The following is a 72,089-nucleotide window of genomic DNA, read 5'->3' as shown; positions in this document are numbered from 1 at the left end:
AACGGTTGCAGCTGCCTTATTACTTGCAGCTGCCTCTCGTTTACCTTTCAAATCAATACGGTCTTACAACAGAGTCGCGCTTCCATCCAGGCTGACCCACTTCCCTGACCCGGAAACGAACTGTCAGGCCAGCCCTTCCAGATGCTTCTCCTCCCGTTCTTTAGCGCCCTCACAGGTTGGGAGGAAGATTTATCACCAGAACTCATCTTTCCGTCACACCAGGACAGTGATATTTTGAAATGTACCTATTTCCAATGAGAAAACGGGCAAATTTGTGTCTTTTCGTTCACATAAAGTCAGAAAAAAAAACAACATATGAATCCAAATTAACATGTATTTATACTAAAGTAATACAAAAATGACTACAAAAGATTTAGAAGTGAGTAGTTTTTCGAGATTTACGATTATACTGTAAATCACTTTCATGAATCAGCCCCCAAATGTAGTCTCCCATCATGTTCTCGTTATACTGTCCTTGGTAGCGGCGTTCAAAGTCCAGTATATCCTGGTGGAAGCGCTCGCCTTGCTCCTCCGAGTACGCTCCCATGTTCTCCTTGAATTTATCAAGATGAGCATCAAGGATATGGACTTTGAGGGACATCCTACAGCCCATTGTGCCGTAGTTCTTCACCAGAGTCTCAACCAGCTCCACATAGTTTTCGGCCTTGTGATTGCCCAGGAAGCCCCGAACCACTGCGACAAAGCTGTTCCAAGCTGCTTTCTCCTTACTAGTGAGCTTCTTGGGGAATTCATTGCACTCCAGGATCTTCTTTATCTGTGGTCCGACGAAGACACCGGCTTTGACCTTTGCCTCAGACAGCTTAGGGAAGAAGTCTTGAAGGTACTTGAAGGCTGCCGACTCCTTATCTAGAGCTCTGACAAATTGTTTCATAAGGCCCAATTTGATGTGCAGTGGTGGCATCAGCACCTTCCGGGGGTCCACCAGTGGCTCCCACTTGACGTTGTTCCTCCCCACAGAGAACTCGGTCCGCTGTGGCCAGTCCCGCCTGTGGTAGTGTGCCTTGGTGTCCCTGCTGTCCCAAAGGCAAAGATAGCAGGGAAACTTGGTAAAACCGCCTTGGAGACCCATCAGGAATGCCACCATTTTGAAGTCTCCTATGACCTCCCAGCCGTACTCATCATACTTCAAGGCGTCCAGCAAGGTCTTGATGCTGTTATAATCCTCTTTGAGGTGCACCGAGTGAGCCAGGGGAAGAGACGGGTACTTGTTACCGTTATGGAGCAGCATGGCTTTGAGGCTCCTGGATGAGCTGTCAATGAAGAGGCGCCACTCATTCTGGTTACAGGCGATTCCGATTGCCTCGAACAGACTGGTCACATTGTGGCAGAAGCAGAGCCCATCTTGACGGGTGAAGAAGCTGGAAAAAGGTTGGTGACGCTTCCTCTGATCTGCGACTTGCACACTTTCATCCAACAAGTTCCACTGCTTGAGCCTAGACGTCAAAAGCTCGGCATTGGACTTGGTGAGACCAAGACCTCTAATCAAGTAGTTGAGGTCTTTTTGGTTGGGGTAGTATGGGTTTCTCTCCTCAGCTCCACCTCTGAAATTGTCATCTGGATCTACAACGTCTTCCTTGCTCTCTGACTTGCTGCTCTTTTCTAAAGACGGCTGCTCTCTCTCCGGAGGAGTGGGTACGGGGAGCTCATGGCAGTGTGGCACCGGGGCGATGGATGAAGGAAGGTCAGGATACGTGATAGCAGGTGCATTCTTGCCAGTCCAACGTTTGGAAGGCTCCACCATGCAGAAGTAGCAGTTGCTTGAGTGGTCAGTGGGTTCCTGCCAAATTCTTGGGATAGTGAATTTCATGGCTCTCTTTTCCCCTCTGTACCGTCTTACAAAAATACATTTATTTCACCCATGACTAATGTGTAAGAGATTCTCGCAACATTTTTCATATATGATATATTTTTTCAATAACATTGAAAATTGTAAAACATTTTAAAATTAAAAACTTTTACAATTTTAAAAATTTTAACAAATTTTATAACATAAAATTCCGAGCAACAATTGTCCATCTTACCTTCCAGAGTTTTTTTTGCAGTGCTCGCAGGTGAAATGAGGTGCCCAGGGTTTGTCTTGATCCCCGACAGGCATGCCAAAATATGCCTTGTAGGCCTCACACATCTTAGCAAATGCTTCCACAGAGTACTTTTTCACTCTTGTCTTGATAAATTGATAGATGCTTGCAGCCTCTTGATGCCATCTCAGAAAGATGCAGATATGTATCCACTTAGGCAGCTGGAACTAAACTGAACTGGTGGGCTTAAGGCCCCTGTATTTATACTACTATTTATATTACTGGAAAGTTCTGGAAAGTTCTAGAAGTTACTCCAAGTTTACTCAGCACTGAATCTATCTGGAATGTTCTGGAAAATAGGTACATTTCAAAATATCGCTGTCCTGGTCACAAAAGCAAAGTTTGTGGGGAATAATAGCCATTTTCTATACTTTTGAGGCATAAGCAATTAGGAAATAACACTTACTACCCAGGAACCAAAAAAAATAAAAAATAAAATTGTTACACGATGTATTCAAATCAGGAAGTTTATTGGTTGTCTTTGCTGTATTTGTATATTAATAGAATTGCACAATATGGAGAAGGGAAGAGACCACACTTCATGCAGCCAGTCTGGCTAAGGGCAGATTTCACTAAAAATAATAATAATTACAGAAATCAGTAAGCAGGGATAGGTTTCCAAAACGTGACAGTTTTACTTGGCACTGAAGAACTGTCATGTGGAATATGAGCTTGCTTGGTAGTCCAGGAGTGATCTCTTTACAAACAGTGTTGAGGCAGACAGAACACTCGAGTCTGTGGAGCTGTCAAGTGGAATGTGAGCTTGCTTTGTAGTCCAGGAGTGATTTCCTTAAAGGCAGTGGGGAGTCAGACAGAACATTAGACTATGTGGGTATTTTTGGCTCCAGGCTTTTCTGTACTTACTGTTCATTCATTATAGTAGTAGACAAAATAAATGTGCATGTGACATTGCTGCTTGAGAACTGTAGTTCTGTGATTCCCTTTACATAGTCATTGCCCAGGCCTTAACCCAGAACTGTATTGAAGGCTAAACATACACCTTTAAGGAGGTCTGCATTAAGACTCCTGTCAGCTTTTTCTCTTTTCTCAAAGTTCCAGTTGTTATCGGAGTGGCTTTGATGTTGCTGGAGCTGTAGTCTCCCATCCCGGCTGATGCATTATAACTGTGGTGATCTGTACCTGCCAGCATACAGTGTTATTTACGTTTCAGCTAAATTACTGAAATATTATTTGCAGGGCTACCTGAGAGCAAAGAAAGCTCTCCTGAGCTTCATCTGGCAATACTTTACAAAAAAAACATGTTTTTAATTGCACTGTAAAAACACACTAATTACACAGATTCAGTTGTGTTTGTTAATTACAGCACAGTGGACTGGATTCAGCTCTAAGGACCGATAGAGCAAAACGATTGACCAGTACAGTGGTGCAAACCTCTTTAATCCTGGTCATTAAGTAACTTACAACTCTTCATTTTTGTAAATATCCCCAGTATTGCAACTCTCTTTCCCACAGCATCCTCTGAGGACCCTTGTGAAGAGCTCTAGTGTACAGTGTTGCAGCTCTCTTTCCCACAGCATCCTCTGAGGACCCTTGTGAAGAGCTCTATCTCCAGTATTGTAGCTCTTGTTCCCACAGCATCCTCTGAGGACCCTTGTGAAGAGCTGAACTGTACAGTATTGCAGCTCTTGTTCCCACAGCATCCTCTGAGGACCCTTGTGAAGAGCTCTATCTCCAGTATTGCAACTCTCTTTCCCACAGCTTCCTCTGAGGACCCTTGTGAAGAGCTCTAGTGTACAGTATTGCAGCTCTCTTTCCCACAGCATCCTCTGAGGACCCTTGTGAAGAGCTCTATCTCCAGTATTGTAGCTCTTGTTCCCACAGCATCCTCTGAGGACCCTTGTGAAGAGCTGAACTGTACAGTATTGCAGCTCTTGTTCCCACAGCATCCTCTGAGGACCCTTGTGAAGAGCTCTATCTCCAGTATTGCAACTCTCTTTCCCACAGCTTCCTCTGAGGACCCTTGTGAAGAGCTCTAGTGTACAGTATTGCAGCTCTCTTTCCCACAGCATCCTCTGAGGACCCTTGTGAAGAGCTCTAGCTCCAGTATTGCAGCTCTTTTTCCCACAGCATCCTCTGAGGACCCTTGTGAAGAGCTCTAGTGTACAGTATTGCAGCTCTCTTTCCCACAGCATCCTCTGAGGACCCTTGTGGAGAGCTCTAGTGTACAGTGAAATGTGTTGGCTGCTGTGAAAAAGCCTATATAAGAGTATACATTACATTGAAGTAGAAAACCAAATAGGCTCATCCACTCTACCATGGATTTAACCGGAGATGTATTATTCACCATGCAACTGCTGTAAGAGGAAAATAATTTAACAGGAGATAATATTTTTAATGGACAAAAAAGGTTTGATAGCAGGTAATAAATAACCTGAAGTCCTAGCATTGTTTTTAATGGTGAAAATATAACTTTAAATGGTAATACAATGTAATATAATATCTTTATCTCAGCCAGGCCTGAATGAACCTGGTGGGGGTAAATGAACTGCATGCTGGCGTATAAAACCCTTGATACTATAAATTCCCCCCCAGTGTGTTTAATGCCACTGTGGTAACAATGCTGTTCACCCGTGCGCTGCGTATTAATGAGGTGCTTTCTATACAGTTCCAGAACCAGCCTCTTTGGATGAAATGGAAAAACTGTACAAGTCCTTGGAACAAGCAAGCTTGTCTCCTATTGGTGAGCGCAAGCCTTCAACCCGAAAGGAGTTTAGGAAGTCTTTCATTAAGCGCTGCAAAAACCAAGCTGTCAATGATAAGCTGCACCAGATCAGGACCCTCAACAGTACTCTAAAGGTGGGTACGTTGTGCTCAGTGGTGTGTTAATGCAGACTATTTCAGGTATCTATGTAATGCACTGTGTTAGGCGTGGAAGAGACTGCTTCATTAAGTGAGGGCTGGAGGACTCTGAGGGCCACAGTGTTTTCAGAGGGGCCGCAGCACAGACACAGATATTATCTACCGAATGAACTGATGCAATATTCCCCCAGTTTATTTATATGAGCGCTGTTGCTGTGATCAGGGTTTATTTGAAAGTAACACTTCTACTATCTTGACACCACCTGCATTGTGCATTTATAATCTCCATTTCCTGGACTCACACTAGCAGCATGAACCATGCAACAACATGCAGTCCATTGGGAGGAGAACTTCATTCCTCTTTCCAATGGATTCTGTTAGGGTGCTTACTGTCAAGGGGGACCTTGAGTCAAGAAATTTTGGAAAGACCCTGCTGTAGTTGGTAACTGGATTAGGATTACAAAAATAGCAGATCATTGCTGTTGCAACAGTATTCCTGAGTCCAGACAAGGTAGGTGTCTCTGGTACGGTCATTTTACAGTGTTTAGCCCCTAGGTGGCAGAACAACCTAAAGAATAGAACAGGGACACCAACATCTGACATATTCCGGTATTGAATTTCACTTCCTGTAACTTTAATAACGTTCAATGTGGAAGTGGTGACAGTCTCGAGTGAATGTGCTAAAGCTGACATTCATTAAACTGTTCCAGGCTCATGTTTTCTTTGTGTTATTTATAGCTGAAATTTAGAAAAGGGAAACTGAGATATCTTGCAAAGATGAAGCAGCAATATGTACATAAAGCTTAAAACTGTCTTAATCCCAATCCTCTAGCATGTTGCAATGCAGTCAACCTGGAATGAACAGTAAATGTGTGGGAATCAGCCATAAACACTGGACTGGGCCATTCAGATATATCCCCTCAACAAAGAAAAATTGTGCAGTGGCTCAGGGGATTGACTGGTAGACATGTCTTGTTGCTTACCTTTCTGCTTTTACCTTTTACCTTTTATTTGTACAATAGGCCAGAGAAGCTGATTTAATGACGATTGCGCAGATTTTGGAGAAGCCCAGTCTGACAGCACAGGAGTATCGTGAATGGAAGGAAGTCAATCTGCTGTTACTGCAGGATATCTGTCAGAACCAACAGCCCCACACTGAGGGAAAAGCCAAAGCCCCAGACACAGCCTCCACACCAGCCCCAGACCCGTCCTGAGGGAGGACCAAAGCCCCAGACACAGCCTCCACACCAGCCCCAGACCCGTCCTGAGGGAGGACCAAAGCTCCAGAGGCACAGCCTCCATACCAGCCTCAGACCCGAACCCAAAGCTCCAGAGACACAGCCTCCACACCAGCCTCAGACCCGAACCCAAAGCTCCAGAGACGCAGCCTCCACACCAGCCTCAGACCCGTCTTGAGGGAGAACCAAAAGCTCCAGAGATACAGTCTCCACACCAGCCTCAGACCCGAACCCAAAGCTCCAGAGACACAGTCTCCACACCAGCCTCAAACCCGAACCCAAAGCTCCAGAGGCACAGTCTCCACACCAGCCTCAGACCCGTCTTGAGGGAGAACCAAAAGCTCCAGAGATACAGTCTCCACACCAGCCTCAGACCCGAACCCAAAGCTCCAGAGACACATTCTCCACACCAGCCTCAGACCCGTCTTGAGGGAGAACCAAAAGCTCCAGAGATACAGTCTCCACACCAGCCTCAGACCCGAACCCAAAGCTCCAGAGACAGCCTCCACACCAGCCTCAGACCCGAACCCAAAGCTCCAGAGACACAGTCTCCACACCAGTCTCAGACCCGAGCCCAAAGCTCCAGAGACACAGCCTCCACACCAGCCTCAGACCCGAACCCAAAGCTCCAGAGGCACAGCCTCCACACCAGCCTCAGACCCGAACCCAAAGCTCCAGAGGCACAGCCTCCACACCAGCCTCAGACCCGAACCTAAAGCTCCAGAGACACAGCCTCCACACCAGCCTCAGACCCAAACCCAGAGCTCCAGAGACAGCCTCCACACCAGCCTCAGACCCGTCCTGAGGGAGAACTCAAAGCTCCAGAGACACAACCTCCACACCAGCCTCAAACCCGAACCCAAAGCTCCAGACACAGCCTCCACACCAGCCTCAGACCCGTCCTGAGGGAGAACCCAAAGCTCCAGAGACGCAGCCTCCACACCAGCCTCAGACCCGTCCTGAGGGAGAACTCAAAGCTCCAGAGACACAACCTCCACACCAGCCTCAGACCTGAACCCAAAGCTCCAGACACAGCCTCCACCCCAGACCTTCCACAATGTATTCTGGGCCTTTGTTGTCATTCCCTTTGTGGAGAAACAAAGCAGGTGCCATTTCTGAGACTTCATCAGAACACTTGTGACAAAAATATTAGAGAGCTTGTCTAGCTAATCTTAAAATAACAAGTTTAGCCTAAAAAATGTTTATGCTTTATTTTTTCATCTTATTTTTATACGTTTTTTTTCTGAAGTTTTCATACAACTTCACTGGATCAGTGTGGACTATTTTATTAAAAGCCCATGCATTCAGTGAGAGAATATTCAAATAGCATGTTTGTCTTGGTGACTAGGCTGTGTGGCATCGCACAGACAGCACGCATGCAGGGGCTGTTTGAGCAGCAGACGTTTTCTTATTTCAAACTGTTGTCATATAATCTTTGTTGACATAATAACGCATTGTTGCTTTAATTTATTTTCATTTAGCAAAAAAAGAACGATGCATTTGGTGACTTGGGGTAAGCCCTGTTAATTTAGTGTATAAAGGTTAGGGGATAGTAGGTAACCAGACGTCCCAGGAAACAGTCAAATTGTTCAATTGTCCTGGTTTTACTATTTTGTATTCACATCTTGTCTAAGTACAAAACTGTAGCAGTGTGCTCAACAAGTTGACAGCACAGTCATTTATTATACAAAAAATAAAAAAATAAACAAACTTGTGTATTGTTTAATAATTCTGATTATGTGTTTTAATAATTCATATTCTGTTTAACTTCCTGGACCAAAGCTATTTAAAAAAAAAAAAAAAAAAAAAAGAACATTCTTGGAAGTGTCACCAACCAAGTTACTCTTTTAAGTCTCTATTGTGTTTTGATTATCACATTAAAAAAATAAAATAAATCTGAGCTTAACAGCACAACAAGATCCCCTTGTGCCGGAACAGCCTGTCATTGAGTCAATGCACTCTCATTACTGTCAATGGCATTGGGAACACCACACTCACTGAACAGCCTCTGTCATTGAGTCAATGCACTCTCATTACTGTCAATGGCATTGGGAACACCACACTCACTGAACAGCCTCTGTCATTGAGTCAATGCACTCTCATTACTGCCAATGGCATTGGGAACACCACACTCACTGAACAGCCTCTGTCATTGAGTCAATGCACTCTCATTACTGCCAATGGCATTGGGAACACCACACTCACTGAACAGCCTCTGTCATTGAGTCAATGCACTCTCATTACTGTCAATGGCATTGGGAACACCACACTCACTGAACAGCCTCTGTCATTGAGTCAATGCACTCTCATTACTGTCAATGGCATTGGGAACACCACACTCACTGAACAGCCTGTCATTGAGTCAATGCACTCTCATTACTGTCAATGGCATTGGGAACACCACACTCATTTCATTTGGGGTGTTCCGCACATTTTTCAGTTGTCTCTTGTTTTCTCCTGTCACCTTTGCCCTTTGTATAAATACCAGGATGTACATTAATAAATAAGCACTAAAGATCCCTTGAGATGTTATTCTTGAAAATGTATGTGCCATAAAAATGAATGTATCTAGCACTGTGCTGACAGGATCAAACATAAGAACAAGAACATAAGCAAGTTTACAAATGAGAGGAGGCCATTCGGCCCATCTTGATCATTTAGTTGTTATTAGCTTATTGATCCTAGAATCTCATCAAGCAGTCTTCTTGAAGGATCCCAGGGTGTCAATGGCTTCACCACACTCACTGAACATTATTGGGGAGTTGGTTCCAGACTCCCACAATTCTCTGTGTAAATAAGTGCCTCCTATTTTCTGTTCTGAATGCCCTGTTGTCTAATCTTCATTTGTGGCCCCTAGTCCTTGTTTCTTTTTTCAGGTCAAAAAAGTCCCTTGGGTTGACATTATCAATACCTTTTAGAATTTTGAATGCTTGAATCTGGTCGCCGCGTAGTCTTCTTGACTAGACCCGAGGTAGTTCATGATCTCAATACCTGTTAAACATCCACCCAGACCCGTGGTAGTTCATGATCTCAATACCTGATAAACATCCACCCAGACCCATTTGGGGTGTTCCGAGGTAGTTCATGCTCTCAATACCTGTTAAAGCTGCAGTGCTGGTCCCTCCAGGATCGTGATTGGACGCCCTGGCGTATAGACTCGCGTGTCCCGTGGTAGTTCATGCTCTCAATACCTGTTAAAGCTGCAGTGCTGGTCCCTCCAGGATCGTGATTGGATGCCCTGGCGTATAGACTCGCGTGTCCCGAGGTAGTTCATGATCTCAATACCTGTTAAAGCTGCAGTGCTGGTCCCTCCAGGATCGTGATTGTTAAACATCCACCCAGACCCTGGCATATCTCAATACCTGCGTCCACCCAGACCCGAGGTAGTTCATGCTCTCAATACCTGTTAAAGCTGCAGTGCTGGTCCCTCCAGGATCGTGATTGGACGCCCTGGCGTATAGACTCGCGTGTCCCGAGGTAGTTCATGATCTCAATACCTGTTAAAGCTGCAGTGCTGGTCCCTCCAGGATCGTGATTGGATGCCCTGGCGTATAGACTTGCGTGTCCCGAGGTAGTTCATGATCTCAATACCTGTTAAAGCTGCAGTGCTGGTCCCTCCAGGATCGTGATTGGATGCCCTGGCGTATAGACTTGCGTGTCCTGAGGTAGTTCATGATCTCAATACCTGTTAAAGCTGCAGTGCTGGTCCCTCCAGGATCGTGATTGGATGCCCTGGCGTATAGACTTGCGTGTCCTGAGGTAGTTCATGATCTCAATACCTGTTAAAGCTGCAGTGCTGGTCCCTCCAGGATCGTGATTGGATGCCCTGGCGTATAGACTTGCGTGTCCCGAGGTAGTTCATGATCTCAATACCTGTTAAAGCTGCAGTGCTGGTCCCTCCAGGATCGTGATTGGATGCCCTGGCGTATAGACTTGCGTGTCCCGAGGTAGTTCATGATCTCAATACCTGTTAAAGCTGCAGTGCTGGTCCCTCCAGGATCGTGATTGGACGCCCTGGCGTATAGACTTGCGTGTCCCGAGGTAGTTCATGATCTCAATACCTGTTAAAGCTGCAGTGCTGGTCCCTCCAGGATCGTGATTGGATGCCCTGGCGTATAGACTTGCGTGTCCCGAGGTAGTTCATGATCTCAATGCCTGTTAAAGCTGCAGTGCTGGTCCCTCCAGGATCGTGATTGGACGCCCTGGCGTATAGACTCGCGTGTCCCGAGGTAGTTCATGATCTCAATACCTGTTAAAGCTGCAGTGCTGGTCCCTCCAGGATCGTGATTGGACGCCCTGGCGTATAGACTCACGTGTCCCGAGGTAGTTCATGATCTCAATACCTGTTAAAGCTGCAGTGCTGGTCCCTCCAGGATCGTGATTGGACGCCCTGGCGTATAGACTCGCGTGTCCCGAGGTAGTTCATGATCTCAATACCTGTTAAAGCTGCAGTGCTGGTCCCTCCAGGATCGTGATTGGATGCCCTGGCGTATAGACTTGCGTGTCCTGAGGTAGTTCATGATCTCAATACCTGTTAAAGCTGCAGTGCTGGTCCCTCCAGGATCGTGATTGGACGCCCTGGCGTATAGACTTGCGTGTCCTGAGGTAGTTCATGATCTCAATACCTGTTAAAGCTGCAGTGCTGGTCCCTCCAGGATCGTGATTGGACGCCCTGGCGTATAGACTTGCGTGTCCCAAGGTAGTTCATGATCTCAATACCTGTTAAAGCTGCAGTGCTGGTCCCTCCAGGATCGTGATTGGACGCCCTGGCGTATAGACTCGCGTGTCCCGAGGTAGTTCATGATCTCAATACCTGTTAAAGCTGCAGTGCTGGTCCCTCCAGGATCGTGATTGGACGCCCTGGCGTATAGACTTGCGTGTCCCGAGGTAGTTCATGATCTCAATACCTGTTAAAGCTGCAGTGCTGGTCCCTCCAGGATCGTGATTGGACGCCCTGGCGTATAGACTTGCGTGTCCCGAGGTAGTTCATGATCTCAATACCTGTTAAAGCTGCAGTGCTGGTCCCTCCAGGATCGTGATTGGATGCCCTGGCGTATAGACTCGCGTGTCCCGAGGTAGTTCATGATCTCAATACCTGTTAAAGCTGCAGTGCTGGTCCCTCCAGGATCGTGATTGGACGCCCTGGCGTATAGACTTGCGTGTCCCGAGGTAGTTCATGATCTCAATACCTGTTAAAGCTGCAGTGCTGGTCCCTCCAGGATCGTGATTGGATGCCCTGGCGTATAGACTCGCGTGTCCCGAGGTAGTTCATGATCTCAATACCTGTTAAAGCTGCAGTGCTGGTCCCTCCAGGATCGTGATTGGATGCCCTGGCGTATAGACTTGCGTGTCCCGAGGTAGTTCATGATCTCAATACCTGTTAAAGCTGCAGTGCTGGTCCCTCCAGGATCGTGATTGGACGCCCTGGCGTATAGACTCGCGTGTCCCGAGGTAGTTCATGATCTCAATACCTGTTAAAGCTGCAGTGCTGGTCCCTCCAGGATCGTGATTGGACGCCCTGGCGTATAGACTCGCGTGTCCTGAGGTAGTTCATGATCTCAATACCTGTTAAAGCTGCAGTGCTGGTCCCTCCAGGATCGTGATTGGACGCCCTGGCGTATAGACTTGCGTGTCCCGAGGTAGTTCATGATCTCAATACCTGTTAAAGCTGCAGTGCTGGTCCCTCCAGGATCGTGATTGGACGCCCTGGCGTATAGACTCGCGTGTCCCGAGGTAGTTCATGATCTCAATACCTGTTAAAGCTGCAGTGCTGGTCCCTCCAGGATCGTGATTGGACGCCCTGGCGTATAGACTTGCGTGTCCAGAGGTAGTTCATGATCTCAATACCTGTTAAAGCTGCAGTGCTGGTCCCTCCAGGATCGTGATTGGATGCCCTGGCGTATAGACTCGCGTGTCCTGAGGTAGGTCATGATCTCAATACCTGTTAAAGCTGCAGTGCTGGTCCCTCCAGGATCGTGATTGGACGCCCTGGCGTATAGACTTGCGTGTCCCGAGGTAGTTCATGATCTCAATACCTGTTAAAGCTGCAGTGCTGGTCCCTCCAGGATCGTGATTGGACGCCCTGGCGTATAGACTCGCGTGTCCCTTCGACTCCATTCTGAACTGTGCAGTTGTTGAACAGTAAATACAATGTCAACATTTCCATTCAACTAGCTATCTCTGAAAGTTTATCAAAACCAACCCCAAAAAAGGGGCTAAGTGAAAAATTAAAAATCGCAAGGCAACCTGTTCCCGACATTCTGAAATGAAAAGATACCTGCTTAAAAGCAACACGTAGAAAACTTAAATGCTAGTATAAATGTTCATTGGAAAACAATAAATGCAATAAAAGTTATTCTTTTTTTTTTAAATTGAGATTTTTCTTTTTTTTTTTGCAAACAAGGAAAACATATTTAATTGATTTGCAGCTGTGGAAGACTTGGTAGCTTATACAGTTATGTTTCCTCTGCAGTTTCAGAATAATTGAGAAAACAACCCACGCAGCTATTTATACACACAACCCACGCAGATATTTATACAAGATATTTGATGCTTGTAAAACTGTAGTGAAATATGGGTCACCAATCTGGCTTTAACATTGGTCCAATGGGGAAAGAAACGTTGCAACTCTGGTCTGAAATTGGTCCTCCATGAACAACACAAATGCATTGTTTTCATCAGCTTGTCCTGTTCTCACACAGACACACACCAGAAACATGTTATTACTAAGACACTTGTTTTTCAAGGAAACACAGAGAGTCTTTAGCTCTACGGATCATTAAATAACTATCTTTTTCAATGATAAAAAAACTTCGGTCTTTAAGGTGGGCAACATTGTAACAAACTCATAAAAAATGCAATAAAATTCAGCCATCTTAGAACGTCAATCTAAATCCATAAGATCACTACTGAAATAGCAAGCTCATAAGCTATCTAGATCATAGCATTTGTTCAAGATGAGAAATTTGGTAGAATTTTGAGTTGTGGGTTAAGTGTACCGTACCCACGTTTATGTCAATTTGCTTCAAATCATCAGAAATTCAGGCATCAATGTTCTCATTCAGGACAAAAAGACTCCAGATCTTTCTGAACACTTTTATCTTCCCACAGAGAAACTACAGTCTGCACCTCCTCGGCATCCCAAGGCTGGAGTTTCTTTTCTCTCATCACACTCGCTGCCCGCCATGTTACTTGATTTTCTTTCTGGAGTGTACTGAGTGATGCAACGTAATGACATTAATCCATAACGCCGCCCCTGGCTCGTCTCGGCTCGCAGACGGATTCAGATGTCTTGTGAGGCCGGAGTTTCATGGTTTGGTTCTTGCTTGGCTCGACAAATATCCAGTGGAGAATTCATGCCTGTCAACCCTTTTTGAGCCCAACTTGTATAGCAGAGCTTCAAACCCTTCAGGAATGCATTCAAACCTTAAGAAATTCGGCTCTGACTTGAAAATAATAGTATCTGATAATAATTCATCTGAATACCCCAATCACATGATCACATCGTGCCTTATCATTCATAATACAGCCCTCACTCATCTGAACACCCCAATCACATGATCACATCGCACCTGATCGTAATACAGCCCTCACTCATCTGAACACCCCAATCACATGATCACATCGCACCTGATCGTAATACAGCCCTCACTCATCGGAACACCCCGTAGTAAATCACATGATCACATCGTGCACCTAATACAGCCCTCATTCATCGGAACACCCCAGTCACATGATCACACCGCACCTGATCGTAATACAGCCCTCACTCATCGGAACACCCCAATCACATGATCACATCGCACCTGATCGTAATACAGCCCTCACTCATCGGAACACCCCAATCACATGATCACATCGCACCTGATCGTAATACAGCCCTCACTCATCGGAACACCCCAATCACATGATCACATCGCACCTGATCGTAATACAGCCCTCACTCATCTGAACACCCCAATCACATGATCACATCGCACCTGATGATCAGCCCTCACCGCACCTGATCCTAATACAGCCCTCACTCATCGGAACACCCCAGTCACATGATCACATCGCACCTGATCCTAATACAGCCCTCACTCATCGGAACACCCCAGTCACATGATCACATCGCACCTGATCGTAATACAGCCCTCACTCATCGGAACACCCCAGCCCCAGTCACATGATCACATCGCACCTGATCGTAATACAGCCCTCCCATCACACCCCAGTCACATGATCACATCTGAACACATTCATCATCGGAACACCCCAGTCACATGATCACATCGTGCCTTATCGTATGATACAGCCCTCATTCATCTGAACACCCCAGTCACATGATCACATCGCACCTGATCCTAATACAGCCCTCACTCATCGGAACACCCCAGTCACATGATCACATCACATGATCACATCGAACACCCCAGTCCTGATCACATCGTAATAATACAGCCCTCACATGATCACATCATCGGAACACCCCAGTCACATGATCACATCGCACCTGATCCTAATACAGCCCTCACTCATCGGAACACCCCAGTCACATGATCACATCGCACCTGATCCTAATACAGCCCTCACTCATCGGAACACCCCAGTCACATGATCACATCGCACCTGATCCTAATACAGCCCTCACTCATCGGAACACCCCAGTCACATGATCACATCGCACCTGATCGTAATACAGCCCTCACTCATCGGAACACCCCAGTCACATGATCACATCGCACCTGATCTACAGCCCTCACTCATCGGAACACCCCAATAATGATCACAGCCCTCACTCATCGAACACCCCAGTCACATGAACACCCCAGTCACATGATCACATCGCACCTGATCCTAATACAGCCCTCACTCATCGGAACACCCCAGTCACATGATCACATCGCACCTGATCGTAATACAGCCGGTGGAAACTTCATAAGACCCCCATGAAACGAGTACTATTAACAAAACTAGTAAACGCAACAAAGCGAAAACGTCAATTTTGCGTAACCTATGTATTTTTTTCTCTCAAATTCACACTTCAAAGAAAAGCAAGAGCAACACGGCTGGAGGATCCAGGCTGCAGAGATACCGCCAGGACCCGGGCCACACTGACAAGGTTCATTCGCATGAGCGGCGGAGCGGGGCATGCTGGGGACACTGTTGTGATTGTTTGGCAGCGCTCTGCCGAACCGGGACACTTTACTTTGTGTACAAAGTTGTTTTAATGTCTACTTTTGATTTGCCCTGACCCCCTGTACCTGTCCCGTGTGTCTGCAGTTAAATTGTCACTACCACCCTAACTTGTAGCGGACTGTGTGAGAGTCACCAGCCCGTGTGTGGCGTTTATGTGCTGTTTTTTAAATGAAGATTGCATGTTCTTTTAAGGATTTTTTGAGAAATTCAGTTAAAGAGCTTGTAAATTGAGATCCACATCCTGTCGCTAAGCGAGAGTCCTGGAATGTTTTGACTTGTCAAAATGACTATGAAAATAAATGGTTTTAGTTCTCCTGAAGGTGAAGGTTAATCATTGTCTGCCGTGAAGTTGTATTTTGTATTGTTTTTACTACATAGCAGCCCAAGCTAAAGGTAACGTTCAGCAATATGTGCTGTAGTTTATCTGGCTGGCTTTTTAAATGCAGTGTGTAATATTACAGCATGAGAATTAAGTAAGGGATTATCTATTGGAAAACTGCCCCAAAACGTACCATTACAACGCTAGGCGGCGCTCGTTCTCCTTAGTCACGGGGAACGCACGCGCACGCGCCATTTCTCTTCCAAACTGCTGTCCCGCTTCCACTCAACAGTCTAATTTCTGGGATTACGACGAGATTGTATTTTATTTTATTAGCCGGCTGTTGTTATAAAACGTGTAGCAGTTACATTTTATTTATACTGTCACTTTAGTGATTATTTTAAAAAAAAAAAAATTCTCATCAACAGTCAGGCTTTGCCAACAGTACAGTGGAACGATATTGTTTTTAAAGCACATCCTTGTGCTGTTTAATATTGTAGTTGTCTTCGCGTTATATTTCCCACTCTACACACGGATAGTATAGTGTGTGTTAGCTGGGGCCGCTAGGGTGCAGTGGCTGTGCCTCGTCGCTTGGCTCCGCTGTGTGTGTCCGGCTCTCTCCTTCTTTCCAATACCACGGTCCGCCATATTGGCTGCGTCCTCCATCTCGCACAGCTGTCGATTCAGACCATGCAGCAAACCGGGCAATGAAAGCAGCGTCAGTACCTTGAAAGCACCATCGCACGGCCAAATACAGCAGCATGGAGGCCGTCAAAGCCTTTAACAGCGAGGTCTGTATCTTGTGTTGTTGTATTTAACGCCACTAGAAGTCTGCTTTGTGGTGGCAACGCTTAATTTGCCGATTCTGTCCGAGGGGAGAAATTGCTTTGTGGGCCTGCCTTCCTCTGCAGCAACAGGGGGACATTGTAATAATAATAGCAACAACAACATCAGACAGAAACCTCTTCAATGAAGCCCGAATTGACGAGCTAGCATGTTTTCAGAACATCATATATTTTGATGTTGCCTAAAGGAAAGGCGCTTCAAAAGTTGCGAGCGAGCGCAGACCCATCTCTTGCGTGTGTTGAAGCGCAGCAACAGACAGTGAGTGAGCGAGTCGCTCATTTGCCTTCGCCGAATTGCAAGGTTTAAGATTCGTTTCAAGTGGATGTGGTACAAAACATGCGATGCAAGCTGTTTTTACGAATTAATGCTGTATTGTCGGGGTTTTCGCAACACGAGATAGTTTAAACAAAATGAACGGTCCTGCAGTAAAATAAAACCAACTACGTACGACGCATACTAAAGCACCAAGATGTCACAAACCGGCAGCAGTGACTGACGCTAAAAAAACACACACACACAAAACAAATCAATAAAAAATGCCAATAGCATTAGAAATATCTGCCAACTCTTATTGTACGTTAAATGTTATTGAATATTTTAAGTGCGTATTTCTACCAGTCAAAGGGAGTCGCTGTAACATTATTATGTATTTCTTAGCAGACGCCCTTATCCAGGACGACGTACTGTTATTAAGGTATCGCCTTTCAAAGTATCCCATACAGAATATCACATTACAGTTTAGAGCAGTTATAAATACAATACAATCAGTAAATAAGATCAAATTCAAATAAGAATAAAGCAAACAATACAGCAAATATTTTCATTTAACAACGAGTTCGACTAAGCACTTTACTGAAGAGTAAAAAAATACTCGCTTATGCGAGTAAAGATATAACATGGTGCCATGCTGCCATATTTGTTTGATAGGCCTGCGTCTGAAATTAAGGGGCACTAAGAGTTTGAGACTAGTCATTTGTAAACATATATACAGAAAGTGCAGACACCTTACTGTTTTTAAATAGCTAGTGGTCTACATGCTTAACTACTGCAGTAGTTCAGCTTAAAATATATCAAAGGAACTTTAGTGGGGGTGGGGTTTTAAAAAGTTTTTCTTTAAATAAAGCAGGAAAGTATGTAGAACTTGTAATGTTCTTTAAGTAGCTTAAAAGTAAAATAGATAAAATAGCATGATAAATATCTAGTTGCTTTATTGAGAAAATAAAACGTTTATAATTCTGTGTATTAGAGGAATTCATTGGATATCCCAGATAAGTTTTTATATAATTAAGTAGGCTGTGCTTTGCGGTCATGTTAAATTTTAAAGTAAATAGGTTGTTAATTTGATACTGTATTCCTCCATAGTGTACTCTTACTGTACTTCATCATAAACCAGACCTGGCTAGCTTTCCAGTTAGTTAGTTATGCTGCTGTCACACAGGCTTCATACCACTTTGAAGCCTTCTTGGTCTGTGTGAACAAACCAGAGTGTCTAATAACTTATTTGGCTTCTATTTCATACAGTACAGTAAACTTGAAGGGGTGCTGTGTAAAGAGCAGTGCTTGTGGCTGCGACTTTCATTTACTCGGATATTTGGAGTTATGCGGGCGTGTGGAAACTACTCAAAGACTGTCTGCACGAAACAATATCTCCATTCACATACATGAGGAGAACACTGTGCTCCGCTGCTCCTTGCAGAAGAGAAGTGTGATCTGCAAGCACTTATAGCTCAGGGAAGCAACATTCATATATACACAAGTGTGTACATAGGAAAAGAAAAGATATTTTCCCCAAAATTCTTTCAAAGTAACCCAATTTCTAGCTGCAGTTGGATTGGGGGTTCAGTCAGCTGCAAGTGCATAGGGCATTCAGATTGCCATTGACTAACAGATCTAAAAGTTTAAGCAAAATGTATTTTTAATATTCCTGACCAACCTTTTTAAAAGCTAACAGATATTTAGAATGTATTCAGATTCAAGTAGACTGGACCTAATAATGAGTTTCAGTGATATGGTGTGACAGCCCTGCCTAGTAGTAAATACTTACAGACTTTTTAGAATTCTGTTTCGCTACTTGGGCTGTATGAAACATACAGTGTGTACAGTTTTCCAGAGATGACAAGACCGATCTCTGATCTGCTGTGTTCACACATTTATTCAAACTCCCGTATTTCCAGGACAACAACATATTGCTCTAGAACTTTACATTACCTGTAATATGCATTATGAACTCTTCTTGTCAGTAGTGTGAAGCACAGTTTCCCAATCCTGGTCCTGGTGGACCCCTGGGTTTGCTGGTTTTCATTCCAACTGAGATGTCAATTACTTGTGGACCCTTGATTGAACTCATAATGTGCTTAATTAGACCTTTTTAATTGTTCTCTGCTCCTAAAATGTTGCCGATTTTCAAGTTACTTTTAAAATTGTATAGTTAACTTAATCTCCAACAGTTTAAAAGTGGAAAACAATTAAAAGGACTAATTAAGCTAACAGATAGCTCAAATAAGTAATTGAGAGCCCAGTAGGAATGAAAACTTGCAGACACAGGGGTCCCCCAGGACCAGGATTGGGAAACCCTGGTGTAAAGGACTATATGCATTTTTCATAGTTCATCTGTGGTTTTTGGACCTTTCTGTCAGGTACATATAAAATAAAAGAAAAGGCCATTATACATGCAAAATAATATAATGTACATGCTTCTACATCTTAACTACACATCTACATAAAATTATAATAGAATCAACACATAAAGCTGTAATGTAATCAGTAATCGAAGTAGCCACATGCTTTGTTTTCAAGGTGATTACATGTAGCCATCAGTTGCATTTGGTTGATGCCCTCAGCTCATTAATGTCTTGTGTGTTGATTCTGTATAGCAGTACAAATGCAACATTAGTGACATTTGTTGGGCCTTGTCTGAAAACTATTTTAATTATAAAACATGGTGCAGAATGGGTTGATATTCATTATAGACCTTTGAGATAATGGACCATAATGTATGTTTGTGTATGTGTAAACTGTGTATTTTGAAATAATGTTCAAATTCCAATATGATCATGTTTTTATTTACAAAAACACTAAAATCAATTTATTTTTATTTTTCTTGCAGTTGTACTCGTTGAATGACTACAAACCACCAATCTCCAAAGCTAAAATGACCCAGATCACAAAGTTAGCCATTAAAGCTATAAAGGTAAGTAGTTAAAGAACAGCCAAAAGTTATTTTGTGATGCAATTCAAAACCGGGCTCAAAATATTAAGTCTAATTTCACAATAGAATAAATCAACTTCAGTCTCATTGTCACACATGAGAGATTACGCACAGTCCCTAGAGAAGCTGCTCACAGTGCTGCAAGTTACTGTCAGCACGGTCGCAGGATTTTGCTTCTCTTTTTTTTTTTTTTTTTTCCGTGTGTTCTCTTTGATTATTTCCAGTTGTCGTCCTGTCAGTTCTATCTGGGATTTTGGTTAGGGAGTAAGATTGGGGATTTTAATACTGGAGATATGTCAAAGGCAGCTAAATGCACTGTAGCCACTGAAAGTTTTTGTTCCAATGATTTTCTTTCTGCTTGAGAGAAGTCTGGATCCAGAAAGCACATTCAAGTCATCCGGTCATCTGCTTCACACCACAGTCAGAATGTGACTTTTTTATTTTTTTGGACCCAGTAAAGACAAGGAATCTCTTGAACATCTCGCAGTTCTCTGTAAAAATGCATCATGCATCCTTTTTCAAATAAATGCGCATATCATTTTTTAAAAAAGTATATATTTTTAATGGGGCAATATAAGGAATATTGTTATAATGACCGTGCGTGTTGGCATTGAAAAGATTAGAACAAACTGATTTCGTGAAACAGCCTGAACCTGTTATCAAAGTGAGATGTACTCAGGCCTGTTTGTCTCATGAGAACTTCAGTAATAAATGCGGTGAATCTAAATAGAATTGTAGTTGTCATAGACTGAGAGTAAGGAGGGAAATTCGAGTTGCATAAAGGAAGTGAAAGTAAAGACATAGGTACAATGAACCATATAGGAAACAGTATACAATTAAAGCAGGTTTGAAATCAGAACATTGCACTTACAAAGTATGTATCGCATGCTCTAGGGAAGTGGTGGCTAAGTTAAGCACGGTGCTTTTTTCTGTTTATTTTTTTGCTACTTAAACGTTAAAGGTGGTTGCCAAAGTCAACTTATTACTTGTGTTTAATTTCCTTTTCCCTTCCCTCAGCAGCTGTCGAAAAGCAGTGAAAGTGAAGCAGAGGAGGGGCGTGAGAGTATCTATCAGGGAGATAAGCGAGTCCTAACCAGCTTAGGTAGGCGATGGGCTGTTTCAGAGGCAGATAAAGAGGATGTTTGATAATTCACTTACTGATGGATGTGAAATACACTCTTCAGGTGTTTATTTTCGTTTGTGCCGGTTCTTCTAAATGCCTAAGGGCAGCTTTTCTTGTTCTTCGGATGTTGGCTGATGGGAGAGAATTGACAGGTTGTTGATTTTTTGTTTTGCCATTTAGCCTAATTGAGTTGCTACTATGAAATTAAACCAATGCTCTCTCGAATATAGTTAACTTGTTCCTCTTCTCTAGTTGTAGAAAGTCATGTCTAATGACTTATTTCTGTTCTGATTTGTTCTAGATGGTCTGCAACAATTATTTAAAAAAAAAAAAAAACCTAATGGAGTTGTATTGAAGTTCTGAGAGTAGCTCGCTGTTTTGCAAAACAAAATCTATTTGATATAACTGAACAGCCATTTGTTCTGTTAAAAGGGTGTTTTGGAGTGCTTGGTGTTTCGTGGAACTGCTAAAGTGTGCAGTGGAATTCAGTTGTGGAGTGCAATGTTTCAGCATCTTTGTTGCTGGAGTAGATGTGCTGAATCTTGATGTAGTCATTAAGCCAAAGTAAGATTACAGAGTTGTGTATTACACGATTGTATTCTATATTGGGAGATTTGGAAAGCAACAATTGGTTCTGTTAAACGTACTTGAACGTTCGCTGACTCATTCACACTGGGTATGTTTCAAGTCGACTGGTTTGTTTAGTTTGAAACAGTGTGTCAATGTGCTTGCTGTTCACACTTACCTGAGAGCAAAGGGACCCAGTTCGTTTGAATGCAAGCTAAAGTTAGGTGTTTTTTTTTTGTGGTCCTTGTCCATTTTTTTTCAGGATTGAGTTTGTATTCTCATTGCAGTTTAAGTGCATTCGGTTTGTTTTATATGTGTGTGAAACAGATGTTTACAATATCCTGCAAGGCATATCGAAAGATAGCAGCTATTGAGGTAGTGCTCTGGTTTTTAATGTAATGTTTGTTTAGTATATATGTTTTAGATTCTTCCATATGGCTGTGGAAGCAAGCACTGGGAGAGCACTTCGCTTATTTAATTAATATATTTATTGAATGCCTACAGTAGGAAAATAATGCCGTTTACACAGTTCTGCATGGTTCTCAATATCAGTATAAACAAAGTAATTAGCGCTTCAGTTTCACGCACTCTCTGTTTTTTTCTTCAGTTTGCTGACGCCATACCAACTCTGAAGCCATTAAAATAACAGCATGCTTATAATAACACAATGATAGTGAAACAACTAAACCGTGTGTAGATTTATTGCAGATTGCAATTCTTTTTTTTTTTCTCGTGACCTAGTAGATAAATAAAATAAAATAAATCCCCATGACCCAATAACATTATCTCACTGGAGGTTTAATACAATAAAAAAGGTTAATAGGTGAAGGTAGCTTTAACCTCCTGGATTCAAAAAGTAACTCCTAAATGTAGAGTAGGCATTAAGGATATATAAGAAATGTTTGATATATATATATATATATATACACACACACACACACACACACATACATACACATATATATGTACAGGGTTTTCCCCAGGAATCCTGTACAGCTGGGCAGCAGAATGTTATAGCTGGGAGCACTTTTAACCAAAAAATAAACTTGCCTTAACTTAAATAAATAATACGACAAAGAATTTGAATAATGTGCTGTCTTTCGTTGACTAGATGTAGTTGCTCGTTTTCATTTCTGTTTTTTATTCTGGTAAATTACCGTTCTTATTTAGGCACTCTACGGTTTGATGAGGGAAAGATAACGTAGGGTTATTGCTGTTCACAAAAAACGGTAACCTTTTCACTTCCTCTTTAGCTTGATTATTGAGCTTATTGTCTTTTTGTTTTTCGCTGTTCTATGTTTTTTTTTTATTGTAACTATTCATTTTAACCATTTTTTAACAAGAGTACTCACACGTTTAGTCACCATCATAACTGTTGCATGAAACCGTAGTGTAATAAGCATTTGTATGTCGGCTGATGTTCAGCTGATATCGCATCACTGCTTTCTTCTTAAAGGCGTACAGCCTCTATATATTAACTCCCAATATATCTCACAAGCACCTGAGTACATATTGTTATGATATCACAACAAAAGGAATACTTTTTTTTTTTTTTTTGGTGCATATGAATAGCTATTATGTACTATATACCATCTTACAGTACAATAATGATAAAAAATGCACTGAATGATAATAACCAAAAATAAAGTAGTCAGCACAAATCTTGTTTTAGGTGGTGGATTGCACCGCACCGATCGTCTGCGTATTTTGAACCCTGGCATTCATTGTCGCTATTTTTGTGTCAAAAATAATTATTTTTTAGCAGTCATTTTTAACGTTTTAGCCTCTTGAAGTGCTTAACACCGAAAATTCGCCCTTTCAACTCTCTGATTGGTTAAATGTTGTGTGAAGACGTAACACAGCTGTCATGTGGTTCAAAGATTTTTTTTTTTTCACCCAGCAACGCGCAGCTGAGCTAGTCTGCTGGAAGCGCCATCAATCCTTATTGTTAAAGACACAGCAGCATCAGCAAGACGGGCGGATCTGGTTTTTTCAGCTGTGCGGCGACAGCCACTTTGCTGAAAAGGCCTGGGGAGAACCCATATAGATAGATAGACAGAGAGAGATAGATGTGTGTGTGTGTATATATATATATATATATATATATATATATATATATATATATATATATATATATATATATATATATATATATATATATATATATGAGAGAGAGAGAGAGAGAGAGAGAGAGAGAGAGTGTGTGTAGAGAGAGAGAGAGAGAGAGGAGAGAGAGAGAGAGGTGTGTGTGTATATAGTAAAATAAAAATACAATCGGGTTGAGCTTCACTTAGTGTGACGGGCTTTCCTGTTCTTCATTATCTCAATCCTATCTGCATCAGTAGACCATCGTGCCACCCGCATGTCAGAGGGGCTGCTGAGTCGGTTCCTTTCTTTTTTGTTTTTAATCGTCAAGGTCAAATCCCATTTCACTTGATAGCAACAGCAGAACACTCATCCTACTTTAACAAAAGATATTCATTTGAATGCTAATCCAAAACAATGCCAAACTTGAAGACTTGTGGCATTTTTTCAGCAAGTTGTCATCACAGGTAAGTTGTAGCAACTCGCTTTCTTGCTCAGGTTTATCTCCATTTATCCATTTTAGGACTTTCAAAAACAAAAGGATCCTTCAACCAGCGCTGTTCCATCAAATTTTGAAAATCTTGTGCAGGGAAGTAGCAATTAAAATTGTCTGATGTAGCAGTGACAGGTGATTGTATGACGGTGTTCATTTCGCTCATGTTTTCTTCACTGGTGGTGTTCTCCTCAGTGTTTTGTAACAGTGCTGGGAACATGTAGTAGCTTGGACGATTACTTTTCAGTCGTGCTTGCCACAGTGATAACTACTTTTGAAATGCATGTATCTGTTGACTGTGTTGAAAGAAATCATTGCCTCTTCCTTGTAACTTTGGACTCAGTCAGCTAAATATGACAACCTTTATAACCAGCTATCGTCATCATCAAACAGATTTGCCCAATTAGACAGTTTTTCAGCTAGAAAAATGGGACTTTCATTCATGAGTTTGTATACTTGTGTTAGCACTCCGCCACCTTCAGTGTGAAACAGTAAATGAGTAAGCTCTTCACCCATTTGAGCAAAAAACTACAAAGCCTGCTGTTCAGGGAGCTTGCTTTAATGAAGTTAACAGTTTTCACTACTTCCTTCAGTACTGCCAGAAGATCAGGTGAAATACCCTTGGACGCCAAAGCTTTGCGGTGAATAAAACCATGATTCCAAACATCACCTCCACCAGCTGCCTTGGATATTCTTTCCACAACTTCCCTCTGCTTACCTGTCATATTTCCTGCACCGTGACTTGTAATTCCTTTGTAATTAGTTAGGGCTGCAACAAAGCTTACATTTTGACCTTCAAAGGTTCAGAACACGTTACTGAAGGAAGGTTTGAACCTTCAGTGGTACTAATTTGCATCATTTACTGGTGGTGTCACCATAGCTTTTATTTTATCAATCAATCTATTTTATATAGCGCCTTTCATAGTGGACTACTGTTACAAAGTGCTTTACAAGATACAGTAAAAAAAAAAAAAAAGGAAAAAAAGAAAACATGCATAATACATTAATACAGTGAAAAACAAAGCATAATACATTAAATACAAGGCTAGGATGTGAAAAGAAAATTTTAAAACATTGTGGCTGTGTAGAAAAAAGTAGCCATGACACAGTAGCTAATAACAGATATCAGGCTTAGAGCATGGACAGGTAAGCCATTTAAATGAAAAAAAAGTCATTCACATGTAGTTTAAAAATATGTTTATAGTGCAGTAATCATGTTTTTATCATTTAAATAAATGCATGTTTATGTACACATAATTGATGCTGCGTGTGACACACTGTATACAGTAAGTTTGCACTGCAGCAGCACCAGCTGCAGCAGACTTGGCCCCTGACCGCGTGTGTCCCCGGCTTTACACTAGCATTTACATTTTCAGATGTAGAAGGATTTGATGGCTGCGTTTCAGTAGCACTTTTTCTTCTTACAAAATGACAGTTGTTTCGGATGAAGGCTTAACGAATTAAGCTTCCAAACTGCAGTGGCCGTTAAGTACTGATGAGAAATTGACAACTGGCAGAGCTGAATGTTGTTGTTGGTGACAAACACTTTCAGAATGGCGATTTCAGGCAGTGTAAACACACCAGCAGGGAATTCTGGGAAGTGTAATTTTCTCAGTAAAAAAGTAAGGGGCAATAACTTTCAATTTATCAGGTGTTTAAATTATCAGAATGTGTTTTAAAACATTAAAATGAAAGTTACGTACTTCCGACTGAAAACGAAAAAGAACATGAAATAAATCAAAATAAATCTGCGATCCTGTGACTTATTTTCTGCGACTTCATGCATTGAAAACCACAGATCTAGTCAACACATGTTAAATGTACAAAAAGCCAGATTTAAAAAAAGTAGATCAGCTATTAACACTTAAACATATGGTCAATGTTCCCTTACAGCTTTTTAAATACTGAGAAACTTGCCATTTTGACTGAGAAAGGGTAAATTATCAGTGAGAAACCTTCGGCCACGCATTAACCCTTTTAATATATTTTTGTTGCATTATACAATTTTGAGACAATATTCCAACACAAGTATCTCAACAATTTAACAATTTACTTTAAATTTAAACAAGCCATTTATTGTGGCTCTGCCTCTGGTTTTGAATCTGATCCTATGCAGCCCTGTCAGTTGTTATCATAGATATAGCCTGCATGCTTAACTGGTGGCCTGCATGAAATTGCTTGATACTACTGCATAAAACACTGCCATCTGCACTGCCTTCAAGTGTTTTTTTATCAACGTATTAATAATTAAATATGGCATTTGAACATAAATATAATGTTGTTAGTTAACATAAGTACATTTAATAAATATTACCACAATTCATTTTTTTTTTTTTTTTTTTTTAATTGCTGGCATTAAAATAGCAGGAAAACCTAAGAATTATTACAACAGTTCAGAAAACCAAATGTTCAGCACAGTTGTGAGAATCATATTTACAGTCTTCCACTAACACAGTAGTTAAGTCTACAAATAAAGGTGTTTTGAAAAGACCTGTTCAACTTATTGCTGGCATTTACAATACAAAATATGAAACAGTTTAGTAACAGTCCAGCAATGTCATATGAGAGTAAGCCACAAATTAAGTTTAGCATTTTACTGGCGCATTATAATAATAACCAGGATAAAATGTGAAACACACTGTAATTGTAATTACTGATTGTAATTTAAATAGCGCCCCTTTTAGTGTAAACACATTAGTCCTCTCAGTTGTTTATTATCTAATTCTGCAGTGTTATTTGCAAGATTGAGGCATGTTTCCAGACAGAATATCTTTATGAAACCAAAGGTGTGTAGTGTAGTGACTACGTCCTTTACACAGTACAGTGATCAGTGATTGTATAGGTAGAAAAATAGTTTTGAGCTCACTTCTTCGTCAGAAAATATAATTAAATTAAGAAACGGCCTGCGTCTCTGCTGAAACTCAATGTGGCAACTGCGCCAACGAAGAAAAAATGCAATGTTTCAGTAAAACAGCTAAAAAAAAAAAAAAAAAACCTGATTATCTATATGAGGATGGTGGGATACTATACTTATGGGATACTAAGTTTTGCTGCCATTCCATTGATCATGTATGAGTCAGTTCCATTAAACGATCATATTTCCAGATGTAAACATGTAGAGAACAAGAAAGCAAGTAATGGCACAGCACTGCATTCTTTTATGCAGTAAAACTAAGTTACTGTACTGCGCTCAAGGCAGGGCTTACCTGAAGTAAGTACTTAAGCCAAATTCATTGCGCTTTTAATTATTGTTTAGATTATTTCTTGTCACTCTACCTGCCTTTAATAAAGCTATAATTTGCAATGTTAAACCAAGACCGTTCCTTAATTCAGTTATATTATCTGAAGATGAAGAAGCAAGCGCAAAGCTACTTTTCTAGCTATTCTTTCCTTTAAAGGAAATTAATCTCTTTACAGTGTGGATGTAGTTACTACACTATGCACAGTTTGTTTCATAAAGACATTCTGTCTGGACACACCTTTTGTTAATAACAAGGCAGAATTAGCAAAGAAACAATTGGCAGGATTCATTATGTGTTTTCATTAAAAGGGGCGCTATTTAAATTACATTCGGGTGATCACAGCAGTGAACCTGGTTAGAGCAACGACTCGGTCAACATGCCTTTTTTTATTATCAGTTTCATATTTTTTTCATCCTGGTTACTGTAATGCCATAAAGTGCTAGATTTAATTTGTGGAGTACTGTACATAGGATTACTCTCACATGACATTGCTGTATTGTACATAGGATTACTCTCACATGACTGCTGTACTGTGCATAGGATTGCTCTCACGTGACATTGCTGTACTGTGCATAGGATTACTCTCACGTGACATTGCTGTACTGTGCATAGGATTGCTCTCACTTGACATTGCTGTACTGTGCATAGGATTGCTCTCACTTGACATTGCTGTACTGTGCATAGGATTGCTCTCACTTGACATTGCTGTACTGTGCATAGGATTGCTCTCACTTGACATTGCTGTACTGTGCATAGGATTACTCTCACATGACATTGCTGTACTGTGCATAGGATTGCTCTCACATGACATTGCTGTACTGTGCATAGGATTGCTGTCACGTGACATTGCTGTACTGTGCATAGGATTGCTCTCACATGACATTGCTGTACTGTGCATAGGATTGCTGTCACATGACATTGCTGTACTGTGCATAGGATTGCTCTCACATGACATTGCTGTACTGTGCATAGGTGACATTGCTGTACTGTGCATAGGATTACTCTCACATGACATTGCTGGACTGTTGCTAAACTGTTTAATGTTGTTTTTTTTTGTTTGTTTGTTTTGTTATTGTAGTCCTTTCAAAACACCTTCATTTGTAGACTGAACTACATTGTTAGTGGAAGACTGTAAATATTCTCACATTAGTGCTGGATATTTGTTTTCTAAACTGTTGTAATATATTTCTGATGTTTTCTAGCTTACTTTAATGCCAGCAATGAGCCAAGTCATGTCTATAAACATTGACAGGTTTGAAGTGTCTTCGGGTGCTTTACTTACTATTGCAGTAACACGAGTGGAAAAAGTGGAATACAGTGTAGTGTAAAAGTGAGATACTACCAGTTCCTTGGGTCGCAGTAAAATTATGACAGTTCGCAAATACTGTAGAGAGTTTAAAGGAAGGTTGGGCAGACCTGGCGAGCGTATTGAGGCAATGTTTTATTTGTGCAGGGGTTCTGGATTGCATTTCAATCTCTGGCTGAAGGTACTGTTTTTTTGTAAACACAAAAATTGGGCAGGTAATTCAGCATAAAGTGTTTAATATGTACTAAGTATTTAAAACACTTTTGGGTGGGGGTAAAAGGTTTATTTTTAAATACAGAAATGGATTATTATCAAAGTTTGTCTTTGTAAGTGGCATTTTTATATTGAAAGTTTGTACATAGATTTTTTTTAATGTCATGATATAACCATGAAGCTCCCTTGGCATTAAGCAGAAAAGCTAACATTGTTCAGTCAGATACTGTGCTACATGTTTTTTGAGCAGCGACTCAGCAGCTTTAGGTATACCTGTAAGACATAAGAGAACACACACTTTCTGTTGGTTATATGTCAATCTGCATAATTATGTTCTACTAGTAGGTAAACTCCTTAATTTGCAAAAGTGAATTCTTCTTAGCTAGATATTGGACTACTGAATGATTTTTTAAATTTATTCTACCCAGTGCCAATGACATTCTGTTTTGCATGGCAAAGCAAATTACCTCTGCACGAAACAAGAAATATATTTTTTCCTAACTCACATAGTTTCACTTTGTCTGCTTTTGGTTCTGTGTATGTATGTAGCACCATTGCCAAAGTCAGAGCTTGTATTGTATTGTATGATGGAGAACCAACTAGATTTTTTTTTCTTCCTTACACTTCATTCAAATAAACAATTTCTAAACGCTAATCTCATGGCAACTAATGGGGACAGTGTTAAAATTCACCACAGACACAGCAGGCGGGTAATTAAGAGTTTGCATTTTTTAATTATTATTTTTATCCCGGTTCACCGCTGCAACCCTCCCAGCGACTTGGGGAAATGGAGGCTGAAACACGTGTCTTCTGAAATGTGTTTTTGCCAATCTGCCTTTTTCGCACTGCGGATCTACAGCGAAGCCACCAGACCTATAGTGCTGGAGGACAACACAGATCTGAATAGCTCTTCATACCTGCAGGCTTCTTATCAGCCACATTGTTCTCTGGTGCGCGATGAACCGTGGATTGGCAATGACATAGCCTAGATTTGAACCTGCAATCTCCAGGTTGCATGGCGCTTCCTGCACTCCACGCAGAGCGCCTTTACGGGATGCGCCACTCGGGAGCCCCCAAAATCTGCAACATCTCAGTAAATTATCAGCACGGCACTCCAAGTTGTGTTATGAAAAACAGAACTGTGGATAAAACTATTTCAAACACAAATAAAAAGTAGTCTTGACAGGAAGATATAGATATCTATATAAACAAACTTACCAGCACAAAGGTGGGCGTCTGTTGGCACTAATATTTAAAGAACAATGTTTCCTTATTGAGTAAAGTGGTTGCTATTGGGAGCACTGACTGACTCTCACAGCTCCACATATCACTAACAGGGATGTGGCAGTGTAACGCTGAATGGGTAAGGACGCCAAATTGTGATTTATAGCTGAAAGAGTTAACTGAGCAGTGCAGGTTTCAAGCAATTACAGATATTCTGAAGAAACCACAGAGAGCCTTTGTTTATATAACTTGCTGTGTAAAGCTGTGAAGAGATTTTTTTAAACTCTGGTTACTGTACCTATTGTCTGTAATTATTGTCAGCTAAATGCATAATACAGCTTGGATACAAAACAAAATCATCTGCTCCTTGCCTATGTTTTGTTTTGTTTTATGCGGCACTATGCATCATTTGCATATGGGTACATGGAAATAGGGATGTAACAACACCATAATGTCACGATACAATACATGTCACAATATGCAGGTCGTGACAGGATATGTATGAAAACTGGTACTGATGGGCTACTTGTATGATGAAGAAATGGGATAGGGAGAGTATGCATTCGTACCAACTGAAAAACACACATGTTCATTCAAGAACCCCTTCGTGAACTACAATGAGCTGTGCTGTGCTTTGTATCAAGATTTGACACGTACAGTGCTGTAATAGATTCATCGCTGTCACCAACTACATAATGCGGGGAAGCAATCAAAAAGGCAAACGAAATGCTTGGATATATAGCCAAGTGTGGACTACCAAAGGGGCTATGACAAGGGTGTACGTTTTTTACATAAGATACATTACACAGAATCCCAAATTTTAGATTTTTTTTTTAATATATTTTAACGTAAAATATTCCATAAAGCAACTGTATAAAAACAATCCAGTAAGAAATGCTTTGAAGATATTTATTTAAAATGATTGGCTGTCACTCATGGCACTACAGCGGAACTTACTGGGCATGGCCTGGGGAAGGGGGCACCTGCAGGGCTGGGCTGGCCTTTGTCCTACAAAGACTTGTAGCTCACTGACTTGCACTGTGGAGCTGCTGGGTGTAAAGAAGTGGGATCGGAGGATGTGGACTTACCTACAGCTCACTGTCTGCTGTGGTGAGGGAGTTGAGTTGAACTTCTCATTTGCAGAGCAGATTGGATCAGGTCTGCCACCATTCAATGTACATTATGACCCCGGGATGCTTCTGTATGTTCTTCCACAACGATTAGTAGTAGAACTTGGAGTGGCTTTGTGTGTAAAAATTTAATTTCACATTTCTCTCTTTCAGTTTTACAAGCATGTTGTACAGAGTGTGGAGAAGTTTGTTCAGAAAGTAAGTAAATGGAATATTCTTTCCATCAAAGCAAGGATTTTTCTTTTAGTAAATCTCAATTTACTTTCATATTTGTTAGTTTATTTTTTTTATTGTTTAAGTACGCCCAAGTCAGTTTGTTCTGTTTAGTGGTGTTAATGTGGTTTGTTATTTATTATATGCAAAGCATAACCCACATTTTCTCTACAGTAGTGTGTCTAGATTGCAGGGCAGGCGTAGTTTTAGCTGTGCTGTTCCTTTTCTTTGGAACTCAGTACCAACTTTCATTAGAGAATCCACAACAGTAGGGAAAGTCAAAAGTACCCTTAAGACACACTTATGCACCCCCTATTTTTTTTTTACTTTTTATTCTACTGCAGTCTGCATTGTTTATTACGATATACTGTACTTTTTGATTTTATCTCTATTAACCTATTTTATTGTATATTATTTATGTATCTATAGAATATAACTGACAAAATGTGCCACAGACAACATAAACCGGGTAAACTGTACTGTTAGCTGCACACAAAGTAACATTTTATGTATTTTATGTATGTTAATTTTGAAAACAGATAACATTTCACAAATGCATCATGCCAAAAGGTGCAGTCCCTTTTAAATTATAATGATTCACATGCAACTTTTGTTAATGTCTTAACAGTGCAAACCAGAATACAAAGTTCCAGGATTATATGTCATCGACTCCATTGTACGTCAGTCACGCCATCAGTTTGGCCAAGAAAAGGACGTGTTTGCTCCACGATTCAGCAAGAACATTATCAACACCTTCCAGAACTTGTATCGATGTCCTTCTGATGACAAGGTACTGACTGACAAAGTAGGTTTTATTCCTTTAAGAGTAAGCATTGGAAGGTGTCTTGGTCACACAGGTGGTGGATCAGCAAAGGGGGTGCAGGTCTAGTCTGAATGAATGAATGTGTTTAATAAGAAAGCATTATACAAAATGCATTTGGCAGCACACACAATTTAATATTGTCCTTAGATTACAATGACGCTGGTAAATAATAAATCAATAAAAAAAGGTACAGTTTGTGATTGTGTCTATAATGTTGCTCCCTTTTTCAGTCTGTTGGGGCAGGGGGAAGGACATTTAAAAGGAAGGAGGTTGAGCTGGAAATTGCTTTTAACCTTTTGCAGAAAATGATATTTGTAATTTCCATATATTATGCACAGTTTATGGTATTTTATAAATAAATGTGTATTCATCATGCCAAGACCCCCCTGTCTAAATGGAGGTATGTATTTAGTGTGTAGAGAGTAAGGTCTTGAGTCCAGCCACAAATGTCGCCATTGCTGTAAATGGCTGAGAAGTTTGTATTTAATTTCCTCACTATCTTGATAGAATACCGTTTCTGGTTCTGCATGGCATTGATGTCACTTTGCAAGCCATGATATTGGAGGAAATAGCTTTAGGAAGATCCTGGTTTTATGTTTGGTAGTCTTTGGCTTCATCAGTGATCTTTGACTTGCATCTGTGAAAATGTTATCATTGTGGGAGTAGCCGTCCTAGTTCACTACCTTCACATGGACTGGTTTGTTTTGTTTATTTTTTTCTTTCTGACCACATTTCAATTTTTCACACAGTCGTTGCTGCTGTACTTGAGGATAGTATTGTATATTTCCATTGAATATAATTTTAAATGTTTGCAAAAAACAACTAATAAATATTGTATTTGTTCTTTAGAGTAAAATTGTCAGAGTGTTAAATCTGTGGCAGAAGAATAATGTTTTTAAGAGCGACATTATTCAGCCTCTGTTGGATATGGCAGCAGGGCTCCCACCTCCCAACCTGACTCCTGCCATTGCCAGCACTGCAGCTACTGTCAGCAACAACACACCAGGTAAGAGCAGAAGACACCACTGAATGAAAACTGTTGTGGGTGTTTAGTTTTCATGGATACATTTTAAATTAGGAATTTTATTAGCAAACATGAAATCCACTAAATGAGTTTTGCTTGCACTCTGTATTTTTAGTTGCCTTTTTACATTCCTTAGGTTATACTGCCAAAGGTGCTAGATTGGTGAAAGTGGCAGTATTTCTGTCAGTCTGGGTGCTAATGGGTAACTATTTCTCTGAGTTTGTGTTTATACACCCTGTGGAGAGCATAGTTGTCTCAAAACTGGGTTGATTGTGTGTGTTTCTGTGTTTTTACATAGAGCCTCTCTTCTATTCCATAGGAACTCCAGTCACCCCTGCTACCCCTGCTAACATTGTCCAAGGCTTACCTGATTCCTGGGCCTCTCAGATCTCCAACACAGATACCATTGCTGCCGTTGCACAGCTCCTGCAAAGTCCTCAGGGTCAACAGGTAAGCTGGGTTACCTGTGAATTTCACTTTCTAATGTATGCAGGAAACATGTTGCTCTTCGTTCTACTCTTATGTGCAGACCATTTTAAGTTTTTTCAAGGCTTTGAACAATATGGTTTCTTTTTTGTCCATAGCTCCAGCAGTTAGTACAGACCCTGCAAATGCAACAACAGAAGCCCCAGCCTTCCTTGCTCCAGGCCCTAGACGCAGGGCTTGTCGTTCAGCTGCAGGCTCTCACAGCACAACTCACAGCTGCGGCTGCTGCCAATACACTCAATCCACTAGAACAGAGGGTCTCCTTCAATAAGGTAATGAAGCTTTCACTGCTGCATTGAGGCTGTATCTTGTGAACTGTTCACCTGAAATTGTATACAAGTGTTTGTGTGTGTAATGTAAGCTGATGTATGGGATTTAAAGTTTTTTTTTTTTCTTTCTAGAAGTTGTTGGACCAGTTTGATTTTGGGGAGGAATCTGAACACACTGATGAATCTAAAAAAGATGCTCCTTCATCTCAGCTGTAAGATCCAGTCCATGAATTCACTCTTTCAACCTCCTTGGCTGTTTGTGTGGCTCTCATGTCCCCAGTTCTGTTACACATTTTGGGATGCATTGTTTTTCTGCCCTGTGTTGTTTTTCTTTTAGTTGTGGGTGGGGTTTGCAAAACAGTGTATTGAAGGCTAATCTAGACTGATCTTTCAGTGTAGATGTATTAATGGTAAATGTAAAGATCCTGATACTCTTTTTCCAGGCCTAGTGTAACCGAGTCCATAAACAACTCGATTTTCCATCAGCTGGCAGAGCAGCTGCAACAGCAGAATCTGGAGCAGTTCCAGAAACAGCTGCTGGAACACCAGCAGCAGCAGCAGCCACAACAGGTACGAATTGCTGACATCTTGTGGGTACTTCGGAGAAATTAAATGAGGAAATCTCTCCAAATAATGGGGAAGGGGAGATGTATATGTATGTGTGTGTGTGTCTCATATATTTATTATATATATATATATATATATATATATATATATATATATATATATATATATATATATATATATATATATATATATAATCAATTATATTTATATTAAAATAAATATTTATTTTTTATAATAATTTGTTTATATTTAAATAAAAACCTTGCTAATATAACCTAATACATTTTTTTTATTTTTTATTAAAGACTATATCGCTGGAGAGCCAAGAAGGGATTTTTGGTTCAGAGAACTCTGCCACACCTTCACAGGGCAGTTGTCAGCAGCAGCTCCTGGAGACTGACACTAAAGTGGATGATTCAATTGATAATCAACAGCAGGTAAAGAGAGAAAGGGTGGCAGAAAACACAGTAAAAGCACCTTCCCTTATAATGAAACACATTTTTGAGGGGCGGGGGTCAGTCAGGCATACCTAATACAGAAGTTCAGCTAATTCTAAAAATATTATATTCCTCGGTATGGGTAATTTAGGATTTTAAATTTAAAAAAAAAGTGAGATTTAAGCTGTATTTCTTTCTCAGGACATGGAAATTGATGAAGGACAGGACATGGCTGATGGGGACATTTTTGAACCTGAAGACCCACAGCCTGTGGAATCAAGGTCGAGAACCCGATCTAAATCCCTTTCAAGGTTAGATTGTGTGTGTGTATGTGTGTTTTTTGTCAAACACATTTAACTTCTGCAATTAATGCATTAATTTATTTTAGAGATAAATGGTCTTAATACATGTTAATCGTACTCCTCTCTCTTAACTCTCTTTGCATACAATAATTTATTCCCTGCGTCACCATTTCAATATACTTGAGCGCATGCAACACAATGTGTGCAGTAGGCATTTGCATAAAAAGTTAGTCATAACTATTAAGGAGCAAAGTACTAAAAGCGAAGAACTTTCTGACATAAAAAACATTGACATATCTACAGTCAAATTGAGTTTCAGTATCACAAATGTAGTCTACATCTAATCTGAAGTACCACCTGTGTGCTAAATACGCTTTCACTTCTCAAAATGCACTTTCTAGCAACAACACAACAAATTAAACCTGTCAGTTTCGACAGAGTACACTTTTATAAATTCAGAATTGGTGTAAGCCCTTGACTCATGCAAAGTATGATAATGTAACATATATATATTTGTGTGTGTATGTATGTGTTTACAATTAAGGAGGCTATAACCATTACTCAATGAATGCAGTGTTATTTAGACAATTTTAACTTATTAATAAGAGTACCTTTTTTTTTTAATGGCAATGAAAAACATCAACCCTTTTAAACCAAACTGATAAGAATACAGTATAATTTGAAATGTATTAAGGTGAGTAATAAATTGACTCCATTGTGATTTAACAGTTGGTTCAAACAATTTAACAGCAAATGCTGGAGTTTTTCTGTGTAAATAAATATAAGACTTATAAAGGGGCAGCACTATTAATCCAGAAATAGGACAACCAAGTTTTTTTTTATGTTGCATGTTTTTTTTTTTGGATAATAGTCTCCTGCATATTGCTCAGTTCCACCTCCATTTTTTTTCCAGCCTCTCTCAACCATTGAAAGCTTTTCTCAACTTTTTCCAGAGAACAAAACAACTAGGGACCTGTGACTGACTCATTTTTAATGAAACCGGAGAGGAAAATTTGTAATGTTTGACCTGGTCTGACATAGGACTGCAAAGGGTTAAATAATAACTGGCTGTACACACCAATGTGTATCACTCAGTTAAACCAAGGGGTTCAGTGCCGAAATAATAATAACACTAAACAAGACTAACACAACACTGTCACAAGTCCAGAGTGAGTGCTCTTAGTGAAGGTGGTGATTTACAAGCTTAAACGTGCACAATGGTGGAGTGGAGTCTGGGTTTGTTTGCTGACTGTGTAGCTACAGCTCCCAGTTTAGCCTTCTATAAATGATAAACATGACAGTTTAGTAGAGAGACAAAACAAAACACAAAAACTCAGTTTCTTTTTACAATGCAGTAATCCTTTATGGATCCTTTCATAACCATAACCAAGGACCAGATTGCTTTACCACATCCACTGATATTCCCTCAGTCACGTCACCTTCACAAGCGAGTGCAGTCACATATCCTCCAGTCAATGACTGATACATCCATCGCCTACCGCTTTGAGGCGATGACTTCTGCTATTGTGACCCCGCCCCCTTTCTGGAGACTTCCACCTGACCCTGGAATGAACTGCCAAACAATCCAGTCCGGGGCACACTGTTCCTGTTATACCGTGCCCTCACAGGTCGGGAGGAAGATTGTTGCCTAGGATTCATTCGCTCTCTGTCACACACTGTGTTTGTGTACTAAAGAGGAACAGCCAATACCTTTGACTTTTAACAACCCGAGTTCTTATTTATTTTACGTAATTATTAAAAAAGAATAGTTTGTTAATATACCTCCCAGTTTGTTTATTTTTTTACACCTGCAGATCACCAAGGAAAAGAAGATCCCGGTCTCGTTCTGGCTCGCGGAAACGTAAACATAGGAAGCGTTCTCGCTCCAGATCGAGGGAGAGGAAGAGGAAGTCTTCACGCTCATACTCCAGTGAGAGGCGAGCCAGGGAACGAGAGAAGGAACGCCAGAAAAAAGGATTGCCTCCAATTCGATCAAAAACACTGAGTGGTGAGACAAAGTGGCACCTGCATGCTCAGGGATTGGCATTAAAGTGGTCAACATGAGGACTCTGGTTTGAAATGCAGATGTAGTAAAATAAATGCATTGCATGCAAAAGCAGAACACTATATATATATATATATATATATATACACACACACACACACACACACACACACACACACAGCTCTGGAAAAAATTAAGAGACCACTGCAAAATTATCAGTTTCTCTGGTTTTACTATTTATAGGTATGTGTTTGGGTAAAATGAACACTTTTGTTTTATTCTATAAACTACTGACAACATTTCTCCCAAATTCCAAATAAAAATATTGTCATTTAGAGCATTTATTTGTAGAAAATGACAACTGGTCAAAATAACAAAAAAGATGCAGTGTTGTCAGACCTCGAATAATGCAAAGAAAACAAGTTCATATTCATTTTTAAACAACACAATACTAATGTTTTAACTTAGGAAGAGTTCAGAAATCAATATTTGGTGGAATAACCCTGATTTTCAAGCACAGCTTTCATGCGTCTTGGCATGCTCTCCACCAGTCTTTCACATTGATGTTGGGTGACTTTATGCCACTCCTGGTGCAAAAATTCAAGCAGCTTGGCTTTGTTTGATGGCTTGTGACCATCCATCTTCCTCTTGATCACACTTCAGAGGTTTTCATTGGGGTTCAGGTCTGGAGATTGGGCTGGCCATGGCAGGGTCTTGATCTGGTGGTCCTCCATCCACACCTTGATTGACCTGGCTGTGTGGCATGGAGCATTGTCCTGCTGGAAAAACCAATCCTCAGAGTTGGGGAACATTGTCAGAGCAGAAGGAAGCAAGTTTTCTTCCAGGACAACCTTGTACTTGGCTTGATTCATGCCAAAGCTGCCCGATTCCAGCCTTGCTGAAGCACCCCCAGATCATCACCGATCCTCCGCCACATTTCACATTGGATGCGAGACACTGTGGCTTGTAGTCTTCTCCAGGTCTCCGTCTAACCATTAGATGACCAGGTGTTGGGCAAAGCTGAAAATTGGACTCATCTGGGGGTGCTTCAGCAAGGCTGGAATCGGGCAGATTTGTCTTTGTGAAGGACGCATGAATCAAGCCAAGTACAAGGTTGTCCTGGAAGAAAACTTGCTTCCTTCTGCTCTGACAATGTTCCCCAACTCTGAGGATTGTTTTTTCCAGCAGGACAATGCTCCATGCCACACAGCCAGGTCAATCAAGGTGTGGCTGGAGGACCACCAGATCAAAACCCTGTCATAGCCAGCCCAATCTCCAGACCTGAACCCCAATGAAAACCTCTGAAGTGTGATCAAGAGGAAGATGGATTGTCACAAGCCATCAAACAAAGCCGAGCTGCTTGAATTTTTGCACCAGGAGTGGCATAAAGTCACCCAACATCAATGTGAAAGACTGGTGGAGAGCATGCTAAGACTCATGAAAGCTGTGCTTGAAAATCAGGGTTATTCCACCAAATATTGATTTCTGAACTCTTCCCAAGTTAAAACATTAGTATTGTGTTGTTTAAAAATGAATATGAACTTATTTTCTTTGCATTATTCGAGGTCTGACAACACTGCATTTTGTTTTGTTATTTTGACCAGATGTCATTTTCTGCAAATAAATGTTCTAAATGACAATATTTTTATTTTGAATTTGGGAGAAATGTTGTCAGTAGTTTATAGAATAAAACAAAAATGTTCATTTTACCCAAACACATACCTATAAATAGTAAAACCAGAGAAACTGATAATTTTGCAGTAGTCTCAATTTTTTCCAGAGCTGTATATATCAGTGCCTTGCAGAAGTATTCAACCCCCTGACCAATTCTCTCATATTACTGAATTACAAATGGTACATTGAAATTTCGTTCTGTTTGATATTTAATTTTTAAACACTGAAACTCAAAATCAATTATTGTAAGGTGACATTGGTTTTATGTTGGGAAATATTTTTAAGAAAAATAAAAAACTGAAATATCTTGCTTGCGTAAATATTCAACCCCCACACATTAATATTTGGTAGAGCCACTTTTCGCTGCAATAACAGCTTTAAGTCTTGGGGTAAGTATGTACCAGCTTTGCACACAGTGTCGGAGTGATTTGGGCCCATTCTGCTTGGCAAATTTGCTCCGGGTTGTTCAGGTTGGTTGGACGACTCTTGTGGACCACAATTTTCAAATAGTGCCACAGATTCTCAGTGGGATTGAGACCATGACTTTGACTGGGCCACTGTAGGACATTCACCTTTTTGTTCTTGAGCCACTCCAGTGTTGCTTTGGCCTTGTGCTTGGGATCATTGCCCTGCTGAAAGGTGAATTTCCTCCCAAGCTTCAGTTTTTTAGAAGACTGAAGCAGATTCTCTTGCCGTATTTTCCTGTATTTTGCTCCATCCATTCTTCGTTCAATTGTAACAAGATGTCCAGTCCCTGCTGATGAGAAGCATCCCCACAGCATGATGCTGCCACCACCATACTTCACTGTAGGGATGGTGTGTCTTGAGGCATGGGCAGTGTTAGGTTTGCGCCACACATCGCTTTGAGTTTTGGCCAAAAAGTTATATTTTGGTCTCATCTGACCACAAAACCTTTTCCCACATCACAGCTGGGTCACTTTCATGCTTTCTGGCAAACTCCAGACGTGCTTTCAGATGGTACTTTTTGAGTAATAGCTTGTTTCTCGCCACCCTCCCATACAGGCCAGTGTTATGCAGAGCTCTTGATATGGTTGACTGGTGCACCATTACTCCACTCCCAGCCACTGAACTCTGTAGCTCCTTCAAAGTGATTGTTGGCCTCTCTGTGGCTTCTCTCACAAGTCTCCTTCTTGTTTGGGCGCTGAGTTTTGAGGGACGGCCTTTTCTTGGCAGTGCCTGGGTGGTGTGATGCAGCTTCCACTTCCTGATTATTGATCCAACTGTGCTCACTGGGATTTCCAAACACTTGGATATTATTTTGTACCCTTTCCCTAATCTATGCATTTGTATTACTTTATCTCTAACTTCTGTAGAATGCTCTTTGGTCTTCATTTTCCTTCAGATTCACAGCCTTACCAATGATCCTTCAACAGTGGGGTTTTTATCCAGAAAATGTGACAGCAACTTTAATGGTTCACAGGTGGAGGCCAATGGTCAGGTAATTGTGTCCTCGTTAGGGCAATTTCTTTCATCGGTGCAAACTGGGAGCTTCCACAGCACAGGGGTTGAGTACTTATGCAAGCAAGATATTTCAGTTTTTTTATTTTTCTTAAAAATATTTCCCAACATAAAACCAATGTCACCTTACAATAATTGATTTTGAGTTTCAGTGTTTTAAAATAAAATATCAATCAGAACGAAATTTCAATGTACCATTTGTAATTCAGTAATATGAGAGAATTGGTCAGGGGTCTGAATACTTTTGCAAGGCACTGTGTGTGTGTGTGTGTGATGTATATATATATATATATATATATATATATATATATATAGATATATATATAGATATATATATAACTATAAAGTACCACGTTATACTCTTATAATATATAATTCTCATGGTGCAATATGAGAATATAAAATGTCAAGACAAACACATTGTAAATAGATCGATTTTAGTTACATCTGTGTGCTAGTGATATGAAGTTTATATTTAAAAACATTTACAATTAATCGCTTTTAGTGACATAATCTGACATTTTCCTTTTAGCTGGACTGATTGAATGTCCTTTCAGAATTCAATTTTGAGAATATAAAGTATAATTCCATATTATAGTAAGGACATGTCACAGAGGAGAAAGGAAAGAAACATGCTCCTGTTCGGTAGAATGTGAGTTTGGAATTAATTTATGGGTTAACCTTTTGCAGTCCATGTATTCAGCGTCCGTCAGACTCGTCAGGTAAAATTTATTTTCACACACGCTGTTTATTTTACACGCGCTGTTTTAAAAGTATTTTTCACAGTAAAGCAGGTTTAAAAGGCACTGCATATCAACAGGACACTCAGTACTGCATCTCCAGCCCTGCCCCACCCCTTGTTCGCTGTATTTATCGCACATGTCTTCATAGTCTTGCATACCGATCAATCATCTCTCGATCACTCTCGATCAGCCTAATAGTGGTTTGACGGAGTCATTACGGAGATAGGTTCAGTAAAAGTTAATTTTCAATTTCAAGGCAATTTTATTACTGTAGCATCTCAAAAAGCTTGGCAAATGTCTGTGATTTTCTTTCTGGATGCGGAATCCGCTGTCTTGTTTGTTTGTGTCCGTGTTATCTCTGTGGTGCAGGGGCTATGTGTATTGCTCAGATCCGCCCCCTTTTTTCTTCATGGCCATTGAAAGGTTTTCTTTGCTTTTTTTGGAGAAAAAATGACTAGAGACCTATGCTTGACATCTTTTTGCTGATGTCGGACAGGAAAGGGAAAATTGTAATGTTAGGCCTGGTCCTACATAGGACTGCAAAGGGTTAAGGCTGGTTCATACTTCAGACTTAGATTTGTGGTCAGAGTCAAGGGACTCTGACTCTGTGCAGCAAGTTGGAATTACGTCATCCAAACTCTTGCGACGTGCCTTTTCTCATGCGTCTGCGACCTGAAAGCGCATGGGGTTGGATGATGTTGAAAAATGTCCACATTTGCTGCAGGGTTGTACGCTGCTAACCATCATGTAGCAAGGCTTTGAGGAACTTTTAACAGAAGTTGTTCGTAAACATCCACATTTATGAGCCCTTGTTTAAAGAATATAGATGTGCCCAAATAGAAACAGCGCTGGTGTGTATTATTCATAAAAAAATAGAAAAGGACTGGAGAGGATGTAAAGCCTGATGGAGAAACTGCATGACAGATTTGTGAAGAGCAAGAAAACCCTGAAGTAAAGGGTGGAGTCAGCAGCTTGTGGCCACACTGCTGGGCATTGTGAGTTGCTGTGTGCAGAGTGACTGCAGGTCTTTCTGCAGGTGGCACTGGCATCGCATGTGTATTTGTGCGTTGAAGCAATGGTCCCAATCTGTTTAACAGATCGTCAAACCTTATTTCACCTGTCATTCGAAATGTCTTACTTGCATCTCTCTAATTTTAATGTGTAAAATTCTCCCTTTTGGATTCTCTGTTGGTTGAGGGGACAGATCTACCAACAATGTCCCTTTTGTTGTATAAAAGGTACAAACTCCGGGCATCTCCTAAAATGTCAATTTTTCCAATTACGCGATTGCAGTCTGTATTGAAAGTATGAACAACAGCCGCGCAGTCAAAAATGCTGGGACACAATGCGTCCTTCGTACAGCAAATAGTGAAGCTGCACAGCTTTTATAGCTGTCTGCGCCTGATGTATCTCATTCATGTGCGACAGAAGTATGAACCAGCCTTTAGTCATCTTTTGCATCCCCATTTTTTGTCTGTTGTCGTGCATATTTACGTTGTATATCTGGGGTTTATGTCGCAACTGTGTCCTCGCTAAGTACCATTAAAGAAAATACCCATTATAGCTCATAATGTAATTATTAACCATAATAAACACAATACCTCAATTAGAACCAGCGATTCTGCCTTAATTATCCCTAGATTCATGACGGAAAGAAATTAACAATTAATATTATGTATGTTTTTAAGTATTTCAAATCAATCATAAATGTGTATTTGTTGTAAGACGAAAAGAAACCTAACAATCCAAATCCACATTCATGTTCTCAAAGGAAGAAGGATAAAGGTTAGGCTTCATAGTTAAAAACATGTATAAAGAGGGGGCAAAATAAAACATTCAAAGAAAAGTAATGCATTGTTAAATGTTCATAATTAATCCTTGATGTGCTCTCTAGTCAGTTCTGCATTAGTGAAGCAGTCTTAATAGTTCATGCATTTTTTGATTGAGTCACGCATTACATATACATGCGCTACCTTCCACGTGGCTAAGTACGCATGTACAGTGTTCAGCATCTAGTTGAATAGACGCACATTACGTATTGTAACGATTTCAATATCATGGCTTCAGTTCAGTTACCTGTAAACACACAATATAAGTTTGATACTTATTCTGTTGGTTTGATGTTTAAAACAAAGTCTTCTGAACACGGTCATCCTCTCTGTAGAAGTTAGTTGTGCATCAGCACAGTGCAGTATCTCTGTGAAGTCTGTAGGCAAAAGCTTTCGTCGTTCCGGAGGAAGCCCATCTTCTCCGGGACAGCTTTGAAGATTACATCATTGAGTCTTCATTGAAGAATTAAAATAACTATTAAACTTGTGTGCATAAGTTATGTAATTTAAAATGAATCTTAAAGCATTTTAACTAACTTTTAACGCAATAGTGGTACAACTGCATCATCACTATAGCTTGCTTGGTTGCTTATGACACCTTAGGAGAAGAGACAATCAGATAGCTTCAAGGAGTTAAAAGTTTGTGGCCTGTGCCTTGTCTACAAGCTTTGAAGTTCTGGAATCGGTGAACCCAGTCACCACAGCATGTCACAAAGACAACACAATTAAATATCTGAGAAGTGCCTATATTAAAATGAATTTAACCATGAATTTCCTTTACACTGTTCTATGACAAATATGGTCTCATGTGTTAATACATTTCTTTTCAGTGTGTAGTACAACACTCTGGGTGGGACAAGTGGATAAAAAGGCCACACAACAAGATCTTACTAACCTGTTTGAAGAATTTGGACAAATTGAATCAATAAATGTAAGTGAACTTCATTTTTGTCCAAGATGAAGTTAAGGTCCGATTTTTTTTTGTTTGAACAGTTTTTTGTTTTTTTTTTTTTTTTTTTTCCAATCATACAATGTATTTTGAAACCAAATTGATATGTGAAATAAATATTTACAAAGCTCAGTTTAATGTGCACGAAAATTTTAATGTATGAATCCTTTTCTGTTGATACATAGGATTTAACGGAAGAGAATATTTCTTGTATACTTTTACAGATGATCCCTCCTCGAGGCTGTGCATACATTTGCATGGTTCATCGACAGGATGCATATCGTGCCCGGCAGAAACTCAGTACCGGGTCTTGCAAAATTGGCTCTAAAGTCATTAAGGTATGTGTGTGTAAACAGGTGTATGAACCCTGTTCATTATGAGAGTGTATTTGTTGCTTCATTTTCATCTTTAATTTATAATATGCCTGCCTATTTAGTTTCTGTGAAAACTTCTGGACAATAACTAATTGTTTTAGAAAGGTTTTCACACGGATTACATCTTATGATTCTTTTTTTCTGCAGATTGCATGGGCACTAAACAAAGGAGTAAAACAAGAATACAAACAGTTCTGGGATGTAGATTTAGGTGTAACGTATATACCATGGGAGAAGGTGAAGATAGATGATCTCGATGGCTTTGCTGAAGGAGGAATGATCGATCAAGAGACTGTAAATAGTGGTGAGATATTTACTATGGTGGAGGCATACATGCGTGATGCCTTCATTTTGACATATGTTGTCAACATTGTTATCAATATGTTTAAAAATATATATAGATATATATTATATATATATATATATATATATACTATATATATATATAGATATAGATATATATATAATTATAATTCCAATGCAATTACTCCTAGTCTAGTACTCCTAGACTTATACATACTTGCCCCAGCATTTGGTACCTGCAATCCCCCCACAACCACAGCGCAACTGACTTTTAAAATCACCCAGTATAGAGTGTCATGTACGGACTGGAAGAACTTGACATTTGATGAATTCACCTGGACTTCTGTTTTTCTAGAATGGGAGGCAGCGAGGAGCTATGACTCTGCAAGAGAAAGCCTCACTCAAAGTGCTACTGTGGATACCAGTACTATGATTACTACACAGGCAGATGCCTATGCTCAGCCAGTCACCATGTTACCTGTACAGGTTAGTAATTTACATAAATACACTAAGCATGGGGAAGTTTAAATTGGTCATGGGCTGACATTTCTGAAATTCCTGCATTTGAAGAGAGAGAGAGACTTACTGATCTAACTTGTGGGTTCCAGAAAAAAAAAAGAGTTTGCATTGAGGTTTTAGTAAGAGTTAAAAAAAAAAAAAAAAAGAAAAACCCACCTGCCGAAACTTTTTGGAAAATTAATCTGTATCGAATGTTAATGAATTTCAGATGCCAGTGGCTCAGGGAGTCCCTGCTGTTAGCTTGATGCCACCAGCCTATCCAGTGACAATGGCTATGCCTCCTCCAGGCTTTGGCCACCTACCTCCGTTTTTAAGAGCTGGTTTCAATACTTCTCAGCCACCACCTGGTAAACAATTTAATACAAATGCTTTTGTTTTATTAATTGTGCATTCATTTATTGTTATGCTGTTCTTTTAAGCTGGGGGAAACAGTGCCATTTGGATTTTTATTAGTGATTCTTGTCAGGCATGTTTTTTAAATATGTATGTAAATGTGGGTAAGCCATTCCACTTTGTTATAATGCAGTTGAATATAGAGGAAACATGTTAAACTCTTTCAGTTTTTGGATTGATTTTTATTTTATTTTAAGGTTACATGCCACCACCTGTTCCTCAGTCAGCCATAGGACCTGGAATCCCTGCCATACCAACATGTAGGTATAAACATAAGCATGAGTCGTTGGACTGGTACTTGTTAAAGTAATGCCTTTTGGGTAGACATTTTGTCTGAGGTAAATGGTGTATTGAGCCAATGTTGGCTAGATGTACACAACATGGGTTGTTTAGGAAAACTAAAATATATTACTTAAGTAATTTTGAAAAATCTTTTTAATGTGGCTGCAAATGCAATAAGTGAAAAAGTTAAGTTCTTAAGATTTTTCTTTTCTTTTTGCAGCTTTGGTTCAGCCTTCAGTTTCCACGGCTCAAGACAATTCAAAGGATCCTGCCTTCGGCAGCCTTGTAACATCAGTTAACACTATTCCTGGGACATTCATTTCCCATGCCATCCCAGGGGGCGGTGACTATAATCTAGGTTCACAGACTCAGCAAGTCGGCCACAGAGAATTGGATGACAAAGGGTTCCAGATTGCAGAGAATCGGACTGATAATAAAACTGCACAAGGTAAGGGACCTTAATGTGGTACCCTGAAACTCTAGCCAATTAAGAGTGACCAACTATGATTTGAAAACCTACATATTTAAAGTAGGTTTTTAAAGAGTAAATAGATTTAAATGGTTTAAAGTTAGCACATGGATTCAAATGATATAAGGTCTCCATTTACATTTTTTATGCCATTTTAAGTTTGTGGTTTGTGTTTTTCACTTAACATGCATTCTAATGTAAAGTGCCACTAAATGAGGTAATGAAATCATGTGTACAAAAATCTAACCATTCTAACTTTTTTTTTTTTCAGGAACCCTTAGTGATGCTCGGAGTTCAATTGGTCTCCTGGGGATGCATCCATCTGCGACTTCATTGCACCACCCAAATATTCATGGCCAAAGGATGCCTGGATTATTGCCCTTGGACATTCGCCCAGGAATTTTACCCCCCTCACCTGGGGCACGTTTCTCTATGTTGATGCAGCCAGGAATGCCTCCTCAACCAAACATGCCTCCCACATCAATGCTTGACCCTTCCCTGCAGGCTAGACTTCGAGGGCCATTCCCACCAGTTGACAATTTCACCAGGCCTGAAAGACCTTTTGGGAGACTTGGGAACCAGGCTGACAACAGTGTTGGCAAGCCTGATGATGGGATGCCAGCGGGGAATGACAGCATCCAACAGGAATGCGATCAAGATTATCGATTTCCCCCAGTGGAAAAACGCGAGAGCCTTTTAAGACCCCCAGTCGAGCAGAGTGACAACGTAAATAGACCTCCCCTGTTAGATGGAAGAGATGGGCTCAGGGGGCCGCCAGGGGAAGGAAGAGAGAACCTTGGTAGAAGGCAGTCTCTAAGTGGCTTTAGGCCAGAGAGCCGGTGGGGTCCCCCGCGAGGAGACTTTGATGAACGTGAGCACCGGGGGATGCCCTTTGGTAGTCCAAAAGGTTTCAATGATGATCGTCCAGGCCCTGGAAACTTCCGCTTTGATGGGCGTGGTGGGCCGACGTGGAACCGGGGTTTCGAGCCAGACGTTCACCGTGATTTTGATGACCGTCGTCGTCACTGGGAAAGGCAGAGGGATCGGGACGATAGAGATTTGGATTTCTGCAGGGAAATGAACGGGAGCCGTTTTGCCCGTGAACGAGACCGTGAGTCCTGGACTGACCCTCCTGCTCCGCCACAAGTGTTTAAGTTTTTCGAAGGTGGTGTTGAAAGCCAAAAGCGAGACACGCCACCACAGGTGAACGGTGATGAAATGGACATTGAGCAAGACCAGAACCGTCCTGAACTAGCAGAGCAAGAGGCTTCTCCCGAGGATGTAGACAATGAGAAGAAGAATGAGCCAGAAACCGGAGTAGACAAACAGCCAGTGGTAGAGAAAACAGAAACTGAGGGGACAGTCATCACTCAGTAGGTAAAAGATACTTTTGTAAAGTTGTCAATTCTCTGTAATAGGTAAATGGCTGACTGGACCTTTTGAGTAATTCACTTTTGTTTGTCACAAAAAAGTTAACAATTTCTTCATCTTTCACACAATGGTGTACAACTGACTTGTATAGAGTGCTCTTTTAGATGATGAAAAATGGTAGGTAATTGTTTTTAATTATTCTTATGGTGAAAGCCACTCCCACAACTTTTAATTGGGTACATTTTCATTTTGACCTCGCCAATTTTTTTAAATTAAACAACAAAAAACAGTTTGACCTTCCTATGGAAGAAATTAGAAGATCCTGGCTGTTTCCAATGGGTTCACTGCAGATGTTGTAATACTTGAAGACAGCAGGTGCTGACCTGTGTTCGTCTATTTTTAAATGCTGCTGCAAAATTTTAAAACAATGCCTAGGTGTGTTATGCTTTTGTCTTTTAAGCAAAATATACGTAAACCAGGTACTGAGGTAATAGTACTGAGGTATAGAAACTGTAAGAACTTTGTGAAAATAAACCACAACATACTCTGTGTTATCCCCAAAATGAATGTCTGTGATTTGTTCCTCGTACTGCAGTGAGTAAAAGAAAACAAAGTGAATGTTTTTAGTTGCTAATAAACATTATTTGTTTGATAAACATGTTCTAGGAATTGTATTTTGTACACAAACATACCAAAGAATATTTGAATATGAAATTGCACACATGCTTTCAGTCTCGCTAAAGCCTTTTCTGCTAGACACACGAGCCGGCCGACCACTTCTGTTGTTGAAGTTACAGATGAATTTGGAAATGAAAGATAAAGAACAGAGATCCAGATGTAGACATTGGCGTGGGAAGTGTAGCCTATCCCAACAGACTTCTCTAGTTGTACGCATTTGCAGTTTGTTCTTGGAAGACCGAAGTGGAATAAGCTTGGTAGATATAGGAATGGTTTTTCTAAGTGTATGTTGTTTTGGAGTCTATATTTTGTTATTTATAGTTGCTTGTAGGTTTTCAGGGGAAACCAGATGGAAATTCCCCCATTTTATAGCCCTGTCAGAACCCAGTTTAGCAGAAAGTTGTACAAATGAATTGCTAGTGTTACCTGGGCCTCCCTAGGTTGCACTGAGTAGACTTGAAATACCATACCCTTTTTGTTTGGTTGTTTTATTTTGAAATACAACAAATGGCAGGTTTTAGAGTTTTATGTTATTGTACTACATGTTTATAGAGCTTTAAATGTGGCAATCTTTGTTCTGACGTGTAAATATTTTTCTGGAGATGAAAAGTGGAACATTGCAAAAGCCTTTGCTTCCTGCTGACTGATCAGAAGTTGACAGGTCGCTACTGTTGGAGAACTCCCTCTTGTGATGTCAGTCTTTCAGTAGGAAGGAGGAATACATTTGAGAAGTCCTGTGAAAACTGCTTTGTTTAGTTGAATTTTGAGCAATCTGTCAAGCATAGGACTTCAATGGTGTAGGGAGTAGACCTACTAACAAATGTGAAGATGAATTTCTAGACATCCTGGTATGTTATTGGTATTCAAAGTAACCCTAAAATGCATGAACACAGGACAGCAAAATACTACCTTAAAGCACCAACCAGTACAGCAACTGTAAAATAATCAGAAAACAATGGGTTTGCCAGGTGTGAGGTAGAACACTGCCAAGTACTCTTGATCGTTTAACATGAAATCTTCACAGTTTATTCAGTTTTAATTCCCCCTGTTTAGTTTAATCTTTTACATAAAACAATTTTAGTTGGCATTTCTGTACACACTTGTGTTCCAGATAACTTGCTTTGCTTTATTCTAGGGGAACTATTTTGTTTCTATTAAAGATCTGCTAATTTTTAGAGTTGCATTGTTTTGTTTCAGCCAGCAGGGGGCATTTTAATTTTGTACAGTAATTTTTTTATTTTGGTGTTTGTAGGAAATCTGCAATTTAGGAACATTTGTAACCTGCAAAAACTAAATGAACATCGAACACATGACAAATAAATAAAAAACAAACATACATTATAATTAATGTTTTAGTATTGGTCCGGTTATTTGGAAATCCAGTTACTAGATGGGTTGTGGATAATTAACTGAACGTGTTGCATATAATTTATTGTTTACACATGTAGGAAAAAACACACATCCTGATGAGAGCAACTGTTGTTGAAGCTTGATGCCAGCATGTCTGATTAATCCATGAGTTTAGCCCTTGTAGTCGACAGACCATGAATATAGGGGTTGAAGAAACAATTGGATACACTTTGATGCACAGTAGCACACTTGTAAATAATCTTGCCCTCACAGGACTTATTTATTTGTTAAACAAATGCCCCCCTCCACCCCCCTCACATGTACTCTGTGGGGGGGGGGGGGGGATGGGTTTGCAACCCAGTATAAATTTCTACATATATATATTTTTAATGACTTTACACTTGCTTCAATGATGCAACATGTTTTCGTAAAATCAAACGGCCATCAAACTTTGCATTTCATGCAGAAGGAGAACACAAATGTACAACGTCATTAAGATGAGAGATTTGTCTCTTCTGAGTGACTGTTTTGTAAGTATTATGAATATGTACTCACCACTGCTACACCCCATTTCTACGCAAGACTGAACGTGAGAGTATATGTGTCCATTTGTTTTAAGTACTCACCCAGAGGACAACAGAGACACAGACATCAACTAGTCCTCATCGGATTTAATTCGCCTTGGGCGAGCGGGAGTTTCTAACCCTGATTTCATCATACTCTGCGTTCCCTCTAAGCTTTCTAGATACTTGCCGTTTTCACTGAGAGAGGTAAATTACACTATGTAACACAATTTTGGTTCCTGGGTAGTAAGTGTTATTTCCTAATTGCTTATGCCTCAAAAGTATAGAAAATGGCTATTACTCCCCACAAACTTTGTTTTTGTGACCAGGACAGTGATATTTCAAAATATCACTATTTCCAATGGGAAAACGGGCAAATGTGTGTCTTTTCGTTCACATAAAGTCAGAAAAAAACAACATATGAATCCAAATCAACATGTATTTATACTAAAGTAATACAAAAATGACTACTAAAGATTTAGAAGTGAGTAGTTTTTCAAGATTTACGATTATACTGTATTTACTGTATTTAATATCGCTAATTATAGCTTTATTAAAGACAGGAAGCATGGAAAGAAATCAACTCAACAATAATTAAACACACAATTAATTTGGCTCACTTACTTCAGGAAAGTCCCGCCTGAATGCAGTACCTTATTTTTCACCACAGAACGATGCATTGCTTTGCCATAGCTGTCATCTTATTTGCTTTCTTGTTCTCTACGTGTTCACGACTGGCAATATGGTCTCTTAATGGTATTGACTCGTACATGAACAGTGGATGACAACAAAACATATAGTTGCTCCATTTTCTTTGTTGGTGCAGATGCCTTGTTGAGTTTCAACAGACACGCAAGTAATTACTATAGTAATAAATAGATAACCTGATTAAACAAATGACACAAAAACATGATACTTTTTATACATTTATGCACAAATGATTCAACATTAAATATCCATGTGTGAAAAAGTATGTGACCCTTTAGATTCAGTAACTGGTGGCACCCCCTTGACAGCAATGACTTGAAGTAAGCGTTTCCTGTGACTGTTGGTCAGTCTGTCACATCGGTTTTGAGGAATTTTGGCCCATTCCTACTTACAAAACTGCTTCAACTCGGTGACATTTGAGGGCTTCCTTGCGTGGACAGCTCGTTTCAGGTCCTGCCACAACATTTTAGGTTTAGGTCCAAACTTTGACTAGGCCATTCTAAAAAGCGGAATTTCTTCTTCTGCAGCCATTCTTTTGTAGATCTGCTTGTATGTTTTGGATTGTTGTCTTGCTGCATGACCCACTTTCAGTTCATCTTCAGCTCACGGATGGATGGCCTGACATTCTCCTCTAGAATCTTCTGATACAATGCAGAATTCATGGCAATGAATGAATCTTAATGATGGCAAGCCGTCCAAGTCCTGAGGCAGCAAAGCAGACCCAAACCATCACACTCCCACCACCATGCTTGACAGTTGGAATGAGGTTCTTCTGTTCAAATGCAGTGTTTGGTTTTCACCTAACATAATGTTTCTCATTGAGGCCAAAAAGTTCTACCTTTGACTCGTCTGTCCAGAGAACATTGTTCCAGAAGTCTTGTGGATCATCTATGTGCTCCTTGGGGAACTTCAGACTGGCAGCAATGTTCATTTTAGTGAGCAGTGGTTTCCTCCTGGCTATCCTTCCATGAACACCATTCTTGTTCAGTCTATTTCTGATAGTTGTGTCACGAACACTCGCGTTAGCCAAGGTGACCTGCAGATCCTTGGATGTTACTTTGGGGTTCTTTGTGACTTCCTTGATGATTTTCCAGTTTGTTCTCCTGGGTAGAGTGACTGTGATCTTGAACTTTCTCCATTTGTAGACTCCATCTGTCTGACAGTGGATTGGTGGAGCCCCAAATCCTTCGAAATGGTTTTGTAACCCTTTCTAGACTGATGAGCATCAATAACTGTTTTTCTGAGGTCCTCCTGAGATTTCTTTCGATCATGGCATGACGTGTTTCCACACACTTGTATGGTGAAGCCCAAACTCACAAAGTTTCTGGTCTTTATACAGGGTGGGACCTTCCAAACTCACCCCTGAAGATCTACCTAATTATTTAAACACCTGATTCTAATTATCCCCTTAATTGAGCTAATAAAACCAGGGGTTCACTTACTTTTTCACATACCCTGAATCTTAATTACTCATTGTTTGTCTAATTCATACATCATTTTGTTTCAAAAGATATGGAATTGGTTAATATAAACCCTACTGGATATGTAAGAAAAGACTATCATGGTAAAACTATGGAATTTCCATAATTATCACTGGGGTTCACAAACTTTTTCTCGGCACAGTAAATGTATTTTCAACTCAATTCATATTTTGATTTCCACGCTTGAGATATTTCTAGAATGGTTGTTTTTTAAAAGGGAAATAAAACAAAAATCGTCTGAGTATTGTGATTTTTGTTTGTTTAACATATGATTTATACTTCTAAGTAATGCTGAAAGAGTGTACTTTACTGGTTAGCATTCAATTATACAACAAGCTAAAAACTGCAAAGTTCATGAGCGGCCCTATCCATAGAGGCAGAACCGCCAGACCCCGGTTCGCCCGCCCTGCGGACATGTGAGCGGAGTGGAGCGAAGTGTTTCTAGCACCGCTCCAGCTCCAACGCCCGCTCCAAAAGATGTTTTGCAAAGGAAAAATATTTGACACTGTACATGATGTACGATATGATCTATAAACGATGGAGCTTTTGCGATGTTCCAACAATATTGTGCAATTTATGAGTTTTATTACAACAGCGAAAGGCATTGTGTGCTTGTATATGAACCATGTTAATTGCAAATTTCACAAAGCTTACACAATTTAAAAAAATCTTTTTACCACATGGTATATGCAAAAGGGTCAGTGTATGTTAGGATCCCAAGCCGAAATACGACCACATTGGCTTGGGGTTAAATTTATTTTTTAGATCGCTGAAATCGTGTCGTGTTTGGCTTGAGGTTGTCTTGCGAATGATACCATCGAGGTGCAGAAGATTCACTTTACCCGAACGTTTTCATCACTTCATGCAAAAGTGAGCTTGAATTATTCTCCAGGGAAATAAATATAATAAAGACTTTCAAAAGCCTGTTATTGCTGTAATAAATATTTTGACTTTTTCTTTTGGTGTGTGAACTTGTTGATTATAGTTATCAAATGTGTTTTTGACAGAAATTAATGTTTTAGTAATCCGTTTTACTAAAAACATAACAGTACTTACTGGAACCAGATCCCTGATATTTCGATTTTGGAAGTGATTGACACTAGCAGTGGAGCTGGCTGCAGAATTCGCATGTTATCAGAGCGGACTGGGGTAATAAAAGCCTTGGAGCGAGCTGTTTCAAAGAGGAAGAGAGCGAGGAGTGTTGTGTTTGAGCACTCCACTCCGCTCACATGCTCTGCCACCCTGTAGATTCGCTTGCGCCCGAGCAAGCTCTGTAAGAATATGACATGCATTTTTACAGAGGGGAAATCAGAGAATCAGCTGCAAGACAGTCGCAAATATGCTTATGTTAATTTCTTGCAAGGATGCTCTCAAAAAGATGTTTGGAGTGTCGATTTAATGTTGATAGTTCTGATAATAACTTGCGAAAGTTACATACATGTCAACATTGAGTTTTCAAAATATGGGAGCTTTTGTAAACCAGGAGTGGGGTGGATACAATCCGTGACACCTTTTTTACTGTTTCCCCTGTAGAGCGGGGGTGTGCAGGTGAGTGGCTAAGTGTGTGAACTTGCCTCATGCACTGAATGCATGTCTGCCACAGGATTCCCCTTGGTCTTAATCCCTGCTATGTACAGATAGGGATTGCAATAATCGCACATCGGACATGAATTTTGTAGACATTAAAGATTTGCTGACATAAGGGGGTTTAACAGTAGAATACGGGAGAAAAACTGTCCTGGGAGATGTCCAGGAGAAGGGTCCAAAATACAGGAGACTCCCGGTGAATATGGGAGAGTGAAAACTGGGTGCGAAAGTTGCTGCCAGTTATTTAGAAAAATGCACGCGTTGTAGCCTTGCAGGGAACACTGGTCATACTAGTATAGCAAATTCATCTGACTTTGCAGTGCTTATGGCACCCTGAACAATTAAGGATCTAATGAGTTTTTCTGCACAACCTGCAGTCGACATTTCAACCCTTATTTCTTAAAAGGAAGACCATAATCCTGGAGCGACAGTTCTTTCACAACAGTTTCCACCTTGGAGATTTGGTGCGTTCAGTTATTTCCACCCTTGGTGGCCCTGACGATCAATCAGAGAAGTTATTATGCTGCTTAAAATGATAGGTTGGACCCTGGCCAGTGTTCCAATAGCACAGACCCCATGTCAGGCTCCTTGGGGCAGTGTTATCCAGCTCTCCACCTTTTTTGAATTAATGTAAACAAGGTACAATCCGGTAACAGATAAGTGTTGTTTTTTTGTTTTTGTTCTGGATTGCTTCTATCAAAGAGCTTTCTAAAAGACATGTGTTTATTGTAGACTTCTAGATGAAATCTTTGTTGTTTGAAAGTTAATTTTAGTATTTCTAACTTAAGCACAATTGTGTTTAACACTAATTAGTATTGAGCTGCAGGATGTGCTCCAAAAATTCCTACATGACAACCAAATAAAATGATGGCCATGTGCCCTTTGCTGCCTTCACCGTGCTGTGGAATTCCAATGCCAGAAGAAATGCATTTCATGCTTTTGAAAAAGACAAAAGATGTACTTGTTTTTGCAAACAAGCTTATTAAACAAGCATATCAATGACAACATTTTAGGCATAAGTAACAGGAAAAGTAGATCACTATGACTCATGACCATTGCAATCTGACATGCAGTACGCCGCTGTTTTGCTATAGAATATCTCTTTCAAATGTCATCATAACTGGGGAGGCAGTTCTCTTGATGTACATGTACATGTATTGTGTTACGTACAGACAAAGCTTCTACAGTCCAAACAATGATGCACTCAATATCTTGTGCTAAATGAGCAACCATTTTAAACTTCATCGAACTTTAAAAAGTATTGGTTATGTATCCCCAGCAGGAGTTAACATGTTAACTAATACAGTACTTTCATAGATGAACTTCAGCCTCTTGAAAGACAATTGAGTTGTGTAAAAGGACAACATGCAGCACTGTAATGCAAGTTCATGACTTCTGTACAGTTAGTTAAAGGACAGCGAATGTCTGTGTAGAATGCAGTCAGAAGTGAATGGAACATGGCTGGCATGCAGCATTCCAAACGTGTGCTCCAACTGGCTGAAAGATACTCGTCAGTCTATAGCAAACTGTCCAGAATTGACTGCAAGACATAATAACTCTGTACAGAATTGGTACCTATCCTGATAAACCCAATGTCACAATTTTAATACCAGAGTAAGACACCGCCCTGTAATCTAAAAGGCTGCCACTCCATTGACTGCCCTGTTGGATGTTTAACCACATCTGTGCTGCCAAACATAACTGCCACGTTCTCAAAAACACTCGCTCAGTGCTGCCTAACGTAAGAGTTATCTCAATTAAAAACAATTTATTTTTCACTGGATTGCCGTTTTTTCACTTGATCGAGAAGCTTTTACAGAAAGGTGGTCGGTGGTTCTAATTTCATTGTTACAGTGAAATTAGTGCTGGGACGAACACAGGATTTACATGTTCAGATGTTGTTCATTTTCAGAAAGTAACAAAAGCCATTAGCTCAGAACGCAGGCAGAGACAGCATAGATGCAGGAGCAGGGGGCGTGGCCCCTGTGTGTGTGTCTTTATTTTACAGCAAGACTTTACACTGTGCAACACGTTAAAGTTAAAAAAAAAAAAAAAAAAACAATCCCAGGAGCAAAGAACACGTTGTGTAGGACTTACTTTACCCCAGTGAATTAACTACAAAACAAAGGATGCCAAATAGCAGTTCAAGTTAAATGTTGTTTTGTTTATTACCAAAATAAATAGGTTAAATACTTCAAATGATTCTTTTAAACGATTAGGATATTTGTCAATGAGCTTTTGGCATTATTCTTTAGGGAATTTTGGTCGTTCTTCAACGCAAAATCGTTCCAGTTCATTCTTGTGCAAAGCCGCCTTCAATTCATACCAAATCGGATTTAGATCAGGCTGTTCCAGAACCTTGATTTTATTCGTTAACCGTTCTGAAGTAGATTTTGGAACGTTGTTGTGTTGGAACTTCCAGTTGTGCTTTAAACCAAGTTTTGTAGCGGAGGCTTTCAGATGATTTTGTAAGATCCATATTTTGTGCAGATTTAGAAAATATACTTTTGCCAGGGTATCTCATTCTTTAGTGGTGTACTGAGCACATGAAATTGGGGTGGGTAATATACACCATTGACTGTATAATATGAAGTGGAAAAGTCAAAGTGGCCTGGAGTCAGCCTAGAGCATGTAACACCCCCAAAACGAATAAAATAATTTTAGGGATTTTAGGGAATAACCATGATGTAGGTATGATACATTTTATGAAAAAGTTACATTTTGCATACAATAATAGCTGTATTTCTGTTGTCACATGACAACACTTGTCACCAATGAAAAGTTCTCTGTGTGTGCTTGTGTGTGTGTGTCAGTGTGTGTGCATGCGTGTAGTTTGCCTGGGGTATCTTAAATGGAACATATGGTAATTTTGGTGTCAAACAGCTGACTCCCAAAATCACAAAATTATTGTAGCACAGTGCATCAAAAGTGCCTCAGCAGTCAAGTGCTTCATTTTATGTTGTAAAAACTGGGCAATTATGTGCATTTTCCCCCCTGACAAGACAGTATCTGGGTAAAATGTAACCAATGTTCAGGGCCAGGAATGAGCAACGCAAAATTTCCATTTGTAACTGCACTACTTGTATGAGAGGCTAAAGGAGAGAATCCACAGATAAACAAGCATGTCAGTGCAAACACATTCAACTTTTAAAATACACACCGGTAACATGAAAAAGTAGACTACTGTGGCCTACATCCAATCTATGGACATGTAGAAATGTTAACTTTCACTTGCAGACAGACAGGTGTCTTCATATACCCCCAGATACTTTCAATAGCTTTTGCAAAAGTTTGTCCAGAAGTTTTATCAATTGAATAAGCCCTTTTCTATTTACATGTAATAACTTTGTGTGACTCATGGATGACCAGTCAAATAGCTTCTGCTAGAGAAGGTTCTTCACAAGTTTCATTACTGTTGAGCAAGAAAATCTGCATACATGCATACCTTTGATGTGTGATGTACAGGACGTATACCAGTCCACACTGTATAGTAAGGCAGCTTGTCTTTTTACTTCTGACAAGTCTGGGGGTGAAAATTCCTTATGTATCCAGATGTTCTTAAAACTCCCTATCATCTTTGTCATGTTTCGTTACAGTTGATACATGTAACAAATATAAGAGCTCTCCCAGGTGAGTGCTGGCATGCCTTTGACAGTAAGGGAGTATTGCTGTTAATGCTGTCCACTGTATTCTATTGAAAACACAAGATGCTTGCTAGCTGCTGACAGGAATGTGAGGTCTGATTCAGCACTTTGAAAGCTACAAAAAGGCTTAACATAAAGTGAGTTCCCAGTAAATAGACAAAAAAAATGCTCTTTTGTCAGCTTCTTTAATATCATGGCCAAAACAAACCGTTAACTCATCTGACATCTTCCCAAAACTTGCACTTGAGGTATTCAAAGCCTGTTTTCATTCTAACGCCCGTTTTGATTAATTTAATAGGGTTTGGAAGTCATAAGCTCTTTCTTGACTGTCGACCTGGATTATTCTTGAAGCAATCATAAATCCAGGCACCTAAAACCGGTTTATTTTCCAAAAGGGCCAAATAAAGTTTCTTTAAGCAGCACTTTGAAGGGAACAGATATGAATGCCTTTTCTTTTATTTATCATAAACCTTTTGAAAAGTCGACGTTATATTTTAAGAAAACGATCTATGCTGTCCTTCATTTTAAACTGTTACCCTAGGTGATATTGTGGTTTCTGAAGTATAACAACCCTCTTAATTTCGATAGTGGGTATCCTACATGAAAAATGTACCCTCATTTCAAAAAGCGCTCGCTTGCATCCTCCCTAAACTTAGAGACCAATTGAGGCACTGTCTTCATAGTTGCAGGGTTATATTAACATTGTATTATAAATGTGGTGGGGTTGATACTGCCTTTGCAGCTGGCCCATGCCTATTTCCTATAATTTCCGTTACAGTATTGTACAGTAAAAATGAAAAAACGAAACTAAAATACACCTTTCTAGATTACAGCGAATGCTAACCATCTGGGCCTTGTGAAGAATATCAGGGCTATAATAGAAAAAATACCTGTATTTGTATTTGCTATATATATATATATATATATATATATATATATATATATATATATATATATATACAGTACTGTGCAAAAGTTTTAGGCAGGTGTGAAATAATGCTGTAAAGTATGAATGCTTTCAAAAATAGACATGTTAATAGTTTATATTTATCAATTACAAAATGCAAAGTGAGTGAACAGAAGAAAAATCTACATCAAATCAATATTTGGTGTGACCACCCTTTGCCTTCTAAACAGCATCAATTCTTCTAGGTACACTTGCACACAGTTTTTGAAGGAACTCGGCAGGTAGGTTGGCCCAAACATCTTGGAGAACTAACCACAGTTCTTCTGTGGATTTAGGCAGCCTCAGTTGCTTCTCTCTCTTCATGTAATCCCAGACAGACTCGATGATGTTGAGATCAGGGCTCTGTGGGGGCCATACCATCACTTCCAGGACTCCTTGTTCTTCTTTACGCTGAAGATGGTTCTTAATGACTTTCGCTGTATGTTTGGGGTCATTGTCATGCTGCAGAATAAATTTGGGCCCAATCAGATGCCTCCCTGATGGTATTGCATGATGGATAAGTATCTGCCTGTACTTCTCAGCATTGAGGAGACCATTAATTCTGACCAAATCCCCAACTCCATTTGCAGAAATGCAGCCCCAAACTTGCAAGGAACCTCCACCATGCTTCAGTGTTGCCTGCAGACACTCATTCGTGTACCGCTCTCCAGCCCTTCGGCGAACAAACTGCCTTCTGCTACAGCCAAATATTTCAAATTTTGACTCATCAGTCCAGAGCACCTGCTGCCATTTTTCTGCACCCAAGTTCCTGTGTTTTCATGCATAGTTGAGTGGCTTGGCCTTGTTTCCACGTCGGAGATATGGCTTTTTGGCCGCAAGTCTTCCATGAAGGCCACTTCTGACCAGACTTCTCTGGACAGTAGATGGGTGTACCATGGTCCCACTGTTTTCTGCCAATTCTGAGCTGATGGCATTGCTGGACATCTTCCGATTGAGAAGGAAAGTAAGCATGATGTGTCTTTCATCTGCTGCAGTAAGTTTCCTTGGCCGACCACTGCATCTATGGTCCTCAACGTTGCTCGTTTCTTTGTGCTTCTTCAAAAGAGCTTGGACAGCAAATCTGGAAATCCCTGTCTGCCTTGAAATTTCTGCCTGGGAGAGACCTTGCTGATGCAGTATAACTACCTTGTGTCTTGTTGCTGTGCTCAGTCTTGCCATGGTGTATGACTTTTGACAGTAAACTATCTTCAGCAACCTCACCTTGTTAGCTGAGTTTGGCTGTTCCTCACCCAGTTTTATTCGTCCTACACAGCTGTTTCTGTTTCAGTTAATGATTGTGTTTCAACCTACATATTGAATTGATAATCATTAGCACCTGTTTGGTATAATTCTTTAATCATACACCTGACTATATGCCTACAAAATCCCTTCAAAAACTGTGTGCAAGTGTACCTAGAAGAATTGATGCTGTTTTGAAGGCAAAGGGTGGTCACACCAAATATTGATTTGATATAGATTTTTCTTCTGTTCACTCACTTTGCATTTTGTTAGTTGATAAATATAATCTATTAACATGTCTATTTTTGAAAGCATTCTTACTTTACAGCATTTTTTCACACCTGCCTAAAACTTTTGCACAGTACTGTGTGTGTATATATATATATATATATATATATATATATATATATATATATATATATATATATATATATATATATATATAAAGTGGCTCTCAAAAGTATTCAACCCCCTTGGACTTTTCCACATTTTATTGTGTTACAACATGGCATCAAAATGGATTTCATTAAGATTTTTTGCCACTGATCAACACAAAAAAAGTCCATAATGTCAAAGTGAGACATAAAATCTACAAATTGTTCTAAATTACAAATACAAAACAGAAAATAATTGACTGCATAAGTATTCACCCCCTTGAGTCAATATTTGGCACAATTACAGCCATGAGTCTATTTGGATAAGTCTCTACCAGCTTTGCACATCTGGACACTGCAATTTTTGCCTATTCTTCTTTGCAGAATTGCTCAAGCTCCGTCAAGTTGGATGTGGACCTTAGGTGAACAGCAATTTTCAACTCTTTCCACATATTCTCAATTGGATTGAGGACTGGGCCACTCCAGGACATTGACCTTTTTGTTTTTACGCCACTCCAGTGTGGCTTTGGCTGTATGTTTGGGGTCATTGTCCTGCTGAAAGATAAATCTTCTCCCAAGTCCCAGGTCTCTTGCAGACTTCAGCAGGTTTTCCTCCAGGATTTCTCTGTACTTTGCTGCATCCATTTTGCCCTCTATCTTCACAAGCTTTCCAGGCCCTAACGCAGAGGAACATCCCCATAGCATGATGCTGCCACCACCATGCTTCACAGTAGGGATGGTGTTCTCAGGATGATGTGCGGTGTTAGGCTTGCGCCAAACATAGCGCTTAGCTTTGAGGCCAAAAAGCTCTATTTTGGTTTCATCAGACCATAGAATCTTCTTCCACTTGGTTTCAGAGACTCCCACATGCCTTCTGGCAAACTCTAGCTGAGATTTGATGTGAGTTTTTTCAACAATGGCTTTCTTTTTGCCACTCTCCCATAAAGGCCAGTTTTGTTAAGCACCTGGGTTATTGTTGCGGTATGTACAGTGTCTCCCAGCTCAGCCGTGGAAGACTGTAATTCCTTTAGAGTTGCCATAGGCCTCTTGGTGGCCTCCCTGACTAGTGCCCTTCTCGCCTGGACGACCTATTCTAGACAGATTCACAGTTGTGCCATATTCTCACCATTTCTTAATAACGGACTTTACTGTAGTCCGGGGGATATTCAATGCTTTGGAATATATGTTCTTATATCCTACCCCTGATTGGTGCTTTTGAAGAACCTTATTCTGGATTTGCTTTGAATGTCCCTTTGTTTTCATGACGTAGTTTTTGTTAGGAAATGTACTAACCAACTGTGGGACCTCCCAGAGACAGGTGTATTTAACCTGAAATCATGTGAAACACCTTAATTGCACACAGGTGGACTCCATTCAACTAATTATGTGACTTCTAAAGACAATTGGTTGCACCAGACCTTATTTAGATGTGTCATAGCAAAGGGGGTGAATACTTACGCAATCGATTATTTTCTGTTTTATATTTGTAATTAATTTAGAACAATTTGTAGATTTTTATTTTTCACTTTGACATTATGGACTTTTTTTGTGTTGGTCAGTGGCAAAAACTCCTAATTAAATCAATTTTGATTCCATGTTGTAACACAATAAAATGTGGAAAAGTCCAAGGGGGGTGAATACTTTCTTGAAAAGTCCAAGGGGGGGGAATTGAGAGCCACTATATATATATATATATATAGATATATATATATATATATATATATATATATATATATAGATATAGATAGATAGATAGATAGATAGATAGATAGATAGATAGATAGATAGATAGATAGATAGATATAGATATATATATATATAGAGAGAGAGAGAGAGATTGGATTTCTAAGTTTAAATTAATAATTTGTCATTAAAAACTGTAAATAAAGAGCCTGTGTATTTTAGTTCATAGTAGTTAATAAAAATAACCACCAGAGGGATTTTTGCACAGATAGAATACTGGTACCGCATCTGGTTTCCAAATAACACAAACATGCTAGAACATAAAAGAAAGTGGACCTATAGGAAGAAAATGAATTATTTTAGAGTGATGGAAATGCATTTCATAAATATATAATGCAGACTAATTTCCCAGCAGTATTTTAAACAGCCTAGTCGGGGTAAATTACACTGCAGCCACTGTCCTAATTCAGTCCAATACTGTGTATAACAGGGTTCAGTGTTGTTCAGAACATCCTATTGTAACTATAGCAATGTACACCACATACAATAGGCTGGTCCTATTCCACTCTGTCGAGGTTATTCATACTGTGAGCACGACAGGCTCAGGAGAAGCCAGCGTCACTTTGTAACGTGTCTTTGCAACCACTCGGTGTTCCAGCAATCTCTTAATATGTACTCAGTGAAACGTGTTCTAAAACCCCTCTGTTTCCTGTTGGTGTTACAGCTTTTATATTGCAGGAAGTGCTGAAGTTCTTTTTTTATTTCCATACCAGTTCTTCAGTTGATCGCCCTTTAGAAAGCAATTCCTGTTCCAATGTATTATGTGTGCATCACTTTCACTTTTATACCTACCTGGCATGCACTTAGGAACTGAAGTGTTGATTGCTGAAAAAAAAAAACAACAATGTTGTGTCCTCAAATGACTAACCATATACGACTGTATACAACTACCAGCACACGAGGGCCTAAACCGTGTACTTTGAAGCAATAAACAAATGTGTTCTTGGTACTCTTTACATCTGCCATTGTATGCTGTAACAGGAAAACCCAGGCAAAAGCATACTAATTATCACATCTCTTTACTCTTTACTTTAGTATAATTTTTTTTTTTTTCCCCAGAAATTAATAGTGCACAAAAAAGTTTTTTATAAACCAGAAATAAATGGTGGACATTTCACTTATACAGCATGAATGTTATTTCAAATAGTTTGTTGTTTGTTTTTATAATTGAATTTTTTTTTTTTTAAAAAAGGTTTGAGAGTGTTTCCATCTGCACTGTGAAACCACTTTATAAAACTCACTCTGATCTGTTCCAATATCAAACTGTGCTGCTGTCGTTTCTATCTGCACTGTGAAACCACTTTATAAAACTCACTCTCAGCTGTTCCAATATTAAACTGTGCTGCTGTCGTTTCTATCTGCACTGTGAAACCACTTTATAAAACTCACTCTCAGCTGTTCCAATATTCAAACTGTGCTGCTGTCGTTTCTATCTGCACTGTGAAACCACTTTATAAAACTCACTCTCAGCTGTTCCAATATCAAACTGTGCTGCTGTCGTTTCTATCTGCACTGTGAAACCACTTTATAAAACTCATTCTCATCTGTTCCAATATCAAACTGTGCTGCTGTCGTTTCTATCTGCACTGTGAAACCACTTTATAAAACTCACTCTCATCTGTTCCAATATCAAACTGTGCTGCTGTCGTTTCTATCTGCACTGTGAAACCACTTTATAAAACTCATTCTCAGCTGTTCCAATATCAAACTGTGCTGCTGTCGTTTCTATCTGCACTGTGAAACCACTTTATAAAACTCATTCTCATCTGTTCCAATATCAAACTGTGCTGCTGTCGTTTCTATCTGCACTGTGAAACCACTTTATAAAACTCATTCTCATCTGTTCCAATATCAAACTGTGCTGCTGTTATTTCCATCTGCACTGTGAAACCACTTTATAAAACTCACTCTCAGCTGTTCCAATATCAAACTGTGCTGCTGTCGTTTCTATCTGCACTGTGAAACCACTTTATAAAACTCACTCTCAGCTGTTCCAATATCAAACTGTGCTGCTGTCGTTTCTATCTGCACTGTGAAACCACTTTATAAAACTCATTCTCATCTGTTCCAATATCAAACTGTGCTGCTGTCGTTTCTATCTGCACTGTGAAACCACTTTATAAAACTCACTCTCAGCTGTTCCAATATCAAACTGTGCTGCTGTCGTTTCTATCTGCACTGTGAAACCACTTTATAAAACTCACTCTCAGCTGTTCCAATATCAAACTGTGCTGCTGTCGTTTCTATCTGCACTGTGAAACCACTTTATAAAACTCACTCTCAGCTGTTCCAATATCAAACTGTGCTGCTGTTGTTTCCATCTGGAGTCCACAATCGTCAACCGGACATTACACAACGGTCAAATCGTATAGATCGTGTTTCGTATAGTTGATATATATTTAGATTTATTCACCTGCCTCCAGTATTTTCGTGATACAGTAAAACCTCTCTTATCTGTACTAAACCAGACCGAGGGTAGAATGGATTGTATGACTTTCTCAAGCAAGAAACTTCCCAACAAAGATAATACAGATGTTTCCAACATACAGTACTGCACTCGAGACCTAGGAATGAATAGCGCATTTTCAATCCTTTACACTGGATGTTGATAGAGTACAGTAACATCATCCCTCCAAACAGCTGGCCCAGACAAAGAGGATCAGTTTCAAATGGGTTTGACTCGCTGCTAGTGACAGATTGAAACAAGGCATTCGTGTTCAGAGAATGCATCCAGTCGAGCAGCTCCTGTGCATGATCAGCATTTAAACATGTAATGCTTTCATTTAAAGGAACTAATTTCTAAAAAGAGTTGAATATTACCCCTTCTCCACTGGCACATCCGACCCGTGAGGGCTCGGTACGGGTATGGATGATTCTCCACTGGCACATCCGACCCGTGAGGGCTCGGTACGGGTACGGGTGATTCTCCACTGGCACATCCGACCCGTGAGGGCTCGGTACGGGTAGCAGTGCTTCTCCACTGGCACATCCGACCTGTGAGGGCTCTGTACGGGTACGGGTATGGATGATTCTCCACTGGCACATCCGACCCGTGAGGGCTTGGTACGGTACAGGTACAGGTGCTTCTCCACTGGCACATCCGACCCGTGAGGGCTCGGTACGGGTATGGATGATTCTCCACTGGCACATCTGACCCGTGGGGGCTTGGTACGGGTATGGATGATTCTCCACTGGCACATCCGACCCGTGAGGGCTCGGTACGGGTATGGATGATTCTCCACTGGCACATCCAACCCGTGAGGGCTTGGTACGGGTACGGGTAGTTCTCTACTGCCTATTTGTCGGGCTGAGCAAGAACCAAACCATGAAACTCCGGCCTCACAAGACATCAGAATCCGACTGCGAGCCGAGCTGAGCTAGGGGTGGGGTTAAAGATTTTCGTCATCACACTGCATCAGTCAGTACGCTCCAGAAAGAAAAACAACAAACATGGCGGGCAGCGAGTGTAATGAGAGAGCAGTACAGCTTTGGGATGCTGAGGAGGTGCAGGCTCTAGCTTCTCTGTGGGCAGAGAGAAGTGTTCACAAAGATCTGGAGTCGTCCGTCAGAAATGAGAACGTTTATTCCCGAATTTCTGACGATTTGCAAATGGACACAAACCGCGGTTGCGGTATACTTAACAGCACACTCAAAATTTTACCAAATTTCACATCCTTGACCTTTAATAATAAAGGAAATAAAAAAGCAAAAATTAAGCAATTCTAAAGTTATTTACAAAGATATAGTCAAACAGAATACTGTACAGCTGTACCTTACATACAACTAGGGCTCTCATTGCGCTCACAGATTTTATTTTTTTTTCAAGCACCCAAACAAAAAAAAAACAACTAGAAAAAACAACTATCCTTAACCGGGATGTCTTTGGCAAATCATATTTTTTCCCCTTCAACAGAACTAATTGAACTTTAGTAAATTGATATAATCAGTAAAATTTGTTGATTATGTTGACTATAAGGCATTCCTAAATATATTCACAAAATATAGCGATACAAGATTCAGCTGTACCGTTGGCCTGTTCATTTTTGAACACCATTTGTTTGCGCATCTTTTGTCAAACTGAGTTAATTAATAACATTAATTAATAACAGCTGTCTTTCGTTGTGTGTGACGTCAGTAGCACAGCTCGGCTCTGCCTGGAAAAACCCAGGCTCCCCTTAATTGCACGGTGAGGGCTCGGTACGTCCCTGGTACAGCTCGGCTGTACAGAGGCATTTCATACACCGTACAGGTCTATACACCAAAAGTACAGCCTAAATGCACTAGCTTTCATGTAAGTTGAGTCACGAGTAGAGTAGAGAATTCTTTCCCTTTCCGTTTTGAAGGTGTAGAAATGTTTTATTTAAAGCAGTGTACTGGACCACAGGCACATCTACCTGAAAACAAGTTACTGTGTAACCCTGTCCTTTCACATTTTATCTTGCATAGCCCTTAGACTAGTCCAACACATGGATGGTCACATTTCTGTTACTTATTTGCACGCAAAAGGACTTACAGACTCAGAGTGGAGACAAGGCAGACTGGAGGAAAGGTCCTGGTTAAATCTGATACATCAGTCAGTGTTTTTGAGTTTCACCACATTCACCAAAGCTTTGTAAAATACTAACTAACCAGCTAACAATATCTGGAAATGCTGCATGCTGTTGATTGCTTGAAATACATTTCAGTGACATTGTTAGGTTAAGATATTTTAGTTGTAAGTTAGAAATATAGTAGGTATGATACACATTAATGTTTGAAGTTAGTTAGAATGGTTCATGATAATAATTCAAGTCACAATTTGGGGAAGCAGGTTTCTTTAGAAAAGCAGTTAACATACCAGCTCAACAAATAGTAAAGGAAAATTAGTATTTCGTTTGTATGAACCAACGCAACTTTCAGATCAATAACCTAAGCACATGCCACTCTAAACTATTTGATGTCAGGTAACACCTAAACTCAGAATGAGCGGTCTTGATGAAGCCCAGGTTACATTTATTTTACCACCACCAGGCGTCACTGTTTCATTAGAAATGGTTTATTTATTTTATTTTATTTTTTTAAGGGCAACTTTGTATTTTGAGTGTTCAGAACTTCCTTGGGCAAAATCTAATAGAACACTTCACTTTGACCTGTGACCTAAGATGGCTGATAAATTGTGGTCATGTAACTCATTGGCTCCTGGGTGAGGAGGGAATGCTACTTCCAGGGTTGGCTGATTTTAAATCAAGTCGATTTAAATCACTGATTTAAATCATTAGATTTTTTTTTTTTTAAATTACCAAATTAAATACTTTTTTAATTTACTACCTAGTTTATATAGTTTCACAAGGAATAGACATGAAAAGTATGTTTTAAAAAACTTTTATTAACACTAACATCTTAAACTCTTACTGTCTATAAACTAAGACTCGTAGGGCTGTATTTTGATCGCAGTGGAAATGCGAGTGTAAGTGCAAATGGCGCTTGCCTCTGATTCTGTGACACGTAAATGGAGCGAAGAGGTGAAAAAAAATACCTCACTGAAATGATGTTCTGAAGACTTGCCTTGCCCCATTATAGAGCGCCTGCCCCATCATTAACATATTCACTTCAGATAGACGATTGAGCATTGTGTTAAGACCCGCTGCAACCAGGTTTGTAATGGTCCCTTATATATTAATATTAGCTCTGCACCATTAAGGTTTGGAGCTCTTGAGAGACTGACGTCAAACTCCACGTCCCAGCGGAGGAGAGGCAGTGTGTGTATGAGAAGAGAGCGGAACAAGAACAGCATGGCGCTTAATAGTTGTGGAGGGATATGGGAACTCTTATGCATGAATTGGCTGTCTGTGGTTTGTGTACTCGATTGTGAGGATGGAGTAACGAATTATGTGATGAAAAATAAACGGAGGCCTTTTCATATATCTGGACTTCTGCGTATTCACTCAAAGACTCTTTCCTACACTGTTACTCTGGCAGAAACCTTACAGTATGCAACTATTGACAAACCACCATATCTAACATCCTTAAAGGTACAGTTTGGAGGTACTGTAGAGCTACAACTACGGTACTACTTTAAAAAAAAAAATTGCCAGCCCTGGTTTCTTCCTGGGGGAAGGAGGCAGAGTTTTTTTGGGTTCTGTTATAGATCAGTTGCTAGCTTGTGAAATGTCCACGCGCTCACTTTCTCACACGCTCACAACTAACTGGGGTACAGCCTCCCCTCATTTCTTGTTTCTATAACTAGATGTAAATCCGCTCTTGGTATCCATGGAAACCATTATGAAATGAAGGGGTTAGGTTTGACATCTAAAAAACATTAATAAAAAAATACACAAAGAAAATAAAGTAATGATTGTAAGCTATTTTTAAAGGAAACGCCTGCACCCATCAAATAATATGTTACACCAGCCATCCAGGAGAGATTCTCTATCTGTAACTGTAGGAAACCTTGAATGTTTAATCCCAAACATTGCAGCAATTCGACTGGCAGATGATCAAGTACAGAGAGTGGAAGCCCCCACATGTGACACACTCTGAATATGATGTTGCCGTGACCCTGACATGCAGCCCCCAGAAGAGTGATTATTACAGGATCTGCTTTTAACAAAGCAATAACGATGACACCCCCTGGTTTTATCTTTCACATTGTAATGTAACAGGTAACTTGTATAAAAACTGGAGCTTCCATTGCAGTGGAAGGGTTGTAGCTAACAACGTAAATCCATTAGCCTTGCCTGCTGTCGGACACATCCAGTCACTGCCTAGGTGTCAAAGGAGGGTTTTCAAAACGTGATGGGCCCTGTAAGCATGTTCTTAGGTTAAAGTGTAAGTAAGAAATGCTCACTAAAACAGTTTGAAAAGGGTTTCATGAACTTTAAACTTGATTTAATTAATCAAAATGGGATTTGAAGCTAGGTTTGTAAATTGTGGTCCAACGCTAGGTTACAGAAGGTTTATGATCCTTCTTTTACTCACAGGAAGTCTTCTTGCTCATACTATCTCATCAGTTGTGTGGTTCAAAGCGTACAATTTGCTGCAAAGCATGTCAGCCATCTGATTTGTTAATGACAGGAAAGATGGTGTTGACAGTTTCACTGTATTTGCAGGAAGTATAGAACAACTTTCAATCTAGTGTGGTACCAGTTTAAAAAAAAAAAACCCTGCATATTTCTGAGTTAAATAGTGCATGGAAGTGCATGCAACTCCCTAGCCATACCAATGGTGAGATTCCATTACAAAATGAAGGATACCAAGCTGGCTGCAGCTTTCATTCATTTGAGTATACAGGGGTCCAGTTAACATAATGAATGGGGACAAAGCTGCAGTCCTGGTTTTAATTTTTTTTTTAATGTAATTTGATTTGATTGAATAATACAGTCAATTAAATATATAATATATATATATATATATATATATATATATATATATATATATATATATATATGTTACTGAGAGAAAAAACCAAAAAAAACATACAGAATACATTTTACAGTTTTAGGATTGAGATTTTCATTTAAAAAAAAAACTATATCAACATCATTTTGATCTTTTATTTAACATCATATAATCAAATAAACTACTAAATAAATGATATCACTATAAGTCTAGCGTAGTACACTATTTCAGAAGATGCCAAAGAGGTATGCAATTTAATATGTTAACGTAACATTATTCAGCAGGTTTTATGCGACTTTATGAAGCAAACCTTTCAGCCAGAGCTGTAGAATAGCCTCCATGTTGGGTGTCCTCAATAACACACAATGGTGGGTGTTACTATACTGAGATACACAGAAGTCTTCGGTATGTTGTGAGGTAAAGATGTAAACACAATGTGCTTGTATGGGAGCAGAGTGGATTTGCAGGCTTGGATGAACCTGTTTCATCCACTAAAATATTATTTAGTAGATCTTCTGAACCAGTGGTGTAGTCCTAAATCTGAAGCTACTGGGATATCACTAAAATGTCTGAGCTGCCTGTAGAGAATAGTACCGGAACAGCGCTCCAGCATGTTCCAGTCTGACTACGCCAATGCTCTGCTCTTTCCAGAAATTCTCTTAGTCCAGCCTCCAGGGGGATTCACAACCAGTGCACCAGGAAATGAAATCCAACATTAATACATTACCATTCCACAGTTCCATTGGTCTTGCACACAGTCATTTGCATGAGACATTGCAAATAAACAAGGCAATGTCTTCTTATTGGATACTTTCCATGGAAAGGCAGCACTGTTGCAAACTAGAGCACACATCAACATCACATACTGTCCGCCAAGACTGTCCACCTGAAACTAAACAAAAAAAGACAGGTGTACTTTCCAGACATTGTGAGCCTTACTGAAAGACATGTCAAGTATAAAGATCTGCCCACTTTCCCTGCAACCCTTTTGCAATTAGCAATGAGCCTAACCAATCCCCAGCCACCAAAACCATTGAAAATCCAAAGGAGGTGCAGGTCACTACTCTGTGCCAATCAACCAGGGTTACAATGCATTGTTACATCAGCATGGAATTGTAATGTAAACTGCTTGCCATCCTGTGTATGTAAGCTCAATAAAAAAATGTTCCTCACTTGTTTTTCCTGATGCAGCGTGTGTGTGTGTGTGTGTGTGTGTGTGTGTGTGTGTGTGTGTGTGTGTGTGTGTGTGTGTGTGTGTGTGTGTGTGTGTGTATGTGTGTGTGTGTGTGTGTGTGTGTGTGTGTGTGTGTGTGTGTGTGTGTGTGTGTGTGTGTGTGTGTGTGTGTGTGTGTGTGTGTGTGTGTGTGTGTGTGTGTGTGTGTGTGTGTGTGTGTGTGTGAGTGTGTGTGTGTGTGTGTGTGTGTGTGTGTGTGTGTGTGTGTGTGTGTGTGTGTGTGTGTGTGTGTGTGTGTGTGTGTGTGTGTGTGTGTGTGTGTGTGTGTGTGTGTGTGTGTGTGTGAGTGTGTGTGTGTGTGTGTGTGTGTGTGTGTGTGTGTGTGTGTGTGTGTGTGTGTGTGTGTGTGTGTGTGTGTGTGTGTGTGTGTGTGTGTGTGTGTGTGTGTGTGTGTGTGTGTGTGTGTGTGTGTGTGTGTGTGTGTGTGTGTGTGTGTGTGTGTGTGTGTGTGTGTGTGTGTGTGTGTGTGTGAGTGTGTGTGTGTGTGTGTGTGTGTGTGTGTGTGTGTGTGTGTGTGTGTGTGTGTGTGTGTGTGTGTGTGAGTGTGTGTGTGTGTGTGTGTGTGTGTGTGTGTGTTTCTAATAACTAAGAGTTTGCACTGAATTGCCAACCTTTGACCAGTAATCACATATTACTGCCATCATATATCAAATATGCTCTTCAAAAAAAGAAAAATCCCCAATGATCTACTATGATATACAAAGCTAGACACTCAATCTGCCATTGTGAACCACTATATGTATTGCAGCATTGTTTACAGCACTGCAAATACAAATGTTCTGCTCTATAATGCAATGCCATATTTAAAACAATGACAAAACATTGTTAGCAAGTTTTAATGAAATCTCCCCTTGATCAGGGCAGCAGGAGAGGGTCCATCACTCTTGAAAGCGGGGTCCTTGAAGATAGCAGGCTGGTTAAGGAGCTAGTTAGGACAGCGAGGTCAATGGATCAATAACTGTAGCATCTTCCCTACTTTTATATGATCGCACAGGATAAAGCCGGTTGCTGTTAATGATACATTATATTATATCAGTACTTAATCTCTTCACTCATCGGAGAAGGTTCCCATTTCCAGAGCGCGTCTCTGACATCACACACTGAGGGTTGAAGCACTCTCTCCTTCTGCACATGCTCACTGCCTGCCTGCATACAGTCATTGAAAAGAGCAGAGCTGAAAGACAGAAACACTCTTAAAGGGGCCACATCCTGCTACCGCAGAATTGTTACAAGTGTTAAGCAAGTATTAAAAGTACAATGTCACACTTACTAATATTTTAATGTTATCGTAATGAATATAAACCAAAGACACAGCAACAAACTTAACGTCAAGTATAACATACAGTGCATCCCCTGCCATGTCTGTAAGAAACACATAGCTGATCAAGCTGATCAGTAACATGTAAGAGCGGATCAGCATGACCTACAGACTTACGTTTGATATGCAGATAGACTGACATTCTCAAAGTATGGATGTTGCTGGAGCAGTTAACCCCAGACGAATGGCCACCCTGCCTGCCATTTTCTGTTTTCTAGAAGTTAAAACTCTGGGGCTCTTCCA

At 40.2% G+C, this 72,089-nt stretch overlaps 2 protein-coding genes and 1 pseudogene across 5 annotated transcripts in view; all 3 read left to right on the top strand.

Moving 5' to 3' along the window:
* The window catches only part of cnksr3 (cnksr family member 3), a 106,236-nt gene extending 100,038 nt beyond the window's left edge, over positions 1 to 6,198 (top strand). For both annotated transcript variants that reach the window (XM_041249436.1, XM_041249437.1), the window contains exons 24-25: positions 4,726 to 4,916; positions 5,942 to 6,198. In XM_041249436.1, coding sequence (XP_041105370.1) covers positions 4,726 to 4,916; positions 5,942 to 6,133 — 383 coding nt within the window. In that variant the 3' untranslated portion in view covers positions 6,134 to 6,198. The remainder of the gene's footprint in view (positions 1 to 4,725; positions 4,917 to 5,941) is intronic.
* On the top strand, positions 6,191 to 7,826 carry LOC121315349 (annotated as a pseudogene).
* Positions 7,827 to 16,274: 8,448 nt separating this feature from the next.
* Positions 16,275 to 48,260, top strand: scaf8 (SR-related CTD-associated factor 8). 3 transcript variants are annotated; one of them, XM_041249435.1, is made up of 20 exons: positions 16,275 to 16,447; positions 19,609 to 19,692; positions 31,247 to 31,291; positions 31,935 to 32,096; positions 32,979 to 33,135; positions 33,473 to 33,603; positions 33,738 to 33,911; positions 34,041 to 34,120; positions 34,352 to 34,478; positions 34,781 to 34,912; positions 35,114 to 35,223; positions 37,029 to 37,222; positions 43,775 to 43,875; positions 44,118 to 44,231; positions 44,415 to 44,571; positions 44,926 to 45,056; positions 45,298 to 45,436; positions 45,680 to 45,742; positions 45,985 to 46,212; positions 46,505 to 48,260. In XM_041249435.1, exons 1-20 carry the CDS (start codon positions 16,418 to 16,420, stop codon positions 47,608 to 47,610), a joined length of 3,465 nt encoding a protein of 1,154 aa, XP_041105369.1. In that variant the 5' UTR covers positions 16,275 to 16,417; the 3' UTR covers positions 47,611 to 48,260. The 3 variants fall into 3 exon arrangements, with proteins under 3 accessions (XP_041105369.1, XP_041105368.1, XP_041105367.1); XM_041249434.1 differs by having other exon boundaries at positions 31,935 to 32,111; positions 34,044 to 34,120; XM_041249433.1 differs by having other exon boundaries at positions 31,935 to 32,111.
* The last annotated feature ends 23,829 nt before the right edge of the window (positions 48,261 to 72,089 follow it).

This window comes from Polyodon spathula, chromosome 5 (assembly GCF_017654505.1).
Source record: "Polyodon spathula isolate WHYD16114869_AA chromosome 5, ASM1765450v1, whole genome shotgun sequence".
NCBI lineage: Eukaryota > Metazoa > Chordata > Actinopteri > Acipenseriformes > Polyodontidae > Polyodon > Polyodon spathula.
Note: the sequence above shows the minus strand (reverse complement) of the source record. Positions and strands in the feature narration are given on the sequence as shown.

Bases quoted from the DNA above. Each gene is read 5' to 3' on its own strand.
- scaf8 (XM_041249433.1), top strand. From the start codon at position 16,418: ATGGAGGCCGTCAAAGCCTTTAACAGCGAG. The intron at 31,292-31,934 runs GTAAGTAAATGG...ATGTCTTAACAG, and splicing joins TGGAGAAGTTTGTTCAGAAA to TGCAAACCAGAATACAAAGT. The intron at 46,213-46,504 runs GTAAGGGACCTT...TTTTTTTTTCAG, and splicing joins TGATAATAAAACTGCACAAG to GAACCCTTAGTGATGCTCGG.